At 40.4% G+C, this 72089-nt stretch overlaps 1 protein-coding gene across 1 annotated transcript; it reads right to left on the bottom strand.

Moving 5' to 3' along the window:
• Positions 1–18337: 18337 nt before the first annotated feature.
• Positions 18338–51402, bottom strand: LOC104838079 (multidrug resistance protein 1-like). The gene is made up of 27 exons (XM_010577618.1): positions 51338–51402; positions 51176–51224; positions 49984–50137; positions 49473–49539; positions 49046–49237; positions 47742–47913; positions 46588–46712; positions 43983–44157; positions 42893–43006; positions 41922–42032; positions 39446–39571; positions 37966–38169; positions 36553–36723; positions 33841–34002; positions 33111–33350; positions 30964–31110; positions 30437–30541; positions 29571–29648; positions 28477–28560; positions 26321–26524; positions 25369–25469; positions 23885–24025; positions 23242–23398; positions 21356–21553; positions 20235–20441; positions 19074–19220; positions 18338–18541 (listed from the first exon to the last, which is right to left on the bottom strand). The coding sequence occupies exons 3-27, from the start codon at positions 50102–50104 to the stop codon at positions 18344–18346; spliced, it is 3747 nt and encodes a 1248-aa protein (XP_010575920.1). The 5' UTR covers positions 50105–50137; positions 51176–51224; positions 51338–51402; the 3' UTR covers positions 18338–18343.
• Between the last annotated feature and the right edge of the window lie 20687 nt (positions 51403–72089).

Consider the following 72089-nt stretch of genomic DNA (forward strand, 5'->3'; position numbering starts at 1 on the left):
TTTATATATTATATCACATGTAATATATTAAATGTATTAAATGTATCATTGCATGTGATATATACTTATACACTATGTATGTGTTATGAAATTCTTGTTTTCTTCTGGCTGGATATATATGTGTTTCTGCAGAAAGAGTACAGAAATTTGGATCAGTATATGGTATTTTCTTAATGAATTAATTAAATCCTTGCTTTTAGAGTGTAGCTTGTTTAAAACAAGAGCTGTGATCAATTTTCCCATGTTGTGTAATTGCATGCTTACAGAATTGCTTTAGACTTATGAAGATTATTGTCTTTTTGTATTTTTCCTTTAAAATACAAGCAAATGATATTTCTTTTCTGAACAGGTTCCACCCAGACCTTTCCTTTCCCCAAGATTAATACTCTTGACTCCTACAGCATTTGAAAATTCTGGCAACTCTCCAAATGATATGTTGAAAGGATTTTCTTATTAGTATCTTATCTGTGTTTCTTGGTGAGATGTTTGGCTCTGAGTATATAATCAATAGTTTGCCAAAACATAAGTTCAGTGGGATAACTTCTCAATTTTATACAGAAGCTTTTCTGGATTCACACCTTTTTTTCCCTACAGCTTAGCGAATTTACAAGAAAATTCTGATGGAAATAAACATTCCCCTGCTGCCAAAAGTGAATATAAAACTTATGGCCATGCACCATAAAAATCAGCTTCCTACTTCCTAAAGGAAACTTTCCTAAAGAAAGTTTTAGATGATGGGGAAAATGTTCCTGAGGACAGCATGGAGCTTGGAGCAGGAAGATGTTTTTCTGAAACTATATAATAATCTATTTTTAAATGACAAGACTTTTCTCTCCAGAATTATGAAAGTTGCTGTACTTGGATTATGGAAAGACATGCTGCATTTTGGAATAGGCTTTTTATTTAGGACGTTTCTTCTGTAGTTTTCTTTGATCTCAGCAAAACACATGGGTGAGCCTTGCTAGAGGGGGACCTTGTGTTTCAGTCCTATCAAAGCATAGTCTTTGCAGAACATACTGGAAAAAGCTAAGGAATTAAAAAAATCCCACGACTGCATGTCTGTCTCTCCTTGCAATAATGTTGTCCATCTTCAAGCCATGGGTGTCCATGCCAGCTCTCCAAATTCATCACAAGTGTCGGTATCTGTTAGGACTTTGTTTTAGGGACAAAACCACAGATAAAGACTTCTTCCCAAGTCCAAGCTCAAAGTAGTTTTGATACCTCAGGAAAAGACACCAAGCTAAGTTTGGAGCAAAGTAGAAAAGCTGTTGGACTACCCTTTTATTGTGCGTTTGTTGTTTTTTGTTTGTTTGTTTGTTTGTTTTTTCCTCACATTTGCCTCCATCTTAATATTACTCTAACAATTCTTTCACTGGCTGGTCCCCCTAATCCACATGCTGGTGAATGGATGCTTTGGTTGATGGGTCTCCATGCAATGCTGTGCTAGCCAGCTTTATCAAGAATGGGCACATGGGTGAAAAGGCAGCTAGGGAGGAGACATGAAGTGTTTTTCTGAACCCCAGCAAATTGTCTCTGCAGCCAGACAGTTGCAGAGACTTTAAAAGCCAAGGTTATCTGCAGAATTGATGAAGAAAGTATTGCAATTAGACTGACATTTTATACAGAAATATAGGTCATTTGCAATGTTCCCTTCTGACTCTGGCTTCTTCCCTTTGCTTTATGATGGTTGGCCATCTTAGCTGTATGTATTGTTTTAGCTCCTAAAACAGTAACTCAGTAAATCAGGATCCAGTGCCTCCAGTTTGGAGATATCTTTTAAACCCACATGTCTGGATTCACAAATACAACCAATATATGAGAGCTATAGAAAACACTCGGATAAAAGTGGTATTTTAATTTTAAAAAGAAAAAAAAGGACAAAGGGAATGAAGCTTTGTGAAAACATCTGTGAATTTGCTTTCCCTTGTCTTCAGCTCTAGCTCGGGGGATTCCTTAGTGAGAACGACACCTAGCAGGATGATTACTCAGGAAAAAGAGACAACCTTGCAATCCTGGGGGCATTACCATGTAGTGCATGCATAAAACTGTTCACCCAGGATAGTTCTGATGCCACAGGCTTACTGACCTGACTGCTCACTGGGGATTTTCTTGCATTGTTATGTAGGAAAGATACTCTCTTCTTCTAGAGGCAGTATTTGTCTCTGCTTGCACTCTATTTTCTTAGTCATTAGCAGTGAATGCATCACCTACCACTTCTCCCTGGGCAACAGCAATGACAGCAACTACAACGGAAAACCAGTGTCCTCACAGTCTCTTCCTTCTCTGCTTTTGTTACACAAGATTTCATAATGTTAATGATGTGCGATCTTACTCAGCTTAGGTTTCTTTACAGACAGCTGATTTAGGCGTGAGAAGGTTCAAAACTCATTCATACAATAAAACTTGACTAGACACCACTTTATTACAAGAAACAGGTAAAACAGAAATTAAAATCCACTTTAAAATCAATTTTATAGGTTCTCTGTTGTTTTTTCCCAGGCATCTCTGATGGGACAAGGAAAGAAAACCAATGTCTCTTGGTTAAAATACCTCATCCTTTAAGCTTTTCCCTACATCTCTTCGGAGCCACATGGTGTGAGGTAAATTGCTTGCCACTGAAATAATCAGAAATAGTTTAATTGAAAGAAAGCTTAAAAAAATCTAATAAAACTAACAAAATTGGAGATTTAACTTGACTTAACAATGCTCCTGAGATACTTGAGCACACTGTATTCCAGGAATTCAGTTTATCCTCTTGCATTGAACTGCACAGTTTCAGGTACAATTACAGAAATAGGAAAAGATTACTGGGAGTTAATAATAGTTATTGAACCATATACTCAGCTAGAACCATTATTTTGGCCACGCAGTAAGCAGGCAGCTTTAGTTATAAGCAAACTTCAAAACACTTAAACCATGCCGCCCCAAATCAGAAAAGATGAGAGTGCAGTGCAACGGCAAAAAAAAACAGAAGGGAGTAAAGCCATCTGTTTATTGTTCACAGCCAGGCAAGGAGAAGGTGATAAAGTCTCTAATGCCCACATGTTGACTATTTCCTTGACTGCATCTCACTTACCCTCTTAATGCACAGGCTTATTGACAAATAGATGCAGCAGAGGAACTGCCTGCAAAACTCTCTGGGGCTCTGAGGAGAATCAGTTATCTTCCTCAGGAAAGTTACTCCTGCGGTGTAAATTTTGTCACATTGGAAGACATGGGTCTTGCAAGTCAAGTGATCTAAAAACACTAACCCAGGACTTTCAAAACTCGTAACTCTGCAATTGCTTCATGGGCTGGGAAATCTGGAGCTTGAAGATCACTGTAGTTCCCTGGGGTTGGACCTAACACACAGCCTCAAAGGACTTTACAGCCAAATAGAAGACATAGTTTTGCTTCTGTCTGTGCCTTGGAGAACCACGGAGTTCCCAAGAGAGAAGAAATTTTTGCAGTGAAGTGTCTTCCCCCTCTCTCCCCAGCCCAACATGTCACAAGACAACATTTCTGCTACAAATGAAGGTTTACACAAGGGGAAACGTCTTAAAAAAACCCACACCAAAAAGAGGAGTCCGCTGTGAGAGGGGATTGCAGAAGCATGAACTATCTGCAGTTTATACAGTGCAAAGAGAATAGGCCGTTCATAGTTGGAACTAAGGATCTTTGCATCCTAATGGCAAGTTACCCGAGAAGCTCTTTCCCTAGCAGCCCTGCCAGCTTGCAGGGCTTATGCCCGAGAGCGGCAGCGTGCTACCGCAACAGCATGGCACGGGCACTCATGGCATTGCTAATGCAGCTACAAATATTGCAGGAGAATAAACAAGCAGCGATTTGTACAAAGTTTGTGTGCCAATAGATGTCACTGTTGCATATCTTACGTAGCTTTATAGTTCTGGCAAATGTTATCCGACCTGGCTGTGCTGGGAAAGGTCTGTGTATGTGTCCCATTTCGTTTCATAGACTCTTGTCTATGCTTTTTTATGTATAAGCCTGTCCGCATGACAAAGAGCAAGCGCACTGGGGCATCTGCGGGCTCGTGCTTCATCAGTTAGATAGCTAAAAATAAGTTTTGTCTGTCACATAACAGTAAAAGCAGACCTTTATCATTGATCTGTCCGAATTTGCAGGCCTGGCAATTAGCAATACCATCTGCAATACAGTTGATAATCAGACTCCACAGAGATAACAGAGGTGAAACTGAGGAGCCGCAGAGCTGCACACAGCAGCCCACAGCCCTTCCGATGTCTCGGCGCTGAGATAACATCTGCTCATGTGCGGTGTTGTTGTGGGCACATACAACTGAGAGCAGGGCTTTGGCATGGCTTTTTGGCAACCCCTGCGTCTGACTCATGCTCTGAGAGAAATACCAGAACAGTCCTTTTCTAAAGCACCAGGAAAATGCGCTTCTTCCACGCTGGACGCATCAGCTGGACACTCCTCTCTGTGGGGAGGGAGAATTTTTCAGGGGGTTTTATTCTCTTCCCAGGGGTTTGCTTTCCCTTACTTGCCAGATCATTCATCCTGGCCATCTCCTTTCATGCTGTGGTCCCCGCACCTCTGGTTATATGTCAGGGGAATTACAGAAAATGTTACTATAATTAATGTGCCACTGCAGGATCTTGTCCTGCCTGTGCTTTCATTCTTGGCTAGTGACTCAGCCCCTCTTTAATTCCCCCTTATGGCAATCAACGCGCATCAGTGCCTTTACCCCAAATGGTAATGTTTTCCTTAAGGACAGCGAACATATCCCTTGTTTGGTGATGCCAGGTAGAACACAAGCGGTTTTGATCCTACCAGCGTAACCAGAAAATTCAAAGAGTTTTTTGGCCTCCTGAATTTCCTGCATCTCATTAGACTGTCCGGCACACATCTGTAACAGCTCACAACCAGGCCTGTCAGCACATGGCTCATTAAAAAGCCATGGCTGCCAGCTTCTTTTGGCCTAAATCCTTCCCTTCACGGCGTAATACAAATACTGGTCTGTGCACCGAGTACCTTCGTGGGAGCTTGAGGAAACAAAAGCAATCTCTTATCAGACAGTTCAGTTCTCCGTGGGTGTCAAGTGTGTGCTGATGTGCAATAGCCTCTGTGCTCCTCAAGAGTGGGGGAAGTGGAAAATCCCCACAGATGAGACTCTGAGCTGAGGAATTTGCCTTGTAAATTACACAGAAAGGTCCAATGGGTGAGAAGGTTTTCTTTTGTCCTCCTCGGTTTTTTTTCATTTCCTCTCCTCCCTCAATCATATCATATCATATCATATCATATCATATCATATCATATCATATCATATCATATCATATGCAACTTGCAAGGTATATACTTGAAAAAAAGAAAAGGAAAAAATATATAGGGATTTAAGTCAGGGCTGTTATTTCCAATTCCCCTTTTCTCTGTCCTAATTAAAAAATATTTCTGTAAATTATTAGAATTTAATTCTTGGAGCATGTGAACTACTAAACTTACGTCAAAAGCCAGAATACCTCAAACTTAGGCTGCCTTGAAACCTTTGTCATCCCAGTAACAAAAGCTGGAGGTACAGACTGAGTACCATCACCTTGCGCTGCTAATATTGCTCTTCCTCAGGAATCTCAGACATTTCCTGCATGGGGGATTCAGAGAATTTCTCATGAAAACATTGCTCAAGACCTATTTTGCCTAAAAACCTTTTGATTTATGTCAACTTAAAAATATTTGACCGTCTGTTGAAGCATTAAAAAGTACTGAGTTTTGTGGGCATGTGTTAAGGAAGGAGGAAGAGTGGCTTTTTATTTAATACTAGCAAGTTGAGTGTTGGGTTTTTTTCAGTAGTAAAACATTAAAATGAGGTAATCAAAACAAATATGGATGAAAACATAGGTGACACCTCTCCTTTCTCCTCCAGACCCAATTTGCCCCATGAGCGAGAAAGTCAGAGGGGCAAGGCTTGCTCAGAAGGCCCATACAGGCCAGCAGCCTTGGACCCCAGCCGCCTCCCGTGGGACAAGCGGGGTGGAAGGGGTGTCCCACCTGGGAGAGCGCTTTAGGGGGTCTGCTGGGGCGACGCAGGTGGTGGCTGTGCCAGGCAGGTGCAGAGCGGCACGGCCATGCTTGTCGCACCGAAACAGGTGTTTTTGTGGGCAGCGCTGGGAGAGGCATGGCGAGGACGGCAGCGGCTGTCAGCCGCCACGGCCAGAGGTCGGGGCAGCCCTGGACAAAGCACAGGGGACCAGAAGCTGTGGCTTCCTGTCATTGTCCTCCCTTTCCTCTTCCACGCATCTGCCTCCATCCATTTTCCATAAATCTTTCTTTCCCATCCTGCCTGAACAACTTGGTGAGCATAGGTGGGGTGACTGTCAGGGTGCCAGGTGCTCCGCGGCTCAGCTCGATGAGAAGGGCTCTGCAAGGTGCAGAAGATCTTCCTGCTGCCAACTGTAGATGCTGGGGCCCCAGTCCGACCTCCCCAGTGCAAGGGGGGCTTTTCAAGCACTTTCCTGTGCAACCTACGTTGTTAAGCCAAATGTTTTTCCCTGGATGAGGCTGGCACAGCTGGGGACAGAGCAGCCTCACTCAGGGTGTGAGGCGGCGCTATGCGATGCACTACAGAGCATAACCAGAACATAAACAAATTTTGTTTTCTTTTAATTAACCTGGTTTTCCTCTCCTCAGCCTCCCTTCCCCAACAGGTGCCCGTCATCACAGGAGTCATCTGCCAGAGCTGCATCTCCAGTTTGTTAGAAACAGGACTAGGGGATCTGCTTTGGATGTGTACTTTATTCAGTAAAAAGGGCAGCAGAGGTTAGCTAGAACTATTCACAGCTAAGTATGGACAACGGTTTTAGCCAGGAAAAATTGCTGAGAAGGTAAAGCTCTTCATCTCAACATTTCTAGGACAAAAATATTGATTTTTACCTGAAGAAATCTTTTCTAATAAAGGATTTTAAAAACAGAAATAATACTTTCAGTTTCTGCTTGAACAAATGTTCAAAATTGTTGGCTTAGCCGAAATAATTTTTTAATCAGTGTGTTTTCATTCTGGCTTCCCCCAAAACAATTTGGGGGACAACATCTTTGCAATGGTTTTGCAATTGCAATTTGCTAGACAGGAACTTGCTGTGGCAGAATTTAACAACGTCAGGTAAGACCCTGAGCAGGTTTTGGAAACCATCTGAAACTGGCACTGATCCTGGCGTATCTAACAAAGTAACCGGTCCTGCAGACATAGCTCCCCTCCCTGTTGTCTCCTCAAGGCTCTCTTGGTGCAGTCTTGGGGGGCTGTGACAGCCCCTTACGCTTCGAAACCTCGGACTGGGTAGACAGATGGCTTATCTCAGCTGTCGCGGGACGGAGAAAATCCCCTGTCTTGTGATCTGAGCATAACAAGGCTTCTTAGAAAAATATGACCTTTTGAAATCTCTACTACTAATCACCCAGAGAGCAACCATACCCAACAGAAATCCTCTGTCTTTTGTTAGTTTCCTGTAGCATCATTACTCACCACTTCTGGAGTTTGCTTACCCTTTTCATGTGTAGGACTTCTTTGATTGAGACACTTTATTATTGTGTTTCATGTGCTTGAAAGTATTCAGGCAGGACTGAAGCTGAATGGTGCTAGTCATTTCATAAAAAACTCGGGGAAATACCTCCCCTTCTCTTGACAGGTTTGCCATTTAATCTGAAGCAAGATAGGACAAGTGAATGAGATGAGCTGAAAAAAGGAAGGCCACATGAAAGATGTATGGCTAATGTCCTTGTAGAACATCATTTACCCCTCCAGCCTCATGAAATATTTCCAGAAAACACACACATCTGACTATCATTCGACTCAACCTTTAATGGTTGCCAAGTGTTTTGGAAGGTTAAAAGAGTGCCGAGTCCTGAGGAAAGATTTGGAGCTGTTTCTGCTTGTGTGTATTCATCTAACCATGTACTCCAAGTGTTTAAGGTTTGGGGTTTTTTCCTGCTTTATTTTTTGCTAGACTGATCTCATTTGGGGACAGGATTCTCCCTGTCTCATCAGAAAGAAGCCGGCACATTTTAGAGGCAATTGTCTAAATAATAAATATGGTAACAATTATAGTAAAACCCCTTCTGACTTTGACTTGCCACCAAACTGGGATTACATGCAGTAACTGCATGTCAGTTCTGGAAGTTCCCAGACATTTCCAGTTCTAACAGTCAATCTGGCCATCTTTATCTATCTCCCCCTCAGTAAATGAAACACAGCAAGCCACTTTCGTGTACCTCTTTTTCCAGGGAAACATTACCTCAGGTAATGTGGTCTCACTAAGTGGGCCCTTGCTAGTCTTAGTGAAGGATGGAGCTACCAGGGCAGCTTCGTTTCTTTCTCTGTAGCAGTCTTTGCAGCTGAGACATTGACTAAAATGTGGGGCAATCTGAGAAGAAATGGGGGCATGAAGGAAATTCCATCAGATTTGGGGGAAAACGAATAGAACTATGGATGTTAAAAAACAAAAATGCAGTAGATGATAGTTTTAAACAATATTCTGTTATTTACAAAGCACACAATCAAATAACATGACCTGTTATATGCAACATTAAAAACCATTTATCAATGCCTGTTTTCTTTTCCTTGTGCTCCTGGGGTTTTTTTATTAAAAAAAATGAGACTCAGATTAAATATGAGTTGTGTTAGCACAGTTTATTATAAACACATGTGAATGTGCCAGTCCTGGTGGCATTATGATTGAGTGTTCTTAACAGGAAAGAAGATAAAATAAATTTTTAGATGTACTATACTCCCCATAAAGATGAAAACAAGCTAAAGAAGTCATGGCAAAAGCTGAACATTAGTGAAATGCATTCTAAATGTCACCCACATAATACAGTTCTTTACTGATGCTTGGCAGTAGCTATGTAATGACGACTAGGGTGGGATAAGCTGTGCTCCTGTTGGCTTGAGATAGTTTTTAAGGACACTCAATGTGAGGGTATTGGCCTGTGGTGGGTGGCACTTCTAGACTCCTTCTGCACTGAGCATTTTCTTAGCACTGTCTGGGGTCCAGAGCAGCAGCAGTGCACTGGTGTCCCTGTGTTTTTCTGAGAACGATGTGCAACTGTGGGATGGCTGGGGGAAGAATAAAAATATGAAGCCTTCACAGAAAAGCTATATTTTCTGGAAGAAAGCAAGCCTCTGGCAAAGGAGTGAGATGAGGAGAGGTTTAATTTTGCTGTAAGAAATGTTTGCAGAGAAGCTGGTTTGGTTTGTGTAGCTTTTCGTAATACCATCTCTCATGGAAGCCAGGGGGCAGCTTCTGGGGTCCAGACAGACCTGCTGCTGCTTTCATAGCATGAGCTGTCTGGGCTTTTCAAGTGCAAGGAGTTTAATTGCTTTCCCAGGAGGTATGGCTAAAAGGCCTAGACATAAAAGCTAACAAAGGTTTATCTACTGAAAAATGGAATAAATATGCGTGAGTAACTAACATCATGTGGGCAAGCACAGTATGTGAGTCAAGAGTGGTGGCTTAAGTGTCTGACTAAACTGAAAAGAGAAATTGCATCATCAAAGCTTGATGACTGTCAGAAGAAAAAGCTACTTTTGACTCTGCAAGATTGAACTAAAATGCTGAAAGCAAATGGAATTTTCCCATGATTCATTTGAATTTTTGCTTGGATTCTTTCCAAACTTCTCATCATGAGGCAATCTCTAATGTATTTAAATATACACAAATATATATCTTATAAATATAAAACTATAAATGCATTTAAGTAATTTAAGTATACTGATATGTATTGCAAAGTGTATGCTTTTCTTTCTTCCATAAATGGGGCAGATTAGACATTTTCTCTCAGAAAAAAGCACATCCATAACTCTGTTTATTTGTGAGAAACAATTAAGAAGTGATAGATGCAAACATTTTTTAATGATGGTGGATGCAGAGAAATTTGTCAGAATCAATACACTTTATCAAGCTGTGCAACTAAATGTATACATGTAAAATAATTATAGCGAGGTACTAAGATATTAAAAAAAAAAAAAAAAAGAGAGAGAAAGAAAACATTAAAACATAACACTGGAAGAGTCCCAAAAGGATTGGCAAAAATTCATGGAAAAAGTTGCTCCAGGTCTCAAAGTATGTGTGAAATAAGAAATTGAAGAAAATAGTCATGTGAGTCTTTATTGGGAACCCTATTTATTCCAACTAAAACTACATTACTGAATATTAAAAAGTAAATCACATTACAGATGTCTCTTCACATTGCTCTACCATCATAAAAGTGGCCCATTAAAATTCCATTTTCATATTCAGTGTTGCTGACATACACTTCATTTACAGTAAATAAACCACATGTACTGGGTTTATAACCAAGACCATTAGTGCTGTACAAAGTGATAGTTGTGTGGTTGAGTTTCCCCTGAAGCAACACGCACACTACATTGCCAGGTGTATGTTCATATGAATAGCAGATGTGAAAACGTGAACTCCACTTACCATTTTTAGTGTGGTTTCATAAAAAAACAGGCAATGTATGGGATTGTCAGAGAGACATCATTTATTCTGATCCCTGAAAATGTTAACTCCTTGTTTAAAATTCCCCTCATGCCATCCAAGAGGGAAAAAAAATCCAGATTCTGCTAATTCACTCATTATTACAAGCCATTTTCGATGCTTCTGCAATTCGTAAAGCTCTTTTCCATCTTACATATTCAGGATAAATAATTCCTGTTTCATGAATGTTTGTCCTTCACTCCAGCCTTCTTGCACTGCTAATACCTAGACAAAGAACCTTCACCCTCCTGCACTGCAGAGGCCCTTCCTCTTCCTCGAAGCACTCCTTGTCTGCAAGAGTGCGCTCCCCAGAGCCTTTCTGGTCAGGACCTCCAAAAATGATTTGCAGGACTGATAAGCTAACCTAGCAATCTCTTTAAGAAAGATCAAACATTCAGAGCGGAACTCCCTTCACCTAGTAAATGTATCATCTGAACAAAAACTGAGAGTCCCTATTTAGATTTATGGTAAGAAATCGGTACTTCCCTGGTGTAGTTCACTCTATGCTCAGACGGACATTTGGAAACAGATGAGTCATATCCTAGAGTGCTGTAAAGGCAATTTGATTGATTGCTTCAGCCCTAAATATCTGCAGCTGAGTGGTAAGTGTCCCATGGCAGTGCCTCTTTCCTCCTTATTTCCCTCTTGGTAGAATACTATGTGCATTTTCTGGGAATGCTGCCCATGGTGGATCAAATACTGAGGATTATTCTTTTGCAACCAGGGGTGAACTTGAACAATTATTTCCACAAAAATAGCCATATTCAGGTCATTCTTTCAAACCTCAAGGACCATAACAAAAGGAACTATTCTAGTGGTGATTAACTGCAAGGTGGTTTTGCTTTGGACAACATAGGAGAGGGCAGAAGTCACAGATGATGTTCATAATGATTAGAAAGAAATGAAGATGTTACTCCTATGGAAATAGCAGAGCAAGGGAATATATAATGGTCAATCCAAACAAGTCCACAAAATCTATTTGTTAAACTAACACAACTTTAAAATATCTTTCTGTGAAAGCATTCGGTAAAATAAAGATTGGCATCTTCAGGAGAATTACAGGAAGGCTTAGCAAGTTTGCTTTGGAGCATGTGATACTGATGTCGTTGGACAGGCTGGGGATAACTCAAGCGGATGTGTGAGCTTCCCTAAGGGCACAGCAAGTTATTATTTCCAGACGGAAAGACATGCTTCAGAAAATAGTTTCTGGACATAACTGCTGATGAGCCAGGTAGGCAATAAATGCTAAAATGAGAAGATGACTGCTAGGGTCTCAGGTAGATAAGAGCTGCCTGCAGTCTAGATGACAAATCACAGCACAGAGGCAGATGGAAGCAATCCAGTCTAAATGATTCACTTACTGAGAGCAATGACCAGTCTTCTGCTGAGAAATTTTTGTTAATTTTAGAAAGTAATCCTTTTGCATCACTATTGCTTTTGGCACGTCCCCTCTCATCTCTGTCTGTCCTTTTGCATCAGATCACATGGTGCAGCATCTGCTGTGTGTGCTAGGGAAGGTGCTTGAGGAGGAAAAGCAGTCCAGGCAACTGGAAACGAACAGTCAGGGCAAGCCATAACCCTGGAAAACGTCAAGGTTATGGGCAATTTGTGGTAAGGCTTATATGTAGGTGTCGTGGTTTCGGCTGGGATAGAGTTAATTGTATTCCTAGTAGTAGCTGGTATAATGCTATGTTTTGGGTTCAGTATGAGAAGAATGTTGATAACACACTGATGTTTTCAGTTGTTGCCAAGTAGTGTTTATACCAAGTCAAGGATTTTTCAGCTTCTCATGCCCAGCCAGCAAGAAGGCTGGAGGGGCACAAGAAGTTAGGAGGGGACACAGCCAGGGCAGCTGACCCAAACTGGCCAAAGGGGTATTCCATACCATGTGATGTTACATCTAGTATAGGAACGGGGCGGAGTTGGACTGGGGGGATTGCCACTCGGGAACTAACTGGGGGTCAGTCGGTGGGTGGTGAGCAACTGCATTGTCCATCACTTGTATATTCCAATCCTTTTATTATTATTATTATTGTCATTTTAATATTGTTATTATTATCATTATCAGTTTCTTCCCTTCTGTTCTATCAAACTGTTCTTATCTCAACCCATGAGTTTTACTTCTTTTCCCGATTCCCTCCCCCATCCAGCTGGGTGGGGGGAAGTGAGTAAGTGGCTGCATGGTGCTTAGTTGCTGGCTGGGGTTAAACCACGACAATAGGGCAGCTGGAGGTTGATAAAGAATAGTGAGGCACTGGGTTCTTCTACCTTTGCGTGGAAAACTATCAGTCCTTTCCAAGTACCTAAGGATCAGAACTTAACAAAATGGGTCCCTCTAGTATATTTTACAAGAAGAAACCACATATATGTTGTTTGTGGCCTTGTTGCCTAGCTATTTCTCTTCTTGCCTAACTTCGTTGAAGATCTTAGAAAAACCTTAATGTCTCAGACATGAAGATGTGTTTTACAGAAGTCAAGTTTGTCCTACATACAGCAGTATGGATACACAGAAGGAGGTCATGTACTGACTTTCATCCGCTGTCTTGACTGGCTCATGTACAGTTTGGATACAGCTGTAGTGACTGCCAAGCCATGTTCCTCCAGTATAACCCAAGTTCATTTGCAAACAGAAGAACTTGGAAATACCTTGGAAAAGCTGTCACTTTATTTCCTTCTTCAGCAAGACACAACCACGGCTTCAGATAAACTGTATGAACTCTTCTGCTTTTGGTTGTTTCTCCTTAGAAAAAATGAGTTCCCTGGGTAGAGCACCGGTGGTAGCAGGCAGCGGGTGAGCCATAAATGCAGGCAAAGCTGGAGCACGGCTGCGACAAAACGCTTCTTCGGGGATGGGGAGGCACCAGCCTCATCCAGAGAAGATCTAAACCCTTGAAATCCAAACTCCATCGGCACTTGGTTATCAGCTGTCCTACTGATCTCTGTATTGTAGGATCTAGCAGATCAAGATCTGGCTTTTTTTTTACCGGTGTTACAAGGGCAGCTATTTTCCTAGAGCAGACACAGGCCAGGAGAGCAGTTTCACTCAAACCCTCCAGCAATGTCAGGCGAGCAGACCTTAACGATCCCACATAGTTTCTTAACATTTCCCTTACTAATTAGGTGAAAACACCAACCATTAACATTTAAATAGGCCTGCTCCCAAGTGTGACAGGAATTTTCCTACAGCTCCATAGGACGAGCCCTCCGAGCTCTCCCTCAGCCAGGCACATTCCCACTTGCAAACACCTAAGTGAAAAGTCAGCGGTACAACGCGTGGTGATGGTAGCTAAGAAAGGACAGGTTAGGTATTGCCTGCCACAGATTGTTTAGCGGAATGTTGCAAACTCTTCAAATTTTAATTAAACTCATAAATCTAATCTAGGGACACATTAATGAACTAGTATTTCAGCTGACCCTAAAAGAAATCCAATTGTTCTTTCTCCCCGCTTTAAAAAAAAAAAAAAAAAAAAGAAGATAGTTTTTAAAAGTACAGGGGTGGGGAATTGCAATTTTAATGAAAGCTTTCCTTCTTGCCATACAACCAGCATTATTAAATAACTTCTTTATGAGGATGGGTACTTTACAGATTTTAGATGAATATAAATTGAAATTTTATGGGCTGCAGAGGAAAGTAGACATTTGGGAAAAAACATGTGATGATAAACAATATATTAATTTACTGGTTTGCAAACAGCATTATTCCTGAATTGCCAACAGGTATTTCAAACTGAAATAGCACATCCAGGAATGGGAAACATCCACACCCACTGGGACTGGTGGAAGCCTATGCTCATGCAAACAAGAAGACAATTAACACTTTGAGGCCATAAACATAATGGGGTCCTGTGCTCTCTAGTTCACATGTTTCTGTCAACTATTTATCCCATCTCTGGGGCTTCAGTCTGCATTAGTAATTAACATTGTAACTAGACTAATGATTGCAAAGTTTTAATCAAATTTAACAGCTATGTATGATACTACAATGGAGTTAAGTGGTTAAGAAACAATTCTTTCTCCAAAATCCCTTATAAATGCCTTGTCTGAAGTCTTCACTCTCTTATTTGGACATCGTACCTTAATAATTCCATAGGAGGCTTAGACCAGTGCTGGCATAAAGCAAGTGTCTGGGCTAAATGCTTCTTGTCTAGTCATGAATGAGGCCTTTGGTGTTCCTTGAAAAGCATGGGCTGATGTGTTTCCTTCATCAATCACTATTGTTGTGGTTTAACCCCAGCCAGCGACTAAACACCACACAGCTGCTCACTCACTTCCCCCCCACCCAGAGGGATGGGGGAGAGAATTGGAAGAGTAAAAAGTAAAACTCGTGGGTTGAGATAAGAACAGTTCATAGAACAGAAAGGAAGAAACTGATAATGATAATAATAACAACACTAATAAAATGCAATAGTAATAATAAAAGGATTGGAACATACAAGTGATGCACAATGCAGTTGCTCACCACTTGCAGACCGATGCCCAGTTAGTTCCTGAGCAGTGATTTCAGCCCGCCCCCAGTCCAACTCCCCCCAGTTTATATACTGGAAATTACATCACATGGTATGGAATACCCTGTTGGCCACTTTGGGTCAGCTGTCCTGGCTGTGTCCTCTCCCAGCTCCTTGTGCCCCTCCAGCCTTCTCGCTGGCTGGGCATGAGAAGCTGAAAAATCCTTGACTTGGTATAAACATTACTTGGCAACAACTGAAAACATCAGTGTGTTATCAACATTCTTTTCATACTGAACCCAAAACATAGCACTATACCAGCTACCAGGAAGAAAATTAACTCTATCCCAGCTGAAACCAGGACAACTATCCTCGTGGCAGTCATTTTAGGGGTAAGGTCCCCAGTGACACCAGCAGTGACCCACCATATTGTGGGCATGTTTGGAGAACACGACCCCCTGCTTGGGCACAGATAAGGAAGTCTTTTTTTAAGTCTGGCACCTGGGGTAGATGGCAGCACAGGACAGAGAGTCATGGGGCCAAGAAATCCTGTGCTCTTACGATATCCTCATTGGCTTTTCTTTTCTGTCAGGGCTAATTCTTTTGATCTGTATATCAGTGTAGGGTTTGGTGCTGAAAAGGTGCTTACATGTTAAATGTATTTTAACATACATTTGTCTCTGAATTTAGGTCTGCTTTTAATTAGAGCAGAGCCCGTCTGCAAGCTCTATGGGCATATCCAGCTGGGAAGGTGACTTGGATGGTCTGAAATAAACCATCAGAGCATAGATTTTGTTATTAGTGCCTACAAGCTGAGCATATTCATCTATTTATCTCTCATAGAGTCAGTAAAGTCATCCAGCTCAGTCTGTCTTTTAGCAGGCATGCAGTAGTGTGCTCTTTTGTCATTCTTACAGATGTTTGGAATTTTGCTCTGTTTCCTTGCTCACCATCTCTTTTGTGTGGGGTAGGACTTGCTTTTGTCTGGTGTTTTTCTCAGGTCTGCAGCTGATCTTTTAAACAGGGCTGTGAAATGGGTGGCTTTTTGTATGTTTGTATTGAGATAAATCAGTAAAATACATTCATACATTACAAAACATCTCACTTGTGAACTTAAGTAAATCAACACTGTTTACTTCAACTGTGTTTTGCATTTCCCCTTTTTAATCACGTACGAGCAGAGAATGTTCCCGAGGCACAGCTGTCAGGTACCGCTCTTTCCCTGCTTGGCTGCCACAGCCCAGAGAGGAGCACACACGCTCCCACTATCACGACATTGGCACCTGTACCTTCTGGCTGCAAGCAAACCCCACACCTACCTTTCCATAAGGAACGATCCTTAACATATGTAGCTGGTACTGAGTCTGTCCAGCTATTGCATTATATGAGAATGCTCTGTGTAAACAAGGGTGAGGAACATGCCAAAAGGGATGCAAATGTAATCACTTTTCTTTCCATGGTAGGTAATGTTGACCTCTGAAAGGTCAAATAAGGGGAAACACAAGTCACAGAACTTGTTTTTCTAGGCTGACCATGCTGCAGCTCTTTCAGCACCTTCCAGGTCAAATAGTGCCTATTTCCTCACTCCACTTGCCCCTATGCTTGTAAATAATTCCAAGCTGGTGGGAAGGAAGCATGTTTTGGATTCTTTGTTATCTGCATGGATGTGGCTGCAGTATTTTCCACAAAGATGGTCCATTAATTAGCCCCAGATGTTACATGATTCATTATGTTACAGAGCCTTAGCTTAGTGACTCTTATCTCTTCTATTTATATATTTAAATTAATTGCCCATTTTTACTTCATCTTACTTAATTATTGCTGCAATAGATCGTAATGGATTGTAATATTACAAAAATTTATTATTCATGACAATGGTAATGAAAAACACATAGGCATCTAACCCAAAAGTACAAAATAACTCTTTCTTTCCCCCAAAGATGTCTGGATTAAGAAGGAAGACATTTTATTTTCAAAACTGAGAATCAAACTCTACCGTTTGTAATTTTAACTCCAGTGCAGAAACATAAAACGGAAAAGGGAATTCATTGGAGCCCACATTGGATAATTGGGAATGTAATAAGGGCAGCAGCTCCTGCAGTGTCTGCGCATCATGAGAAAGCCAAGAGGTCACACAAGGGGTGCCTGAATGAATGATAACTACTCTTGTAACAGTCCCTGAGAAAAACTGTGTGAGGGAGAGTGACTGTATTTATTTTGGCAAAGCTGAGACTAGAATTTGTTTTCTTTTGTGTTTTTTATTCCCCTCATGGATCCTGATGCCGGAAAACAATTGAAATGAGCAAAGGAGATAGTCATTACTGTAAGTTTTGTCTGCTGCAATTGAGCAGAGTTATGTGGAAATTATAAAGTACTGCAGGTTGCTCCAGGCCATAAATCCTAACCCAAAGCCACGTGCAAAGCCTTGGAAAATTAAAATGCTGCAATTTAACCAGCCCCCAAACCCAGCTGCTGAGTCACTCTGACTACACAGTACATATTCTTCAACTGTTGAAGGATGTATTGCAGCACCCTGAGGAATATATCAGAGGAATAAACAATTATTAAAGCACATGTGTAAATGAGTTTTGCCAACACTTCAAACAATGTTTAAAATTATCCATAGAATCATAGAATCATCTAGTTTGGAAAAGACCCTTAAGATCATCAAGTCCAACCATCAACCTGACACTACCAAGTCCACCACCAAACCATGTCCCTAAGCATCAAGCCTATTCAAAATAATGGATCTCACATTGAAAACCACTTTTTAATTTTTTTTTTTAAGAGAAGTTATTTACATGGCTGACATGAGTCCACTCCAAAAGAAGCAAGCCTAACTCCTCTTCAAGACTTTTGAAATTACCCTGATGGATGCAAAGAGTGATTAAACTCTGTTAGGTCAGCAACTGAAAAATACTAAATGAAACAATGGTATCTTTTATGTCAGTTTCTCTCTGTATCGAAAGCTTGTAACTATTACAATTATTGTCTGAAATAGAATATTGAATCTCCAAGAGATATGTGAAGCACAGTAATAGTAGAAATGTGGCATAAAGTGGAGGAAAAAACCCAACAAACCCACACATCCAACCCTTTCTCTCTAAATTTAATATAAATGCCTTCATTTGGAATCTCAGCAGTCAGTAAGAATTGATGGTCATCTTTAATTAAGAAGACTTTATAGCTGCATCTGGCTGGTGAAGAAGCCCAAGGGGCAAGCAAGCACAGGCACCAGCTTACTGCTTATCCATGATGCTTAACCACCGTGATACTCTGGTACTGCTACTGGGTACAGCAACCAGGCTGCAACACATGGTCCCTGCTCCACCAGCACAGACGCAGCCAACATGAATTCTCTGTAAGCTTTCATGACTTCCCAGAAAAAAAAAAAAAAAAAAAAATCTGCAAACAGTACTAATTAGAGACTTGTGCATTTACAAGGGCATAGTAGTGTCCTTCCTTTGCCAGTAATTGGCTGTGGGTGCCCTGCTCAACCACCCTGCCATTCTGGATCACTGCAATGATGTCCGCAGTCTGTACAGTTGTCAGGCGGTGAGCAATGACGATACAGGTTCGACCTCGCCGGGCGTTATCCAGAGCTTTCTGGACGATCTGCACACAGATGTTGTGAAAATGCTGTTAGTACCTGGAAAGCCTTCACTTGTCACAGGAACCACATCTGATTTCTTACTCTTTGTTATCACCTGACTATATCTCACACAGATATACAAGTCACTGCATACATGAGACCCTTACTCAACTCAGGGTTTCTCACTGAGGTCAACGAGACCAATCGAACGAGGTTGAGACATTGAGAAGGGGGTTCTTGGGCATCCAGTTTGGTTCAGAACACAAATTCAGTATTTACCATCATATACAGCTAATAGGAAGACAGCTGAAGAGTATCAGCTCCCCATGGTGTTTTCCACTTAAAGTTTTGGGCTTTTCTACTTGTTTATTTAGTAGATATGCACAGCTTCCTAGTGTTCAATTCACAGCTTGCAGCTGGAAAAGCTACTGGGATACATCTGTCCTGTTGTTTCACAGCTGAGCATTTGCAACATGTTTGCATTGATTTCATTCTACAGAAATCAGCTAGCCAGGTACATAGACATATATATTTCACATAATAATCATTACCCACCTTTTCACTTTCTGTGTCAAGAGCAGAGGTAGCTTCATCCAGAAGCAGAATGGCAGGATTACGAACCAGAGCACGGGCAATTGCTATTCTTTGTTTTTGACCTCCGGAAAGTTGTGTTCCTTTCTCACCCACCCGGGTATTATATTTCTGGATGTTAAAAATTAAAAAAGAAGGCCTGTGAAAACTCTTAGAGGAGGAAGATTAGAAAAGTAAAGTTTTATGCATGGCTATAAAAATGATTAGGTATTTCCATCTTGAAAGAAAAGAATGGTGCAAGTGGTTTTAATAAAGCTAAGGTTTTATAAAGACCTCTAGTATAAACAGTTATATATACAGCCACACATATTTATACCTGGTCTGAAAATTTACTTCCCAAAGGCTGGCATAGGTTTTGAATGGTACCACCAGTGATACAGCAGTAAGGTGTCCACAGATATCTGCTCATGAGCATATAATCATAAGAGTAACTAGAGATTTAATGCTTACTGACATATGCACGAAGAACTTGATCCTGCATTACTTGTGACTGAAGAATCCCAAATGTCATTAGCAGTAATGAAGATGAAATATTTTTCAGCATCATTACATCATTTTCAAGTTACACAGAACTACAGTGAAAAACCATTAAAGCATTTTTCCTTGTTAGAACTAAATTCTTGTCAGGCATGAAGGTCAAATGCCATGTCATTCACTTTTGATTTATTGCCCCTTCGTATTTGTTAAGAAACACTCCCTGTGCATGTCCATCCAATTAGAAATAGAGCATTTAGTTTTACTGAATTATTTTAGGAAAAAAAACCCAAACAAAACCCCTCTCTCTGAGAGTAACTTGAGAAGTTTCTGCTGTCAAACAAAGAAACTGTCAAAAAATTTATGAGGACTTATTTGTACAGAGTGTCCTCTTATTCCCCCCCCCCCCTCATATTTTGCTTTGTCTACCACTATATTGATTGGAACATTGGGGTTTTTTGAACAAACTAAGAAGGATTTTAAGATTGAAACACACTGACATTTTTAGACATAAATTCTATACCTTTTCTTATTAAGGAAAACAAAAATGTTTGTTTTCAATTTGATCTGTGTAAGTGAGCATTACCTAGATTTCTCCATATCATTCCAAACATCTAATCTCACTGTGAAGAGAAGATCACTACCTCTTACCTCTGGCAGTTTTTCAATGAAGGTATGAATATTTGCTGCTTTAGCTGCTTCTTCAATTTCCTCCTGACTAACCACCCTACTGTTGTCTCCATATCGAATATTTTCAGCGATGCTGCAGTCAAACAAAATGGGCTCCTGTGACACCAGGCCCAGTCTGGACCTCAGCCATTGTAAATGCAAAGATCTGGTATCAAACCCATCTGCTAACTAGAAAAGGCAGCAGAAAAATGATGTCAGGTTGACTACAGAGCTCATCCACAGATACACACTGCAAACAGGAAATGCGAATTGTAAGAGGAAGCCTGTTACGTGTTAGATTCCCAGCTGAAATCAAGTACATTTTGCATGCAAAATGGAAAAGAACCAGTAGTATAGATGAAATATTTCCTTTCATTAGTTTTTAATGTTGTGTGTGGTTTTGCTTTCATTTCCCAGCAGACAGAGTGCAGATCACAGGCTGTTCCTGCAATCCTTCCAGCCCTACTGACCACAAGAAGCAGCACCAGGACCCTCACGGAAAAGCCTATCCCTAAGAAACTGAACACAACAATAAATATTCTCAGCCGTAGGCCTCTAACTCAATCTTAAAACCTCCAAGGAGGTTTCTCTGGACTTTCTATACCCATTAACGGGGATGGCATCAAAAAGCCCATTGCCACCTTCTGATGGTGACGCAGTAGAATCCCTGCGGGATTACACTGTATTATCTGAAGCATGTATCTATGTCCCTCGTGTGAATTCGTATCAGCAAGATGACTAACACACTGACAAGCGACACGAACGTTATGCCCCTGTGTGACCGGGCTGTGAGAGGCTTTGGGGAGGCAACGCAGTCTGACACGGTCATTCTTTTCCCTGGTGACATCCGTGCCCTGAGCCAGCACACCGTGCCAACACGGGTGCCAGTGCTGGTCCGTGTGGGAATTGGACAGGGCAGGCAATGAGAGGGGTCTTGAGGTTGTCTACAGCTCCACTGGAACCACAGCCCCGGTAACCCACACTTCTGAAAAAGGCATCTCACCAGAGGTATTGCCAGGATTGTTTAAAGCCTCTGAAACCTTTGAAGATAAAGAGTTCTGCAGACTTAATTGTTATTAATAGCCACACAAGTCTATTTTTACCACTTGTCCTTCCACAGGGTCATAAAATCTCTCCAAGAGCTGAATGAATGTGCTTTTGCCACAGCCGCTGCTTCCTACTAACGCCAGAGTCTGTCCTTTGTTAACCTTCACGTTGAGTCCTTGCAAAACTTGAACTTCTGGCCTTGTTGGATATACAAAATGGACGTTTCTGAATTCAATGCTGCCTTCAAAATTGCTCTGGAAAGTAATAGAGAGTTCACGTGCTCGTATTAGCATTTATCAGCTTTAACTATAATAACACTTGTAAGACTTGGTTATTAAAGTGAGAGAACTGACAAGAAAGTTTGGGAGGGCATTTTCAAAACTGCTTTTGAAATTCTTCTTTTAAATAACATATTGGATTGAGTGCAGTATCATTATTTATGGGACGACTTGCAGATGTAAGTTGCTAGATCCTTCTGGAGAAGGAGTTGTCTGCATCTCTTGAATCTGTTTCTCGCTTCACCTTTGAAAAGAATATCTTTAGACAAATAAACAGACTTAATATTTTTCTTTTCTGACACATGTAATTGAGGCACTTCTACTCTTGATATAAACTACAGCATTTGCTTTCCTGATCTCACACTGCAGGTAGCACAATTTAAATGAATGTAACACAAGGTCAAGATCAGCTATTAAGATACCAGAGCTAAATTCTTTGGTAGGTAATTTACAGGCATGGAGGACAAGCTGTGTTTTAAAAAGCAATTATATTTGTTAATTAGCCATTCTAGCCAGGTCAATTTTTAAGCACAAGCGGAAGAAAGGGGGCACACACTAATGCTGTTGTCTCTCCTGTTTGGGGTAGGAGCCAGCCCTGTGTACATACTAGCAGCACAACCAGTACAGTGCTCTTGCAGCAGCTGGTGATCTAATTTAATGGGCACAAAGCTTTGCTTTGCTGAAGTCACAGGCATCACCGGTATTCAAGTCTAGTCTATACTAGAAATATTTTCATTTAAGTTTTATTTTACTAGGGACCTTCTGCCAAATCTTTCAATGTCTGCGCCAGAGGACCTGGTTCAAGAAGATATGTAAGTGTGCTCATAACTTTAAAGGCTGAAAATCCTGTGTATAAGCTTAAAGTTATAGAAACTGGATTATGGCTTCCTGAGTAGGGGCTACCATCTAAAACCTATGCGGGAAGTTCATTTTAAACTTAGATGGATGTACAAATGTAATCCTTCCAGATCACGTAATCTGAAAGCATTTCATGCAGAAATTTGACAAGTGCTGAGGTCAGTTTCCTTAGTGACAGTTTTGGTTTAGAGGCAAGTTTTTGGGGATTTTTTGAGTGTAGGTTTTTTTTTTCTTTTTCTTATTGTTGGTTTTTTCCTTGTTGTTCCCTGCCCGCCCCTTAGAGCAAAACAGATTATTCATTAAGTTAGTTTTGACCTCACAAGAGCACATTTTTTCTTGTAAGAGTTTCCACAGTTGTAAGAGTATGGCTTTTGGCAAAACTGTTCTCTCTCTGAAAGAACTAGTCTCATCTACAAAAAAAGTAGAAAAATGCAATTGTATTTTAGTTTTTCTGTAAACCCTTACAAAGACAATGCAACTGTTAGTGGAACTGACATCGTCAGTGTTTTCCTGAAATCATTTAAGATGTGGGTCAGTAGAATGGAAAGTATTTTTTTAGCTCATTCAGAGCAAAACTACATTTAAGGCTATACACTTGTGACTGAAAACAAGAAATAATACGGTCCATTAAAAAAAAATTAATGAGTTAGTACCACTGTTTAATATAATGTCTGTCTTTTGTAATGCCCTAAAAAAAAAAGCTATGAATACAGTTGCAGACAATAAAACATTACTAATTTAGTTTGTTTCAGTATTTTTCTGCCCCCCCCCCAAACCAAACTAAAAAAAACCCCAAGCCCCCTTACCAATTTTTCACCTTCTTCACTGTAACTGTCAATTTGAGGTTTTCTGTCCAAAAGCTGAAAGATTCTTTGCGCTGACATTCTAGCTTTGCCAAAATCTGGTGCCAGTGAAGCAGACTGACCAACATTCATAGCTGCAAACATGATGGAAGAGAAGACTCTAAAAATAAAAGACAAAGCATCATTCATTTCAGGTAGAACAATGCCTTGTTTTTCTCATGTGTAAAACAAACCTTCAGAATAAAGTTTTTTAGCATCTTTAGATTATGACATTTCTGAAGCTCCTCACCCCCCAAGATGTCACCCAGTATTAGGAAATTCTATTTGTTCCTATAACTACTTTATAGATGAGCAGTGGTGTTACATCACTTCTCTAGGTAATACCCTCTGCCTGGAAAGAACGTCAAACAGCAAAGACTTCTCCAGAGTAGGTGTGCTGAGCTTGGCCACACACTTGCTACTTCACTGCCTGAATATGTACCTTTCCCCAAAACAGCCCTTCTGCCCAAACTGCACTCCCAACCAGACTGAATTCCTGAATAGCTCTATACCCCATTACCTCTGTAATTTGATGAATTAATGTGCATGCATTGAAAACACTCTCTCGTGTATCTTTTTTTTTTTTCATTTTATAAAGTGTACTCACATAAATACATTTTCAAAGTTGCTCAGACAATGGGCAATGAGCCATGCCCCAAATCTGAAGACTGCTGCATCAATAAAGTAGTTTGCACACTGAGCTACTCCGTAGGTAAATCCATAGAAAGGGGCTTTTGTCAGAGAATCTCTGGTAAAGGAAGAGACTTTCCATAAATAACTTGTAAAAGAGAAACAGCAGATACTGGCTGGGGGATGGCCAGATTTCTGGGTTAAAGTTTTCAAGCAGTACAGCTCACCCCCAGAAAACAAAACAAATCAGCCCAGAACACATGCACACACACAAAGAATCCCTGCCAGACCCTAAAAGCGCCTCGCGTTGTGACATGGAACTGTCCTTAGGACAGAAAGCAATGAGATCTCTCATCCTCAGTTATGCTATCCTGAATCTCTCCCTTTGCTTTTCTATAGCAGGGCAGGCCACTAGAGCAGTTAAAAAAAAAATAAATTAATAACTACCACATATAACCCATTTTATTAAGAAAACAAGTAGGCTCCAGCCCAGCCTAAGAGCTGCCTGTAGGCTTCCACCAGGTTTTCCCATCCGAGCAGAGACCTCTCATCCTGATTCGGAGCAGGGACGTATTGCTGGGTATCCCCGCAGGGATTCAGACTAAGCCTCTATTTCTCAATCCGTCCCTCTGGAGAAGTTTCATTTTGTGTAGCTAATTGAATGCACACTGAATCAGAGTCTGGAGGACTCTCTGCCTTCGTGGTTTAGGATGCTCTCTGAGGAAATGGAGATCTCCTTTCTAGTCTGAGCTGTAAATCAGAGACCTTTGACAGCCCAGGTGAGCATCCTGCCCATAACTGGGGTATTACTAGTTCACCAGACACTGAATTTTAACACAGTTTTGGCTGAGGAGAGGTTATACAATACATCATTTTCAATTCCTTCTTTTATATTAGTTACCTTGAAGGAAGAAAGAAATAAATTAGATTTGGGACTATTTTGTTTAAACAAAACGGAGCTAGAAATATCTGGCATCCCTGATGATGCGAATGCATTTCCGTGGAGGTCAAACAAGAGAAACATATGAAGTTCATTTCAAGGTTTCAAAGTCATATGAGGGGAATAAAACTGGTTTATGTTATAAAGGGTGTGGTATGGGAGCTAACTGTCAGTTCCTGAGTTAACTAGTATCAATGCAATACACTGAAATGGAGTGAACGTATGTCCTACATTTTAGGCACACACAGGCAAACACAATATTCTGTAACACATATGCAGCGCATGCAGTTTATAAAGTGTTTGCATAATGAAAAGGCAAATCCTGCAAATGTTTTTTTCACTCTGCGTTTAAGAATGTATATTGAAATATAGCAAGTGAACAAATTTCAAAACTACGTAAACGGCTATTGATATCCTTCCCAATCTTTTGGGTGTTGGACATGACAGCAAGAAATGTATTTACAATAAATCTGAAAGACTAAAATGTACAAAGAAAGAATTATTAAAGAAAAAAATCCCACCTATATGGACCATTCAAACTAGCAATGTATCTTGCATAAAATGCTTCTTCCCTGGTCAGTGAAGCTACAGTTCTTATGTTTTCAACTGATTCTGTTGAAATCTAAATTGGGAGATAAAACAAATAAGAGGTAATCCCTTACAATTGCAATCTACAACATATCTCCTAAACACTCGATCTCTTCTCTAGCATTTATTATTTTAGATCAGAAAGTGCTTGCTTAGGAGAGGAGATCAAGGTCTATTACCAGGTGATGGAAAGCCCAGAGCAACGAGATTATTCACCCCACGGTCACCAGACAAGGTGGGGCTGAAGCCAACAACATATTTGAGTTCAGAACATTGGGCCAGCAGGCAGGAAGCGTCAGCAGCCCCTGCCCTAACCTGTGGGCTGTGATCCTGATGAATTACACCCTGTTTAATAAAACAGGAACAAACCCCAGTCACCCGGACACAGAGTGCGCTTTTGCACAGACTACTTCTGTCTCCTGGAAGAGCGCTATCAGGTGAATGAAGGCAGTACCCTCAAGCTCTTGAGCTCATGAGTGGTTTGCATTTGGGGATGGAAAAAAAAGTAGCAATATCAGGGCTCGGTGGCTCAGCCCCGCAACGCTTCTGGCCACAGCACAGAGCCGTGCAGAGCTACGCAGCTCGCCCTAGGCACAAGGCACACCAGTGCTGGGGCTGCTGCTGTTACAGCTGTCCCTGCCCAGAAATCCGCTATGGAGGCTTTCAAATGCATTTTTATAGTCTAATTTACAGATGTTTTGTGTTATCTATGTTTTGCTTTTCTTGGGGATATATAAACATTCCCTTCATCCCCCACCCTGTCCTGTCCTGTCCTCTCCCCCCTTCATTTATCTTGGATAATTGAGTCAGCTGTAATATAGTTACAGTGTTGTCCTTAAAAGTGATCACACGCCATAACCCTGTAGTTAAAATTGGAGAACTTACTCTTCCAGCCTCTTCCAAAGCTTTTTGATCTTTTGCGGCATGACCAGACACAGAGCTAACGCTCGCAGCATTTGTAGCAATAACAAAAGGAATGCAGGCCAGGATAAGCAAAGTCAACTGCCAGCCGTACACAAAAGCAATAACGATGGCAGTCAGAAGGGTAAAGACAGTCATAGTCATCAGTCCAAGTCGGCTTCCAGTTGCCTAAGAAAACCCCCAAATATCCATCATTAGATTTTCTTTTTGTTACTTATATCACCACTTCAAATTGCTATATAGTCAAAGCCAGTGGTTCAGCTGGAGAATGAAACCATGCACGGTCACGTGCATTGACGTTATACATCTACTTAGGTAACCGTTCCTAGACTTTCCTTGTACCTGCCAGCCTTCAGGCCTTTAAGCGAGGTTAAAGTAGTCTAAACAGTTGGTCACGATAGTTGTTAAATGAAATACGTATCTGGGATGTCCCACACTACCTGAGGCACAGAAGACTGTGGCCTCTGTCACCGTAGGGCAGACTGGCGGTTGGGTGCCCAGCATTAGGCAAGAGGGCCTTCCTTCTAACAACAGCCATCCATTGACCCATCCCACTAACAGTGGTGGAAACTACTCATCCTCAAGTTCTCACATTGCTGCACCTGGGGCTGGGTTCTCAGAAAAAAATCCGGATTTGGCCACCCTGCAGAAATGCTTTATCTCAGTGGGATAATGAGCAGGAAAGATGAACTCATACTGAAGAACTCCTGTCTCCTCCCAGCCTGTATAACCTTTTCATCGAGAACTTTTAAAATGAGAGATGATTAGCATCCAGCCTCCGGGTGGGCTCTGATCTGCAGAAAAAAGGTCTGAAAACAGCCCTGTGGAAATAGTTCATCTTCCAAAATTTGGCTTGATGGAAAAAACAAAAATCCTTGGGCGGGAAGCAAAAATTCTTCTCTCTTTTGCCAAAGACTTTCCTGCCCTGAAAAGACTTTTCTTGTTCAATAAAATTTAAAATAGTAATAATTAAACCAATGCCAAGGTGAATTGTTGCCATATGTTCTAGGGGCTGCACATAAAGATGGATTTGGAAACTTCAGCCAGCGCAGCATGAGGCACGGTACGTACTTACTGACACTCTGTAGCGCTCCAGAGAACACAATAGCTTTGGAGACCAATTCATGCCCTCAACTGGCTTTTGTAGTTAGGGGACCCTGTGCACCTCTCCTTTCTACTGCCCTGACAGGGTGATATAGTTCAATGCCACTGAAGGAAACTGGAACTTTAAAAGATGAAAATGACTAGGTTTTGTCATGGACTATTTTCTCACTACAAGCCCATACAGCAGGAGGACAGGAGAGAGAAACAAAAGTCTACAGTGACTGAAAAATGTAGAGATTAAAGGGTTTTTGGTGTACAAATTTGAAGGAAACAAAGACATCTTAAAACAAACCAGTAAACTTTTCCTCCACAAGAGCTGCAGTGATTTCTTATTTTCAAGAAAGGAAGAAACAGAGAGACATCTGGCAGATGGTCAGGGACTGCTGATGAGGTGAGCAGTAGGAGGAATTATGCAGAATTTGCCATATTCTCCTGCCAGTGTCCAGTGGCCACCTCTCCCATACCAGTGCCTTGAGTCATTCCCTCCCTTGGCCATCGCCCTCCCTGGTGTTCTTTACTAATGCTGGGCCTTTTCTTACTGTTTGGTCTGCTTGTGTGTGAAGCACGTTTGGTGGTGATGGGAAGAAGAATTCTCTTCATTTAGGTCAGTAAGGGTTTTTACCATCTGCAGATGCAACCTTTTCACAGCACGCAGGTGACACTCCATCATAGGTTGTAAAAACCTGGGGTCCACTGATTCTGGTCCCCAGCACATATGAAGATTTCAGTTTGCATGATGAAGTGGTCTACAGTTATATGTTTAGCTTAAAGACTTCTAGGGAGGGAAATGAAAGGTACATGAACATCTGCTGGATTTTTGATAGTTCTCATAAATTATCAGCTGGGAAGCCATTTCCAAGGTGTCAACAGCATGCTATGTAAATGCATCTGCCAGTCTGTGGGGTAGATTTGCTACCTGTGTTCTGAAATAATCTCAGTGTCCTTTGCCAATTGCAATTAATATTTGTAAGGAAAAAAAAATATTTAAAAAACACACACAAAAAGAATCAGCATACCCCTTTGACTTGGGAAGCATCTGTAGCAAGCCGAGTTAGCAGAACACCAACAGCATTTTTCTGATCATCGTACCATCCAACCTCCTGCAAGAAAATACACTATTTTTTGTTTCAAAAAATTACATGTTCTTACCATATTTCAGATCTATCAGGATTACTAGTAAAATGAACAAACATTTCCAGCTCAGCTAGCATATGGGGAAATGGAAATACAAGTCATGATGGCTAACTGCAAAATTCTTCCTCTGTAGACAGCATCTTCCAAGTAAACTAAAAGAAAAAGCTTAAAAAGTCTTATTCTGTTGTGAACATCTAATTGTTCACAATCAAAGTGTTATTAGCTGTGATGTTCTTCTGAATGTGCCTATTTAGAAACTTTTATTATAAACCCATTTCACTCAGTCCTTCCTTGGGCCTGAACAGGTTAACTATTCTCTTCTTAGAAATTACCTATTCCATTAACTATAGAAGAGCAATTGCTCATCTATATTTGTACATATTGAAAGGAAATGATGCCCTTTTACCTCCAAAGGCTATGGCAGTTTGTTTTTGTTTTTTTTTTTAATCACTAATTTTTCCTCTCCTAGTCCTTTCAGATGTTTCTATTAACACACAGGTTCTTGTCCCCAATGGCTGTGTGGGGTGCCAAATTATGCATTCTCAAAACTTCTATGCAAGTAACATGAACTTGCAAAAATTAACAGGAAGGGTTTAATATAAGTAACTTTATTCTTCTCATGGGTAATTCTTGATGCAATAGGGCAATTTGAATTTTTTGCAGCAAAAAATTATCAGATTGCTTATTTGCTACAAATAAACAGCTGCAAACTGTGTGCATACTAGCATGCCAGAAATATGCACATTTGCAATGACAGTCCTTCAAAATTAAACTATTTGCAGCAGCAGCACCGAGCCAAATTGCACATGGATTAGGAGATTTTCAGAAAAGTTGTACTTTTTCCTAAGCTAGTGGTAGAAGAGACATATTTTTGTTTTCTTTTCTCCAGACCACACAATTAAAACCCAATGTGTGCCTTGTAATGGTCTGCAAAAGCCATCTGGCTCTTGTGATACCCTAGCTGCATAACTCATACCTGCTGAAGTAATGCTCTGAAGGACAAAGAGCGCAGTCTCATTGTTAGTATTTCCCCAGACTTCCCAAACATGAATCCCTGGGGGAGGAAAGAGAGTCATATTTTCTCATCTGATGTTTTAACTCTGTTTACAAAGCTGCACGACAAAAGCAATGACACCAAAAAGTCTCCTACAACCCCCTGTGCATATGTAAGTCTCGGGAAAAGTGCTGTTCACATTTGTGGAACCTGAAACTCTATTTTCCCGCAGAAAGGAAGCAACATGGCAAAGAAGGCAGGAGGTTCATTGTAATGCCTTATTCGTATGCCCCAGAAGCACTAGGAGATAAATCAGCTTATCTAGTCCTTGGCCCCCCTGCTCTGACTGCTACCAGAGACATTCACTCACAGCAGTCATACCAATGGATTTTATGATATGGACATCAATCTGCAGTAACTGTTTTCTGCAAGCTGTGGAGCAGTCATAAGAGGACAGCAAACGATGGAGTTTGCCTGATGGTATGAAAAAGACCATCTGCTATGGAAAGAGACTATTTTATACTTACTTTGGCAAAAGCCTATAGACTGTCAATGAGAAATGTCAGTCTTAACTTTGCCTTTTAAGGCCAGACCCTCAATTTTGATTTCAATCATGCTGAATCCACATTGCCTTCAGTGGCTTATTTAAACCAACAGCAAATACAGACGTATGTCTTTAAGTAAACACATCCATTAAACCTACATATCTCAGGAAGAACCCTGGCACTTCTGCATGTTTTTGTAAGTTCTGATTGGTGTTTTGCTTCTCAGACTGCATTGATATGAATTATACCTGCAGCCTGCTGGGGAGTTAAGAACTTCTAACGTTTCAGTGTAGTGACACTTACTTGGATTATGTATGCTGCTAAGGTAATCACTCCAAGTAAAAGAAACATTAAAGAAAGCACCAAAGTGTTTTTATTCCTCTTTTCTGGATCTGTTTCTTGAAAAGCCTATGCAAGAAAAAACACACAAAAATGAGTACATAGACAATGAGTGCCAGTTACATAAACCAGCCTTCATCTCAAGAAGCTTGTCTACTTCAATTTCTCTTAGCAAGTATCCTGGATCCTGAAATCAGTCTGCAGTCAACTTTCTGTTGAGGGCCAGAAGACAGTCCAGCTTTCCGTTTAACCTACATCTCACTAATTTGTTCCCTCAGCTTCAACTATTGCTCCTCCTTTCCTCTGCTAGTCAGATGCAGTTCCACTGGGCTCTGCCTCTAGAGGGTCACTTCACCAACATTTATCCATTTTTCATTGGATCCATTTATAGCACTGAATCCCACCCTGAGTCTTACATAGAGAGAACTGGCTGAGCATGAGGGAGGCTCAGGACTGCAATGTCCATTTGCAAAAAAACCCCCCTAACTTACCCCAATGATTTTTCCAAATACAACAGCAAATGCAGGATGGACCCCACCTGAGACAGCAGCAGCAATCACTCCCAGCAGTACATACAGCCACTCAGGTTTGTTCAGAGCCAGGATTCTTGAGTAAGGCACAGCAGGGAGATTTTCTTCCTACAGGAAAGGGAAAGCTGCAGGTTTTCCTTGGAAAGTTGCAGAATATGAAATTCCCCAGACAGTGGGTGCTCATTAGGCTTTGAGAAGTGAACGGTCTTGGTAAACTAGTGAAAGCCCTCTCTACGCACTCGGAGTGAGCCAAGACACAGAATATCTGCGGCTTTGCTGTTTCATGTCCTAGAACTTCAACTGCACTGTAAAAGTTTGGAGGCAAAAAAATTTAACAAAAGGCCAAGTCATGAGTGGAGAAGGGCCAGGACAGTTCATTGAAAGTCAGCTAGGACTGGTCACCATGAATGGCAACTAACATTTGAGTCTTTATAAAGAAGTAAAAGTCTCACTGTTCAGAGCACAGAAAAGATCCCTCTGGTCCAGCTAAATGCTAGCGGGCTGGCAGTAATACAATAGGGTAGAGAGGTCATCTTTCTCTTTTGCAAGTTATAGCCTATGCATCATTACCAAAAGCATGAAAGAGGCATATGTAACAGTCAGCCTGCATCTCCTTTGAAAGTACAAAAAGTGCCCTGTTCTGCTTTACTAATTTATTCAAGTGCCTATGCCTCCACAGGGGGAGTTCTGGAAAAGCAAAAAATGAAAACATTGGAAATGAGACAAAATATTAGGCAGGATTATGAGTAATTTGCTCTTGATTCCTGGTTATTTTATCCCATGTTTTGGATGCTGGATGAGGGTGGCTAAGCCTCAACCATAAAAGTGGGCTGAGCTTTCTGAAATAATTACAACTGCTGGATGCTTGATTTCTTAATTTTTTTTTGTGAATGTGACAAATACTGAAATCTTGAGTATGAACACCCACTACTTCCTCTGAGGTCTTAAGCAGTATTAATACACAGACAAAAAGTATCTTTTGAAGTTGCATGGCTTTTTTGTGATAATAGGAATGGATCCGGCTCCTCCATACTATTTGAAATATGTATGAGTTGGAAGCTATATTTTAGTGAGAAGGAATACTGATAAATACAAATTACACTAAGGCTTCCATAAGTATTTTAAATAATTGGGTGCTGTATTACAGATGAGGTCCTAACTTCTATAGATTTAAAAGGATCCATGGTTTTACTTTAGAATTTACATTTTATTTCTTCACTTCAAGGGTCCTGAAGTCAGGTAAAAAACCCCAAACATCCAAACCCCAAAACCACCAAGCAACTTTTCCAATACATTTCATGCAAAAAAACCAATTTGCTGTGGTTCAAGCAGTACAAAATAGGAAAAAATGAAATCAAGTTTCTATTGAGCTGCCTACCTAAACTCTGATCCAGAGCCCACTAGAAGTCTGCTCCTATTGATTGCCATGAGCAAGTTTTACTCAACTTTGACAAAACAAAGGTCTCGTTCTAAAACCTGATCTTCTTATATGACTTTTATTTCTATATGACATTTGTCAACTGAAGTGTTTTATCTGATTAAAAACCTCCAGAACTGGATGTTTTAAAGGATATACTAAGACTGAGAGAGAGAGAATAATGGTTCATTTATTTACAATACACTTCAAAATGTTAGGGTTTTGATATATTTTTGTTCTTTTGACATAAATGTAATATGATATTCCAAAGTGCTTTAAAACTTGATATGCACACCCCAGGGATTACATTATCCACCAGTATTTCCAACAGTGAGTACCAGGAGGTAAGGAATCCTGCAAATGAAATCTCTCAACTCATTTTAATTAGATAGAATTGAAACATCAGTAACACTGAAATAATACACGTAATTTTATGAAGCATGACAAATGAACAGCACAAGTTTTTTCCAGCTCCACACTAAGTCAACAGTATTAAAATGAAGTTTTTTAGTAAGGTGTACGTGATCGCATATTCCTAAGACAAATACTCAGCCTGGTGAGTATTGATGGTAATAGCACTAGACTAAAGGTTGCATGGCAGCCAGCTACCTAAAAGTAATTAAAATTATGGGCTTTGTGTTTATGCTTACATGTTATTACTAAAATTCTAAACTAAAGTTTTAATACCAACCTCCAGCTCTTTTTTTTTCTTTTTTCCAGAGGGCTGTTTCTTAGAAGAGCACCTCTTGCTCTTGTATCTGCTGGATCTTCTTCGAATGCTGCCTCTCCCAGAGATCACCGATTCTTCAAAACGATCTTGAAGAGTCAGCTCCTCCACAAGATCATTTCCATCATTTTCCTCATATTCCTCATCCCCTGTGTCTTCATTTTCTTCTGATGTCCCATCGTCTTGAACATTATTACTACAACCCTAGTGAGAATTCAGGATATATAATCACAAGGTATTTTGAGCAGGGAGAAAGAAGAGTAAACTTTTTCTCATGAGTACTGCTGTTTCAATCATGTGATCTCTATTGCCTATAGGCCACATATATTTCAGTCTGCAATGGCAGAGCAGCAGACTATTTGGTCCTGATGTGTTGTTTGTTTCCACCCCTCCCCCCTTTTCTCTTTTCTTTAAGCAGTCTATGGAATCCACCTGGAATCTAAAAATTCTGTGGTTATGCCATAATTATGCAGTCTGTGCCTTCAACACACTTATGTTTTTGACATAGTGGATTGTGTAAATGCGAAACACTTTTATGGGTAAAATCCCCAAGAATTCCAAGCCTATGTCTGTGCTCAGACTAGAGTGACTGAGCAGCTGCCAGCTGGACATCATGCAGGAACTACAGAGAGAAAATGGCTCCACATACCAACTTTGTGAAATGCAGAAAGAAAATAAACAAATTTGCCCTTACTTGCTGCATTACAAGAGAATAGTAGACTCCCTTCTGCAACATGAGTTCACTGTGTGTTCCTTGTTCAACCACGATGCCTTTCTCAAATCCAGCAATAGTGTCAGCAGTCCTGATGGTAGACAGTCTGTGAGCAATCACAATGGTGGTACGTCCAGTCCGAGCCTTACAGAAAAACAACAAAAGCAATTTACATTAAAATGTGCAAGAAAACAGCAGAGAAATAAAACAAAGTTATTTTCAGCATTTATAATATAGAATAAATCCAAACTTCAGAAAGGATTCTTTCTTCTAAAATCAAAGATTTTTTTTTCCTGGTTTCATGTCCCTTGTTTAACAGTCTAAGGACACTTTCACTTGCCTAATTCAGGCAGAGGAAAGAACATTAACCTTATTAGACAGGCAATGCAGGTATTAAAGGCTATAATTAAGGTTATTTGACTTTTTACCAAACTGGAACTATTCGAGCTGAAGTTGCCCATAAAGTGTTTTGATGTGTATGCACAGATGGGAGCGAAATGCAGTGAGAATAGTTAGATCTTTCTCAAAATAAAGCTAGGACAGCCAGTATATAAAGAAAGGATATTTTCTTTATATACTATCCATGCATATTTTTGGAAGTATAACATTAGCAGGACTTCTGACAAGACTTAGCAGGAAAGCATAGAGAAGTGGAGCACATCTGCGGTCAGAAATGGGGTTTAGCCACTCCCTAAAGCTCTCTCCCAGTCTTTTGAAATAAGCTACACCTCAAATCAGGGACCTGCTGGGATTTGGCAGGGAGAGCTGCTGAAGCCTCAATCTGCAGGTTACATGTTCCATCCCTCTCCAGCTCCCACATGCAGACCAGTGGCGTGCACAGTCCTCGTGCAGCAAACGAGCACAGGCCAGCTTGCAGCTGCTGGAGAGAGCGGCTTCCCTCCTCGCTGATGCCCAGCAGACGGTGGCTTGGGGGCAGGAGGAGAAACCCAAGGGGACCTCACGCAACAAATATGTTCTGCAGTCAAGGAGCCTGCTGGAAGTTACTTGCTACAGAAGTTGTACGTCATGTGGGCACAGGAACAGGAGCGTGGAGAAGATGAGGCCAGTTTCAGTAGATGAATGCTTCCATGGAGATTTGGAGTCTTCCCTACACCTCCCACCAAGTTCTCATGGATCTGACCAAGTCACTCAAAGCCTGTCACACCATGCAGTTTTCATGCCTGTGCCCTAAAGCTCAGAGGCGCGGAGCCTTCACCACTGCAGCTGGGAGCTGCGATCAGAATAAGCAATATGCTCTAAAAGATGCAAAGTTATCTGAAAGACAGAAGACTACAAGCACCTGCATATGACTGCTCAGAAACAGTGTGTGTTTGTGAGGTTAATATCTCTGCTCCTCAGCTGTAAAAATAACGAACAATATTAGCACCACTTTTTCCACTCAGGGATGATCAGAAGAAATTTGTAAATCCCATTTGGGGACTATACTGATGGACTTCAAAAAGCTGTGAAAAGATGAGTAAGTTATGATTCAGGGCTCATTTTGGTGTGTTCTGGGAACGTGCTGAAGGATGAGGAAGAGTATATAGAACAGTCCCCTTAACTGAGTGATCTCCCTCTATGTTATGCACTAAATGAAGCAATAAGCTTCTGGAAAACATTAGTATTTGATCATTGAATTAAAGAACATGCAGAAGAAAGCTAAATTATGGCTGAAGCTGCAATATTTTAGTGCTTAACTTTGCAACAATAATATAATTTATATACAAATTAGATTAGATTAATATTATTTTTGCATCCACATGTTACCTCAATACTGAGAGTAACAGTATAGTCATGTGAATATAACCAACAGCTACATTTTACCTCAGATTTAAACTGACTGGCAACGAAGGTGGTAAATTCTGTATTTCCCTTGAGCCATACTTGTAAGCCATATCTCTCTGTGCATAATTACTGAAATGAAAGTCAGGACTTGTCACTCAGCTTTTAAAAATACATTAAAATAAATATTAGATAAAAGAAAAAACATTTCAGCCCAACCATGAATTTCCTTTTTAACCAAAGCCTTTAGGCTCCACTACATCTTGGTGGAAACTGCTGATGAAGGAGGACTGCGAGGAAGGGACTCTGAGCTGATGGGACAGAGGCACAGGGTACAAGCTCTGAAAGCTCTGCTCCACAGTAGCACCCACCCTAGAGCTGTGGGGTTGATAAAAAAACATGAGCGGGGCAGAGACTCAGTGCTTGTAACTGGCTCTGGTTTTGTTCTGTGATTTGTATTCAGTCTCTGTGAAGAAAGAAAATGGCAAAATCCCAAGAGCTTTCTGAAAATTATGAAGCAACTGTTCAATGAAGAACGACTATACTATACATTTCTATAATCTACCTGAAAAAGGCCATTCAGTCCTCACACCTTGCCTTGATAAGATGTCATCCATATTTCACCAGCAAATGAACAACCATGATTTGAGGAAGGGAGTGCAGGAAACCTAAGTTACAGTTACACATGACTGTAAGTGTGCTAAAACCCCCCAAACAGACATGATTCCGAAGTAAAATTTTGATTGTATAAACTCCCTGTTAAAAAACTGAAATAGAAACATCTATCCAAATTCCTTTTTCCAGTGTTCTTGATTCCAATGGAAACCTGCACTGAAAATTGTACGTTAATTTTTCTTAAGTGCTGCTGTACGTTTTCATGGTGACTGGTAGCTTCAATAACATTACACCTACCTTGTCGAGAGCTGCTTGCACTACGGATTCACTCTGAGTATCGAGTGCGGATGTAGCTTCATCCAGAAGAAGAATCTTGGGATTTCTTGCTAGGGCACGGGCAATAGCTATTCGCTGCTTCTGTCCTCCACTCAGCTGAGCCCCTCTTTCCCCTACCATGGTGTTAAATTTCTGAGAAAGGAGAAAAGAAAACAAAAGTTGTGGGACATCTGAAATGAAATCATTACTTCTCTGTGCCATCATAGGTACTCAGTTTCTAGACAAGGTGTAGCTTTATCTGGCTGACTTGAGCATTGGCAGAGCAAACATGCTACTACATCCATCCATCTAGCCCTTAGCCAAGCCCTCCTACCCCCATCACTTACTTTACATGCCTAACTTTGACCTTACAGTTCTTTAAAGTCTTGATATTCACTGCTTGCTCAGAGAGTGCTCCAAACCCTGGGCTTTCTCAAGACAAGTCTGTAAAAGGCGTCTCTGTGTTTACTGAGGACTGCCTACCTTTCCAACAGGGCTGGGATCATAAGGACCCACCAGGACCTGTGAAGTTGCTTGCTCTGAACCCGAGACACCCCCTGGGAGCCATGGCTTGGTTCCTGCTCACTGTCACTCTCTCCAAAGTGGCAAGTCTCAAAGTCCACTGCAGTGTTTTATTATATAGATGTTTAAGAGTAAATATGATCAAATAACTCTTCCTGAGAAGAAGAAACCTTGGAACAGACTGACATGCTAGAAATGGTACATGCTTGAGAGATGGGGGCCAAGCTCTCTAAGGTAGTAGAAGAATTTTACATCAAATCCCAGGTGGACACTTTTTTCGCATCTTTTTAACTGCAGGACCAAAAGGAAGAACATGTCACCATCTGTTCCTGAGGATGTGTTTTGAATGACTGATCTCACTTCCCACCCCCACCCCGAAAGGAGTAAGGTACCTACTGCTAGGAGAGGGCTCAAAGCTGTGAATCTCAGGCAGAGGGAGAGCTCAAGATCCCAGCTGCTAAAAATGGTCTTGGTTCAAGGCATACTTATTTACTTCCACTCCCCATTTCCTACCGAATGTGCAGACAGCTCCTGACAAAGGGTTTTGGATTTCTGGATCTTCTCTTTAGAAGCCCAACTGTTCCCATGCCTTGTGAGATGGGTAGGGATGGTAATACAGCTGCAAAGCTTCCCTTCTCCTGAGTTAAGCCATTGACCTTTTTTCCAGATTTAGGCGCAAATCCTTTGATGGCAGCCAAACAAAGGCATGATTTCTAGTCTAGAAAGTCCCTGAACTGAAAGCTGCTGGAGGCTGTAAGTATATTTTGGGAAGTTATACTACAACTTGAATTCCCATGCTCTCCCTCTCAGAAACAGGACACCAGCCTAAATAGACCTTTCATTCTTATACTCAAAAGAAGTTCATGAACTCACATCAGGCAGTCTAGATATAAAGTCAAAAGCATTGGCTTCCTTGGCTGCTTGCTCAATTTCAGCATCAGAAATATCTTCTCGGCCGTAGCGAATGTTCTCAGCTATAGTTGTTGCAAATAAAACAGGCTCCTGGCTCACAATACCAATATTTTCTCGTAGCCACTTTACATTAAGCGTCCGAATATCCTGACCGTCTAAAGTAATCTGAGAGGAAAAGCGTATGCCAAAGAAGTTGAGGAAATGCATTCTGTTCATAATAAATCAATTATTTACTATTACTTGACTTAAGTATCATCTACAAGGACAAAAAAGAAGAAAAATATTGTCTTTAGTAGAAAACTATGTTGGGGGAGAAGTTACAACTTAGTTTTTCCATCCACTGCACAAGCTAGAAAATGGTGAGGAACAGCATAAACAGAGAAGACATCAGGGTTTTTTTGTTGTTCCTCTGCCCCTGCCCCATAACCAAGCTGTCCAAGCTGGCTTAAGAGTTTTCCAGCTTCCCTGCATATTTTTTACCCTTTTCTCATGCCCCTGTGCCAGTTTGCTGCCCTTGCAGTTGCGGCTACACAATTGCGTCTGTGGCTGTGCTTTACACCAGATCAAAGAAATAATCCAAGTTGACTAGAAGGAAGGGAAAGTTATTTTTAACCTAGATCATTTGCAGTGTGGTCCTATGAACATTGACATTAGCACAGGGAGGAACAGCAAACTGAGGCATGGGGGCAGGAATGAACAACCACAAAACCACTAAATTTAAGAAACAACTGTGTTGATAATAGATAACTGCTTTGATACATTATGTAATGATAGTTTGGCATTTAATATTTGAAATGCTTACCTAGTTCCAACTAGCAATAACAACTACTAAGTAGCATTCTTCAAATATTAAGTATAAAAAGAACATTTTCTTTAAAAATATATTGTTTATTTTTACCCTTTTTTCCTTTGGAAGTTTCTTATGAGAAACATCTATCATTTACTGACCAGATCTAGTGTTTAGTGGTAGAGCAGACATACAATATGTAATGATGGAAACTTTTGCTGTGGGTTAGCAGATAGAGAAAAATGAGCCAAGAAAACAACCATTTAAAATAGGATAACTCTCTTCAGGTTTTAGTTTACATTCAGTGAAAAGGAAGCAAAATACAGTGAGCACTGTTTGCTTGAAAAACTTTACAGAACCTTAAAAGCCAATTGTGTATGAAAATAATTTTAAGTTCAGATCTTGCATGTCTTCAAACATTTGTGGTATTAACTACTTCTGGCATAGTACTGCAAGAAGGAGGAGAATAATGAAGTCAAGCCAACAGTAGAAGATAGTTAATTTGAAATTTAAATTGTGGAAATGCTGAACTATGCAGAGATATGCTCAAATTTGATAAAAAAATAAAACTAGAAATCAAGGTTCAATCAATATGGGAGAGTCGTGCTTATCCCAATAGCTCTCAGTTTTTACAGTTCACTTTCAGGCACTCACTTCTCCCTGGACAGGATCGTAGAACCTCTGCAGCAAGTGAACAGTAGTGCTTTTTCCACAGCCACTGGCACCAACTAACGCAATGGTCTTCCCGGTTTGAACTTTCAAGTTCAGACCTTTGAGGATCTGGGAGGGAAAAAAAATAATAATATCTTAGTTTTGCAAGTTTGATTAAAGAACAGTCTATCAAGGTAACTGTAGCAATAATCAAGGCAGTAGTAAGAGGTGCAATCTGTAGGTATGGCAATATTAGTAAGTTAATTGTACCTGGGAATATTCTGGGGCACTGATATGAAAGAGCCTGCATCTATGCTTGTGAAGTGTATTAGCCTTTGAAACAGGATGGCTACATGCAACCTGCCTTTTGGGGATGGTCCCTGGATCCTTCTGGATACCAAACTAAGCCTGGGAATTATTTGAGAAGATTGATAACTGGAACAGGCCAAGTTTATGCCAAGAAACATTTTAAGAGTTCCCTTGCATAGACCGTTGCATTCCAGTGCCTGGGAAAATTCCCCAGAACACTCAACTAGCATAGACACAGCCACAGTACTGTAAACTTGGTAGTTCATTTTCTCCAATTTGTGTGATCTGGTAGCAGTCTCAGGGTCTTAGGTTCTCATGCTGTCCTCCATTTTCCAATGTTTAGACAATGGCATAACACTTAGGTATGAATCTCACAGAAAAATAGTTCTAAGGTGCTAAATATTAATGCTGAGAAACAAGCCTGCTTTATTCTATTTTCAGAATATAAATGGCTATTTTGACAAGGTAACTGCTGGAAAGTCTTTAATAAATCCCAATCTTCACTGTTATCAGCCTCAGCAACCTGGGGAGTAGTTACAGGTTAATATCTTTGTTGCCATTTTCACATTTAGGAACATTTTACCTCAAAAGATGTCCATGTCATATATGAGTAATGCTGTGTAGTTGCCAAAATATTTGGCTGCTATGGGAACTCTTCTTGTTTATACCAGGCTGATTTATAATTTTGCCTACACATGTTTTTGCAATGAGAGATTAAAATAGTTGCAATATTGCTCTTCTCTCTCTGTGTTGCATCCAGCACAGTTTGTATCTCCAAGAAGCTGATAGCCTGGTGCCTGCATTATCAAGCAGGAACTATATTCCGGATACTATACTTTCTCCAGATGCAAGTAGTCACAACCACCTGATAGGCTATTTCTAACACACTTTCATCAGGTAAGGTGTTGTCAAGATTAAAACTGACAATAACTAGACTCCTTAGATCTTTTTGCTTTGGTTTAGCCTGGACAAGGGAGATTACACAGTGTTGCATCAATTGCTTGAGAGATTGTGGATAACTTCTACACATCTTTGCTGATTCCTTTTGGGTCTATTAAATAACATTGATATTCTTAGTAGGGAGAGCTGCTGACTCAGTAGATTTGGGAAGGATGACAAAACAGTTCTTATTTCCCTCCCATTTGTCTTGCAGACCCATAAAGTGGCTCAGCTAAAAAGGGTTTTTAGGAAGGATGAAGAGTCTGCCCTGTCACTTCTGGTTTCTGAGCCGAGAGTGACAGAAGATGCATTGCACTGACTTCAGTTAGGCAGAAAGCCTAGCTCTGGGTCTGTCCTTCAGCAGCCCCAGTGTCCTGGAAACAGATTTGATACATGATGGGATGTCTGAGGTGAGAAGAACGAGCTGAAGAAATAGCCACAGTGATATGAACTTCCCCATTCTCACCCCTTAAGCGGCACGTCCAGCTTTTAATTGTTGGCATTTGAAATCTCTATTTCTACATTTTCTTCATCGAGTAACAACAGCAGCAAATCCCTTTTCCTTTCACCTTTGTCAATATCTTCAAAAGACTATAAACTGTTGAATATGTTAGAGAGGTCAAACCAACTTTATCACCACAAAAGCAGATCACCATGACACGAAGTACATAGCACTGCACAATACAGAATTACTAAGGGAAGTTCAACTGGCAAAGAATAGGGACATCTGTTTATTGAAGAGCAATTTTAACATCTGCCCAAAATAACATTTGACTTGCAAATATATATTTAGGATGATATGTTTCAATCCATTTGATGGCATATTGTTGTACAGCCTATCTCACAGGTCATTTTTCACATGGGATATCACAGCAAATCAGAACAAGCAAAGGACTGGAAAGAGCAACTTCCTGGTTTAACTGTGTAAGGTCTGGAAGTTTTAATGACAGATCTTGAAAAATCTTATTTGGTTTAAGAGCTCTTGTTCACACAGACTAGAAGCAACACATATTCTTAGCTTTGTCCAGCAGAGGAGAATGGTGAGCAGGTAGCCAGTGGCAGTAGATCTAGAGCTTTGTCTTTGGACAGTATTTTTTTTTTCCCAGTAGTGCACAATCTCCCAAGATAGGAATGCATTTTGCATTCAACAACAATAACAAGATTATAGAAATAATACTGACATAGGCTTCAGAATTTCAGTACAGTAGATTAATCTAAAATGAACACTTACTTTAACATCAGGTCTGGATGGGTAACTGAAGTGGATGTTTCTAAATTCAATTTCTCCTGTGAGCTTGTCTGGTTTGTAGCCTTCCTCAGAACTGCTGTCTATGAGCCGTTTCTGGAGAGAGGTTTTTAAAATATACTGCTGGTTATTACATTTTTGGAACTGCTATTTCAGCTGGATACCTTGCTCTCTCCTTTACTTTCTTAGCTGCTGGTTTATACTGCAGTACACCGTTTTACTCACAAGATGCTGAATGCAGGGGAACATCTAACTGTGAATTCTGCTTTGACAAATATAGCATGTTTTGAAATGCAACAAAATCCACAGCAGAAAATCTGTAATCACAGAACTTAACTGTACTATCTCATGGCCAAAACATGGCCCTCAGTTATCCATATAGGAGGGTTTTATACTCACATCAAGAACGACGTAGCCATTTCTGCATGAACTTTCTAGTCTTACTTGTTTAAAATATTTTATATACACAGATATCCAATTGCTGCATAACACAGCAAGACCAAGATAGTAACAATGTGGAAACCCCTTTTCACAGTAACCTCAGCACTGCAGCTTTATGTTATTACAGCTTTCAAGAGCACTATTAATCCTTCCCTCACTAACTCCCTCCTCCCCCCTAAAAAACAGCTCAGTTGAAATTGTGCATTTGTACATTTTTAAAAAAAACAGTATAGTGCCTTATGACTTTCCCTCGGGAGTTGCAAGTCTAATTCCAGAGAAAGACCCCATCCATAAATCTTGGACACACACGCCAGGTTTCCTAACTTTCATCATAACAAATAAAGAGGCAGTCTTCTTGATATGAATGGAAATATTATGGGTTTCAGTGGTAGGCATCTACTGAGTTTATGGTTTAGGGGCTTTTGAGTGTTTTTGTTACATTTCTCAAGAAAAAAAAAAGAAAAGGGAAAAAATTAAGTCTGGTTGAAAGGCTTATTTTCCACTTAGATACTTACCTTATTGATAATCCGATATACTTCATAGGCAGCCCCACGTGCATTAGCCACACTCTCCAGGTTGGGAGCTGCCTGGCCCAGGGAGAAGGCTCCGATGAGCACAGAGAAGAACACCTGCAGGAGACGGAGGGAAGCATTGCAGTTGACAGCTATTACAGTCTCACCAGTGCTCGGCTGTTAAATGTCCAAGTCTTTCTAGTGCAGCCTTCCCAGGAAAATTAAATACAAAAGTGAAAGGTGCATTTCACAGTTGCTCCTGTCCACTCCCCATTTTCCCAGGGTGAATGGTAACTACTGATGCATGCTTTTGTGGCCTGAATGGCTTTTCTTTCTGACACTCTTGCATTTCCTATAATCTACAAATAGAACAAATCTTTCTCTGTTGCTTTCCAGATGTTCCCAAAGTTAAGAGGCTTGCAAAATTTAGTCCACATTTTCTTAACTGAAATCCCACCTGTGGGACCAACACACAATTAACTTGACATGCTGTGAGGAACCATACTGAGGAATCAGGACATCAGAAGTCGCTTGAGTGTGAAAGTTAAACATGTAGCCAAACTTTTGATGGCAAGAAGATAGCTAAATATCCTCAAATGAATACCAACTTGGACATATTGGTAATGTACAGTAAATGTTTGCAAGTAAACAACAACAAAATGCAGAGAAGACATTGTGGCTAAATATGTTGAGGACTTCCCAGTACACATTCAGAACACCGGGGGGATTCATTTAATCCTAGTGTCTAGCTAGAATTTTGTTGGCAGTCCAGGATACTTGTCTTTGCTCCCTAACCACCAGCTCTAGGTTGGACCCTATTGTAGGGCAGGATGAATAAGATAAGTGAGAAAAGTGCAGATACTTTTGCCTCTACATTGATTAGAGTGGGAATTCAAGGTGCCCTGTTCAGACTTGTTATATCAAAAGCTAGGTAAGATGAATACCTTCCTTTCAGTTCTTTTATACCAAGCGACTCTCTAACAGCTAATTTAGCAAGCACTTGGCAGAAAATAGAGATAATTATATACACCACTTACATAACTATTCTCTTGAAGTTACAGAGCATTTTTCAAAGCCGCATTGCTGTACTTACAATTAACACACGGCCAATGTCATAATTTTCTTCCTCAGCAGTGAGGTTGGTTCCGTACCAAAATGCAAGTGCATAGGATCCAAAGATAAGAAATTGTGAAACACCTAGAGATGTGCTGGTGGTAATGGATTTTTTCACTCCAACGCTTCTAGCCATCTCTAAGTTAGCATCGTATCTGAAAGTGGATAAGGAAACCATTAATTTGATAGGCACCACATGCCATTCTGATTGATATTTCCCAGTGTCCTTTTTTTAATTAAAAGGATTTCTGCCATAAGAGCAATTAAAGTCTCACAAAAAGAACACAGAGGGGTTTTTTTGTTTGTTTTTGTTTTTTTTTTACAGAGGACTAGTAGGGATATAATTCCTTTGAATAAATCTGCTCTGACATATGCTGACAACATTGCCGTGCTGCTATGGAAGACATATTTAGCAAACAATTGAGTAGCATGACTTCTTTATCACGATGGAAGACACGATGCCACTGTTGAGCCATTTGTTTGCATTAGTCCTGAAAGGAAACCTTGAAAAAGTTTGATCAACTTTACCTATCAAAGGTAAGGTTTAGTGTTCCACATTTAAAAAAGGCAAAATAAAAAAACCCCAAACCCAGGCACTATGGATGAAGGCAGGTAAAGGAATAGAAGCCAGAGCTCCCTCTGATGCCAGAGTTGTTCTCTTACTGGCCATTCTGGGAAGTCAGGAATCTTTGCCTTATATTAGTTTACTGATTAATATGGCAATATAGCAAACAAGTGGACACAGATGACCAGTATAAAGACTGACATGTTCGATGTGAGAATTATTTCTTGTAAGTACAGTTCGTATTTATTCATCTATAGTTTCTAGCTAATAGCTTTCACTTACTCAAGCTCATTATGGAAAACATAGACTAGGAATAGTGTATCTTTTTACTTGTCAGTGACGTGCATAGCAGCTTGCACTTTTTTCCTAATACTTGTTTTCTATACAAAACAACCCCATAGTAGGAAGACATGAAATTCAGTCAGCTGGAAAGGAATCTTAAAACAATGTGCATTAATTTTGTTCATGTAAATAGCTCACATGGTACTAATGCTGTATTTGTTACTCAAATATATTTAAAAGTTTTGGCTTGGTTGTGTTCTTAAAACCGAGGCCTACCTTGGAGTCAGCAGCATCATAGGTCCTCCAGGGAAATGAGAACTGGATTTAAGCAATGTGATAAGTACACATGATCACTCAACTACAGAGGAAGAGCCAAGCCACTGCCAGAAAGAGAAGATGACTGAAGGTCCCTCGCAAGTGCAAACATTTGCGGTTAGTGGAGGCACTGTGCAGTAAAAGGTTGCTTTTCCTAACTCAGAGGCCATTGGTTCAAGAGCTGCGTAGGAGTCACAATCCACGGTTTGCAAATGACCTAGTCAGTCCCTGGTAGGAGTTTGTCTGTCCCTAGTAGATGTTCCTCAGGGAGCCACCAGTTCCATGTTTTTTTACACTAAATGGAGGTGGAGCTGTGGAACAGACTGACTGGTCAACCACAGAGGAAAGGAAAGGCCTTACTGGCATGGAGTTATCTGGGTATCAGTTATTTTGTCTCTAGACCTCAAAAAAAAAAAGAAAAAAGAGAAGAAAAAGTAGTTTGAAGCAGCTCCTACCACTGGATTTTCAGACACTGGTATTTGCAGGGACCAAGAAGAAGATGGAGAGGAGGGGGACAACTGATCTAGGCCATCTTAGGGCTTTTTTACCTTTACTGTGTAAGCAGAAAGGGTCTTAATATTGTTGCAACTTAAGGACAAATCCCAGTAAGCAGAATACAGTGCTATAAGATAGTCAGAGCTCAACCCTTGGAAGCAGACAAATGCAGGAGCAGGCTGTAGGACCCCGAGCTAGGGCTAACATCACTTTAGAAATTTTGCACAAGACCAGGGCAAACATGAGAGTTGTAAAAGATAGAAGAGATTCATGGATCGTATGGATCAGGCCGTCTGGTTTGCCTTTCCCAACTGCATGGGATGATGCCCTGTATTTGTATATTGAATGTTATTGTTTATGCTTGTTGAGTTATCCAATACATATGTGAATAAATTTGTGCTCAGCCCTATCCACCTCACCTTTTACATGTGACTAGGGCCAACACTGGATTAGGTCAACTACAAGTGTTATCTGCAAATCATTAAAGTAATTAAAGCCAGTGATACAATTTTACTTCAGGCTGTTATCCAGTGAAGCTTAAATATAAGCTCATTAATCAAAATCAGAACAGCAGCGCACATGTTCCAGAAGTTAAGTAATTAATCACATGCTTTGCTGCATTTGACTACTAGGTAAAGATAACCTTCCCACCACTTTCATTTTAAATTCAACTCTGGATCTCAATCAGAGGAGAAATTTCAGTCTATGTTGCAGTGATAACACCAAGTAGCCTGTATTCACTGACTAGGTCTACTTACACATCTTTATGCTCAGGTGAGCTGTACACTTACAGAAGGATAAAATGACACTAAGGAGAACCTCATTCCCCTGCCTCTCCAAAAAAAACCCCAACCCACAAACCACATACCCAGCCCAGAGCCAAACTCTTTTTCCATATTTTAAATATAATTATTATTCAAAAACTTACTTTGCTGATGCCTTCTGCTGTCCATTGAAAGCCACAACCGTCCTGATTGCTGTCAAAATTTCTTCTGCCACAGCTCCTGCTTTGGCATAAGCAGACAGCTCTTTAGCTGTTAGGGATGCCAGGAGCTGGAAAGTTGAAAACCAGATGTTACTGCAGCCTGCTGAAAGGGTATGCACGCTGTGTTGGTGAATAAGAACAATCAATGTTCAAGGCACAAGACGAGGTTTTAGGAAAGAGGGGTCAACTCCTCTCTGTGCCCCGAACTTCTCCCAAATCCAGCTCATTCTCTCATTGTGTCCTTATTACAGTGAAAGACTACACAAGCATCAGATGGGCTTCATGACTGATCCACTTTCCTCCCAAGCCAAGGACAGCCTATGAGCTACACTATGATGCGTGTGGGGTCAGGGAGGTGTGTCGTAGCTGCTCTGGGGAGTACCCGACGTGTTCAGAAACTAGAGGACCAGTAGACACTGAAGTAAGCAAGTTAGTCGCATTACAGCTTCTAACGTTCTTCTTCCTGACTTATTTAAAATGCTTCAAGTAGAAAAAAACCCTAGTATTATATACAACTAACTACTCAGGAATACAAGCCATACCCATTAATGTGGCTACAATGGATCACAAGGGGAAAACATTTTCCTATCTTAAAGGGAGACCTCTCCAGATATTTCACTAATTCATACCACTACAGTCTGCAGCAGCTGTATATATGTCCTAGGGTCTACTCTTTACACAGCATGAAACTTGGTAAATTATTTGCAAGAGATGTGGTATCATATATGTGCAGATGGAAAGAGCTTGAAAGGCATTTGTGTTCAGAGGGAAGTGTGAGGGTCACAAGCGTGTGCCTGGGCTTCCCCAGTGCTCTGCACGAGGAAATCTCTGTGCGAGGAAGGTGCTCTGATGCAGATCACCCTCCTGCCACGTGGCACGGGGACACAGGATGTGGACAGAAGGAATATGACTTACAAGGACATGCTTGAGAACCCAGAGAAAAGCTACAGGAGGAGTAGAAATCATAAAGTAAGCATGGGGCCAGCCTCCCAACTTAGAAACCACACTAGGTTTCTCCCACTTTCTCCCCCTTTCCTGTGCCTAAGAGTTGTAATGTTTTGCTGGTTTGCTGTGTTTGTTAATCACCACACACTTACAGTTGACCAAACTGCTGCTGATGCAGCAAGCAGAGGGCTGACTGACAAAATCACCAGTGTCAGCTTCCACCCGTGGATGAATCCTATAATAATCCCTGCCAGAAATGTGGCAAAAAACTGTACAAATATACAGATCTTGTCTCCGATGCCTTCGTGGATGGTGTTGATGTCACTTTAAATAATAATAATAATAAAAAAAAGATTTGTTAGCTTTGAATGCCTTTCATTCTAACTCCCTCCCCCTCCTTTTCATGCTGTGTGGCCTGATGTCAGAAGCGTTGCCATTTCCTAACTGGCACAGTGAAATTTCTAACCACAGCTACTGAACAGTACCATTAGTCTCCTGTGTGGCCAAAACACAGCAGAAACCTCCTGTTTTTTAGGACTAATTTTCTGTATTTTCCATCATTCTCTGTTGTTTCTATGTCCTGTCACTAGGTCATAAATGACCTAGTTTCCTTATCCAGCATCCAAATGGAGCAATACAAGCAAACAGCCAAACAGCCTCCTCACCTCCTGTGACCATCTCCAAATTATTCCTTCCACTCAGCGCTCTCATGCATTTTATGTTCTTAATTTTGGCTACAGACTCAGATCAAGCATTATCTCCATTCTATCAGGACAACCATTATTTGGAAGAACCTCTCTTTTTCATACAGATTTCCTTCCCCATCTTCTCTTCCCAGCACATACAGATATTAGAGCTGAGAATGGTTTCATTTAAGCTTCTCTTACACCTTTCGGGACACAGCTCTGTCCAAAGTTACCTTAAAATCCAGAAGAAAAAATAAAATAAAATAACTGTGTTCATGCATATCATCCCATTGCATCTTGGGGCATACAATCCTCCTCCCTAGGTCTATTTAAGTCTATGGAAAAGCTCCAAAGACTTTAACTGACTGGATGGAGTCCAGCCTAAGATCTGGCTGGATGTAAATGCAAGCTCATTTCCATTCAATAAAGTGTCAGATCTTTCAGTGTTTGTAAACTAGCTGGAGACAGCAGAGCTGTTTATCTAGTACTGTCTGCCACATACTTCATGGACATTAGAAAGCCAGTGTCAGGCATTTCACAGCAAAAACCTCTCCAATGCATATATTGCAGAAACTGCACAAACGATGCTGAAAAGGGGTAATGAATTTCTTCCTCAGAGCTGTAATATTTCACACTTTAGGTTTGGTTTTGTTTAGGGTGTAGGGTTTTTTTTTTTTTTTTTTTTAACTCTCTATAGGTTATTCCATTGAAGATAAATAGCAGTTTTAAATGTCATACTTATGGGGGTAAAAAATGAACAGAGCCCTCACTCTGTCAGTCTGGTGTTCAGCGTTCCTATCTGGGTAGTATCAAACCAAGCCATCTCCTGATGGAGCACTGCAAAAAAGAACTTCTGCCGGATCCTTGCTGTCTGCCTTGTAGCAGCAACCAAAAACGTCCATACTTGGATGGTGCTCAGGATCAACACAGCACAGCCAATTCCCACATAGTAGTAAGCAAACCTGTGATAAGGGAACAAAAGGCCATATGATGCCCACTGTAAATTGTGAGAGAAGGTGGACACACCAAGCAACAATTAGTCTTCATTTATCCCATCAAAGTAAATACTGAAGCCCGTGATATATTACTGGGAAGCCTTTTTGAGAAGGCAAACATTCGGCTTCTGCTCAAAGGGATAACACAGTAAAAGAAAATCCCCCAGTACTCCGTTAACGGAATAACTATAAAGACTCTTACTTTGTCATTTCACCTTCTATATCTATGCCTGGAATTGATGGACAGCTGGAACTATTTACTGAAGTATCTGTGGAGGGGGAAAAAGTAGTAATATTTGTGAAAGTATTATATGTAGAAGATAACCATGGCAATCTAGGGTCATTAGGGAATGTTTTGTATTTTGCAAGTGAGGTTTTGCAAAATACAGAATCATTTGGCAAATACACATTTAATTTTAAGGAACTTGTAGTAACTAGTGCCTGATAACTGATGATACAGAAGGTGGTCCTGCTCCTTTCTATCTCACCAAAGTTGAAGTTAATTCATAAAGACCACATCCAATGCACTGCTTTTGTCCTGGTCTAGCTATTAAAGATTGTTTAAAATGATTGGGTCATTTGCAGCAGGATGAATCTTGCTCATTATATACTTGTTTAGGTGTGCACCAGTCCATAGTCTGAGGGGAAAAAAATCTTAGCTCCTGTAGCAAAACATAACTGGTACGTAGAGAAGTCTGATTTTAACTTTTTACCTTCTGACACATTTGATTTCACACCGCTTAGCACAAAGCTGTTTGTCATCTCTCCAAAGACAATGATCATAAGTGGCAATCCAGTACCATTTGCAACAGCTGCGATGAAACCAACTACCATCAAAAGGACATCCACCCAATCAGCATAGCGAAACTATGTGAGCATTAAATAAAAAAAAAAAAAAGTGAAGTTATGCCTGACAGTTCACATATTTGTTACAGTACAGCACACTTACAGAACATGCTTTGTTTCTACCTACGTATTCTAAGTAGCAGCAACACTCCAACTGAAGGTAAACTCAGAACATAAGAATTTTGTAGTAGGTCCCATACATCTTTAAATCAGTACTCAGTAAGGCTGCTAAGGGAATATTGGCAAGACACATGGTTCTTCCCCAACTCAGCAGGAAAAAAACCCAAAGTGTATGTCCTACATGTTTCTAAGCGATGATCTTGTCTGTACATTATATTGCACTTTGTGTTCCAGTAAGTTACATGTTTACTAAGATAATGCCTTTGAAATGTAAACAAGAGTGAGTTATTGACCAGCACCTGGGTTATATCTACCAGTAGAAAAAGTTTGCAGCAGAGATTGCATCTTAAGGCTTGTCTACCCTTGAACATTTGTTTCATTTAAAGAAGGATGTGAATTTAAACTGCCATAGCTATTCCTGGATGTGGTTAATCTGAAATCAGAACATTTTATTCCTGACTGTCCTAACCCTCTTCCAAAGTGTAAATGGACATGGAATAAACCAGAGAAAATGAAACTTCTCTTGTTTCAGCATAAGCAAGTCCACATGTAAGAGTTATTTGGGAATAGCTGTTGTATGGAAACTGACACAAAACCATACTGCTGGTGCTCTCAGAGAGCAGATCCCTCAGCAAACACAGGATAAATCCTTTATAAAGAGAGCCAAGGCAAGGGTCTGTGCAGTATGTATGTCCTAGATCAGTCCCAGCAGGGGTGAGCTTCATCCTCCAATGGAACTAAGGTTGAACTGCTGTCAGTGCTACCAATATACTGAGGGGGGAATCTGACCTAACAGGCCAAAGTTTAAAGAGTTCTACCATCACTTGGTCTCAGGCTTCTTCTCCGGTTTTTGATTGCCTATTAATTGCAATTCATAAACAACTCAGTGACAAATATAGAAAAGAAAATATAAAGCAGACCATCAAACTGGACACCAACCAATTCAAAAATGTCAACCACTCGTTTCTCTGGCTTCTCATTTTCCTTCCTAGAGGAAAATAGAAAAAAATAATTAAGATGAGTGTTTTCTAGAAAAGCCATATTACCCCACCCCCCCCCAGCACACCAGCCACCAATGTGTTAAGTTCAAAGAACACCTACTTTTTTTTATTGGGCTTTAACTGGTCACTTTGTTCAAGATTTTCATCATGTTGGAAAGAAGGGCTGTCATATCCCTTGCTTGCAGATTCTGTGAAATAAAAAGCAGACTTTTTTTTTTCAGCATAACAACCCATCTTTTGTACCAGTTTCTTGCAACTTTCCCTGCTGATTCTTTTGCATTTAAAGCTTAAAGATTAGTTTTTTGCATGTTCTTGGAACAGCTTGGTGAATTTTTCTTGAAACTTCCTTTCTTTTCAGTTCATCTCCTCTACTCCAGCAAAAAGCCTCCAGCTCCATTTCCAAGATGGAAACAAACTTCATTTTTACAATTAAAATATATTTATACAGAAAGGCTATCAAAGACAAAAAGCAAGAATTATTAATCCTGCAAACACCTACACAACTGAATGCAAACAAGCAGAAGCCCTACCGAAATAAGTGGAACTGCTTATAGCGAAGGTTATAATTGCTGCAGGTAACACGGAATAGATGCAAGTTAACTAAAGAATCATGTCTTTGCCTGTAATAACCATCTTCATGATTTCTTTGTATTGCAGTAGTTGCCACATGTCCCACTTCCTTTGTGCTAGGGGCTTTAGAAATCTACACAAAAGAGGAATCCTACCCCAGAAAGCTTACGATTCTAAATGCATAAAATGAGATGTAACAAATGGATAAAGAAACTGATAAGCAACCAGACTAGGGAGCCAGCTGTGAATCGCATGGGGAGAAAAGGGCTCCACACACCAGCCACCCCCAATTTACATTTGCATTAACTTTAACTGCTGAATCACTATGAATAGAATTTTCCACGTACTGTTTTTAATGTCAGTCAGTCTATAAAGACTGGTTTAGACAACCATTTGAAGGCAATAATGTGCTTCCTCCTTAATGAGCTTATCTTAGGAGCATTTTCATGCCCAGGCTAGGACCCATCTAACTAGTTTTACCCAAGTAAATGAATTTTGTTGAACTTGGTGAAATGATTCATGCATAAACGTTTTCTAGGTGGTGGCTTTAGTTCACTGGAAACTCATTGTGCTGTCTCCTATAAAGCCACTATGGTAATCAGGAAGGACTTATAATGCACCTTTAGATTTGGAGCTGTGGAATATATTCCTCAAACACACACGTGGATTTCATGCCTGTGGCTTACCAGCATCGGAGAGGTCCTTTTCTGTGGGATTTACAAAACAGTCCTTCATTGTTGTTCTTTGTTGCATGCTTACGAGATAAAGTCACATTAATCAAAACCTGTATTAAATAAGCAACAAAACATTTCAAAATACTAGATATTTAAAGCGCTCACATTAAAATCTTTGTGGGTTTTTTTTTTCCCATGACTCATTACATTTTGGTCTCAACATTGTCCTACTTAAAGATAATGACTAAAAAACCCCCATGTAACAGCATGATAAAGGACTACTTTTAATGAGATATTAAGAACAGCACGAACTATTGCAATGGAACCTTACTCAGTAGCCCGTTTCAGTAGTCTTTTATGCCAAATGCCTAGATCATTCATCCACAAATTATTGTGGATGATCTGTTATAGAACAGAGGTTTTTCTCTCGTTATCTTATGTTTGATTAAAACTTATTGAACAGTCGTAACACGATCACGATTATAACGATAAAGACTAAATATACGTGGATGCATTATGCCATACCCCAACTACGCAGGATTTAGAGGCGGTAGATGACTGATGCTCCAAGTTTCCCTTGGCTTTTCTTCTTGATGCGTCGCACATACAGGTTTAAAAAACAAAACAAAACAAACCCCACATGAATGTGATGAAAGCTAAAACAATAACGACAGCAAAACGCATAATCAACCTGATGTTAAAAAATAAATTTTTTTTTTTTTTTTTTTAAACATCCTGTTCGATACTTTCTGGCTGTGGGTTTTTTTTTTCCCTCGCGTGACTTCAGCTCACCTTTACACGCTGTGCCTGTACGTTTGGGTGACCGCCGTCCCTTTCGGCCGCCGCGGTGCGGTGGGGCGCGGAGCCCAGAACCCCCCCACGGCCCCGTTGGGGTCGGGTCCGGTCCCTGCGGACTTTATAGCGGCCGGCCCCCCCCCGCCGCCCTCGGCTCGGGTTTCGGGTGAAGGTCAGTGCCGCCGGCGGGCGGGAGACGCAGGGGAAGGGGGGGCCCGCAGAGAGAGCTCTCTCTGGGGACCCCTGCCCTCCGCAGCCCCCTCGGCCGCCTTGTCAGGGGGTCTCTTCCCACCTGGAGTCTCGGCGTTACTAAAACGAGAGGGATTTTGCGCTGGGAAACTCTGCTGAGGAGCAGAGGTGAGGGGGTAGCGGGAGAGGAGTCGCTCGGCCAGCGAAAAATTCAGGCTCGTGATCTCTAAGGTCATACCACATTTGGGGAATCGCAACTAAGAGTAGAGGTATGCTGGTGAATTTGAACTAAGAAATGGTATTAAAAGAAGTGTTTTCATTTCCCACTTCTAAATGACATGAAGATCAAAGCTAGCTAAAGTCCTTATTGGTTTTAGAGAAGCTAAGCATTACATTTTGCTCATTTAGTTCCCACTTCTTCTCCACAATTTGTCTGGGGTTTTGCTTTGGCAAAAGTAAGGTTCTTTTTTGGTTTGAGTTAGCCCAGAGTGTTTTCGGGTTGTTTTTTTTTGTTCTGTTTTGGTTTTTTTTTTTCCCTCTCTGAAGAGATCAGGTAAACAGATTTTCTGCACAACCCCAAAAGTAACAGGTCTTCAGCTTCCCCTCTGCACGCATTGGAATCTGTATCTTTTGCTTCCAGTAACACCTTTAGTATTTATGAAAAATAAACTCCTCCTTATTTTCCTATCCTCTCAAATGCCACTATCCCAAAGCTGGGTCCCAGATAATTAAACTAGTTACTCTGCTGAAGTTATTCTCAAGTAACAAGTTCAGGATTCAGCCCCATTTAAGCTTCCCTTTTCTGCCTTCCCCATGGGATTCAGATTGCATTTTACATGGTGGCTACTACGATGCCCTCAAAGAACTTCAGAAGACAAGGCATTAGTAGGCATCACCACCTCCTCCCACTGGGACCCTGTGTGTTCAGTTAGATTCAAACTCCTACATGTCAGACCTATTACTTTTTTAGTACTTTCTTATCTCTTTAGCATTACCCAGGGTTTATATTACCAACTCAGCGGTAAGCCTGCCTAACACACAGTCAGCTGTGTTCTCTGTTCCAGAAAATTAGTGAAAAGCTTTGGCTTCTGCTGCCATGAAGAATCTGAATGTACAGATTTTTAGGAGAAGAGACAGAACAGCAAGCTGAAGTACTTCACTGTCCCCACCCCAAGGTTCACAGCTCTATGCAGTACTTCCTTCACCAAAGGCAACAGGTTTTTTCTTATTCATCTCAATGGGAGCAAGAACAACTCCTCACCATGTCTCAGCTGTTGTTAAAACAGGCGATTAACAGTTATTTTCAGAAGAAACTATCGCTGCATTTAAAATTTTAAACGTAGGGACAACCCACCTAGAAAGCAAATGCCTGGATTTGATGCTAGATGTGGGGCTGACAGAGCACATAGACAGCAAAGTAGAAGAATGGAGGTGGTGGGAACCCCCAAAACTCCCTCGGACCAGTTTTCAGAGCTGCATCTTACTCGGGATTACTGGCAGTTGGGGAGTGTTTGGTACCTCTGAAACACAGACACTTTCACTTTTCAAAGCTTCATTGTCAGTTACTCGTGCGGAGTACCAACAAAGAGTCAATTACAACTCAGATCCATTGCTCTACACACTGCATGCCTGGTAAGAAAAAGCCTCAGAGTTCCCCTGCATAGAAAAGTTAGTCCAAAAAGGGTACGCGAGATGAGCAGGGCAAGCAACTGTTAGTGCAGGAAAGAGAAACATGGGCTGTTGAGAAGAAAGTTGTTTCCTTTTCTCCCCACCCTTCCCCACTTCTTTCTTCGGGAGTGATGTTATACTCTATGCAGGTTAATGAGCATCTCCAAAGAGGGGGGATAAAACTCAAACCATAAACAAACAGATGAAAAAAGAAAATGAATGAAAGGAGGAGTAAGAAATAGTCTCCTGCAAAAAGATTCCTGATCTAACCTACTGAGAAACATGGACTCATAGTCTAATTATAGCTAACTACTCTGTGCTTACATAAAAAATAAATTAGCACAATCTGACTTTTTGCAGAAGCAAGAGTTCTGGACTAAACCACACACGTTTCAAGCAGAGAAGACTCCCATCAATAAAAGAAGGCAGAGAAGCAACACAGGAAATGGTAGTTTAGAGTAGTGTAATTTTTTTTTTTTTCAGGGGGGGGTAGGACTTTATGATAACATATCACAATGTGATTTAGAGGGGAAATACTATTTCTTCTTTTATCCAAAAATATTTGTGTAACTTTGGGAAATACTCACTGCATCTGAAAAGTATTCCATTCCAAACAGACAATATACACCCATGCCTCCATGTGTTTCGTTCATCTGTCCAAAAGCGGACAGTGACAGGAAAAGCAAAATTAAACACAGTCAAGTATCATTTATTAACACCAGCCATAACTGACTGAACTAGAAAAGATAAGTACTTTAAAGAACCATTAACCATAAACACAACATTATTAAAAACAAACAAACAAAAAAACCCACCAAAAAAACCCCAAAACACAAGCCAGAAATAAGAACTCATTTCCTCAGCAAAGCATTTACACTGAAAAGAATACAACGTACGGTACGCAAAAGTAGCAGACTCCCAACTTTACTGGAATATTTCCTTAAAATAACAATCAAATACAAAGAAGGTGTATTGTCTTTTACAAGCGTCATAGCTGCTTACTGCTTTTTGACTTCGGCAACAGACTAGAAGAGCACCAGCGAGCCACCTAGCCTGCACCCACAAGGCACATGTGGGGAGTCAGGGCTAGTATTTGACCCCTTACTTTAATCACAGCTGATCCCCTACTTTTTCCATGCAGCTGGGTTGTAATTAAGAGGATGGAGCTATAAAAGACCTTTATCTTTCCTTACTGCTCTTTGGTGTCAGTTGCGTTGTGACTTTTGCATCTGTGTTGCACCTGTGATTCAGTCAGAAAAGCCTTGCCAGAATAACTTACAAAAATAAAAAGAACAAGTCCTGTTTTCTTACTTATTTGTCAGAAATAAGACCAAAATGGAACAAGGATACTGTAGGTCTTCTAGGCTTTGTGGGCTACTCACTGTTAGTTGTAATCAACTCCCACATATCTACAGTAGTACAGGCAAGTATGTATTGTAGTCAAGCTCAACACTGATGTTATTAATAACCACCGGTAGTAGCTGTAGTCATGGCACAGTACTTGAAGCCTTATTCTGAGACAGGATCGTATTTTGGTGGGCATAAAAGGAGAGGCTCATTAGCACCCAAAGTTCTTCACTGAATTTACTAATAGGTTATGGATGTTTGCCATTTGGGTTATCAATATGGGACTTATGAATATATCCTGCATAGATAACTTTTGTAAATATAAAAATGAATAGAAAGATTGTGCCTAAGCTTAATTAATTTCTGGGGGGTGGGGGAGAGGTAGGGTTTTCTCCATCACTGCCTACCTGATCCAAGTGGGGCTACATAAACTGGCAGTACTGAGTACCCACAGGGAATGAAAAGGTCTCTCTCGTGGAGCAGCTGTGGGCTTCTGTGTCTTTCAGAGGAGATAGTTTTTTCTCCATTCTCTGTCACAGCGATCCATGCTAAAACTAGCTGGGGTGGTACCAAATAGAAAGCCCACAGTTTCAGAATACCACCTAGGGCAACGGGAGTAGGGTAAATTCCGATGACTAAGGTAAGCTTAATTAGACCATTGGTTAAACTAGTCAGAAAGTTTGGGGATATTAATCACATTTGCAAACCAGAAGTTAAGAAGTTTTCTGGTTTCTTTACAGGGAGCAGCTAACTAAAATGTTGTAATTCTCCAGACCAAAACCAAGTTATGTGTATACTACTATAGCATTGGCAACTGCAGAGCTATCAGGGATTTGGTGCAATGGGTGGAGAAACTCTGGTGAGTGCTGGAAGAATTAAAAATCAGGTAGAAACATGTCACGACACTTCATGAACTTTCTGAGAAAGGCTGAGTTATGTTGTCCTAATGCTGTAACCAAGCAAAACAATTATTTGTGTTTTTCCAGAAACTGGGAAGCGGGAACATGTCTGATTCTTTTAACTAAACAGAGTTACATCAAAGATAGCTATTTAATCTTAATTGTTTCTAACCAGAACAACTTGCAAGAATTTGTTGAGGCTGAAATGCTTTTACAAGTTCTCCATAGTACACATTTTCTCAAAGACCAAAACCAAAGAAATGCCTTTTATTCTCTCCTATGAAGTTTGCACATCTGTTTTAGGAGAGACTTAACTGGTAGGTGTGAAGAATTTGCAGATTTCTCTAGTAATTACTATAATTAAAGGCAAGTAGGCCTTTTAAAAAAAGGTCAAGTCAATGTGGTGCATTGCTTTCTATAAAAGAAGGGAAAACACCTTTTTTTTTCTTCTAATTACTAGAGTGATATAAGTAGATCATAGGAAGCACAGAAGGCAGTCGTTCTGCTGAACACTTTGTATACCTTAAATGGGAAAGCTTCATATATGATCAAAATGGTGACTTAAGATTATAAAGACCTATAGAGATAATTCACAGGGCTGAATGTCAAGTTATACACCTATTTCAGAAAGTCAGAGAGAAAAGAAAGGGAAGGGGAGGAGGACGTGCCTTATGTAAGCAAGTTACTTATTCTAAGGCCTTCCCTGTATCAGGAGAAAGACAAACCAAGGGGGTTTGGTCCATCAGACCAGGAGTATTAGCAAGATGATATTTCATTATTCTAGCTAAAGGAAAAGACTAAAGAGACCATTACATGCCTGGATATCTGTTGGGCAGAAATAAAAAATGCCTCTTAAATTCTTGGAAAGTGCCGGGAACAAAATTATCTTTCAAGAAGTGAGAGAAGTAACTGGAGGTGGACTTTTCTACATTGCACCCTGAGAAGTAGAATGTGATCAAGGAAGAAAATTTGCATGAAAGGGATGGTGAAGGGATTATGAAGTTCATGATTCTTTAGAAAAAAGAGAGGGATGACAACTGAATAAAGACAGTAAGTTTGAGTATAGGATTATTGTTATTCATGGAAAGGTAGTCTAAGGGCAAAGGGGTAAAAAGAGTTGGCAATTAATACAAACTAGTTATGGACTTGAAACACAAATAAGAGGCCATTCTTTCATGCAGAAGCACAAGATCCTTGGGTAGGAATAATCTCTCAATAAGTAAAGGTTGACAATGACTGTGTAGGCAGCTTTTCTGTAGAATGGCATCTAGGAGATACACTGGATGGAAAACTGAATACAAGCCAACAATGTCAAACTGCTGTGAAAAAAGCAAAATTCACAAAAGCACAAAAGAGTCATATGTGAAACACATGGAGTAGTGTTTTCTCTGCATAGCACAGTTAAGTCCTCAGCTGGAGTGCTGTGTCTAATTTTGGTTATTTCAAGAAAGATGTGGGTGATAGGAATTATGGAAGAAAGCGAAATTAAAGGGGTATAAAAGACATGACCTCTGAGGAAAGACAGATAGAATTGGGCTTGGTGTAGCAGAAAACATGCAATTCATTTTAGAAAAATATGACAGACTGTTGCAAAAACAATGTAATCCAGTGTCTTCCATATCTACTGTGGCACTGAATTACAGTAAGACAAAAAATAGATATTAGGAAAATGGCATTAACTCTATGAATAGTTAAGCACTGGGCCAAATTACTGATGGAGCTGTTGGCATCTAGACTGTTGATTTTCTTTTCTTTTCTTTTCTTTTCTTTTCTTTTCTTTTCTTTTCTTTTCTTTTTTCTTCTCTTCTCTTCTCTTCTCTTCTTCCTTTTTTTTTTCAGGTCAAGTCAAGCAATTGTCTACAAGGTAAAATTTGGTATAGATGATTTGGCCTTGAGGATTGTGGAAAAATGAAATTGTCTTCTGAGATCCTCATCGGCTCTAGTTTCTCTGTTGTGCTGATAAACTTAACGAAGGGCAAAAGGGAACAAAGGTGGTACATCTTGTATTTTGATTAAAGGCATGAGGTTAGGTATAAACTGAGTCTGTGGAACAGCTGGTGACAGTTTTGGTGAAGGTTTCTGCCCGTGAGAGATGGGAAATTGGGCAAATGGCAGAGTGACTTCACTACTTAGTCCGTATCCTGGGGTGGGTCATTTTGGTGGTGTACATATTAACTTCCAGGCTTCTTTTTGGAATGAACCAATTAGTTCACTTACAGGTGAAAGTGGGGTTTGGTTTTGAGAACAGTTGATTCCTGAGTTTACTCCAAGAACTAATTTCTATAAGAGAGTTTGGGTTCTTTCTGTCTTCTGCAATCCTGGAACATGGTCCTTGTGCTCTCATTTCTGCACACTGTCATGATATATCCTGGAGCATGCAATACATATCCTTCACTTTGGACTATAAAAATATCTCTCCGTGTTTTTGCTTTCTGTGTAACATCACTGTGGCACAGCTCAGCACTCATACACAGCACTGTGGACTGTTAAAAGACAAGAAGTAATCAGTATGTCTTAGGGTTTTGGGTGCACCACATGAGATGCAAAGGAAACTCAGATTAAGTGGTAGGCTGTAGAAACGTGGCCAGTCCACTCCAGAGGGGCTATTTCTGAGCAGAGTGGATAGAAGCTGTTGAAACCGTGAAGGCCATGAACCTCTTCAGGAGTTAGATATTTTTAGCAGGGTAAACATAACTACTGATACGGTTTGTTCACTGACAGGATTTCATAGTGTTTTACTAACATAAAGCTGGGATGAATGAAGTTGTGTGGGTAGTAACTGCATATCCTGTTTCTGAAAGGTCTTACTCAAGGACTCGGTCCCATCTCACATCAAAAAGTTAGGTGATGGTGAATTATCAACTGTTCACATATGAAAATGTGAAGAAAATATGAGATGTCTTTACTACAAGGGTAGCACCAGCCAAGCCCCTTTCTTTGACCTGAACAATATTTTGACTGTGTTGTGCAGTGCCAGACAAGGTGTGGGCAGCACAGAGAATTTCAGTTCATTTATTCTTTAGTTTCAGACTCTTGGGGGGAATTACCAAGTGACAATTACTTTCCTTTAAATATTTGTATTTCTCAACACAATGCCAAATCTTGAGGGCAAGGACCTCTCTCTCTTTTGCTGTAGCCTCTCCCCTTCCAATAATCTAGCATTTTGTACATATATATAATTTAAATAACATGACTGAATCAAACAAGTGTTATTCATACAGGTAGCATGTGTTTACTACCAAATGATGTTGTGATTAAATGTTTATATGCTCCCAAGGGTCAGCGAATGTGGTTCTTTTCATCTAAAGGAATCACTGTAAACATCCGGACTCACCGAGCATGCACTTCATGACTCTTATGAGCACATCACTGAGTGTTTCCCTTGCCAGGACAGACCGTGGTTAAAATGGAGGTTGTTGGTTTTTGGTTTTTTTTTTTGCAAAGATGTGCATAGACAGTGACCTTCCACTGATACTATTTAATCTAGAAAAAGGAAAGTTTAAAAATCAGAGGCAGAAGGTAAGTGTTTGAAGATACATGTAAGGCATTTAACCCTAACTAAAATAACACTCTTAAGAAGATGAATAAAAATGGGCTTCCTATTTAAATAACATATATGGACACCTCCTGACTGATGGAGAGGGTGGCTGTATCAGGACTGGGCTGGAGCTGATACCGTGCGGTTCAGGAGCACAGTTTGTCCTAAGTCACCTGCTCCCCCCACCAGCTCCACACTGTTGTTGTCCGCTCTTCTGAGAGCTGCAGCACCTGCTTGTGCAGCTGGTCTCACCACTTCCCTCATTCCAAAACCATATTTTTCCTTTGTTTAGAAGTTCCCAATCCTTTTTCTGTGCCTTGGTTGTCGACAATCCTAGCTATCACGTAACATTACACCTCATAGTCACCTCCAAGTTACATGGTCCCTGAGAGCACGAATGGGAAAAGGCATCCTAGGATTAATGAGGAATTATCTTGGAACACAGGAGATGGGGCAAATTTCCGAAGCCAGCTGCCTTGTACTACTTGTGCACAAACTCCAACTGATCGCCAGAATACATTACCCTAATTATAAACCTGGCTTAAATCTCTTGGGTTAGAGAAGATGTTACTTTTCTCATAAAGTTGTATTATGAGGTCACAAATATTGTTTTCCCTTGGGGTAGTTGTTTTTTTTCCCATGACAGCCTATTCATGTGTACTTGGCCATATTCTCTTCTGAGGAAAAATATTTTGGCACTTCAAACAAAAGCAGTAGGATTTCTGCCAGCCAGTGGTTCCTGCATTTCAGGCTTCCATGTCCATGGTGGCTAGTCCTGATGGTGGCTACCATGGCACTCAGTTCTGGTTCAGAGGGAACAAGACTGAATGACAGGGCTGAGGGGAGGAACAAAGCATTACTCTTGTCTGTTGCATTGATAGCTTGTGATGAGAGGCAGAGCAAGAACTCCAAAGCTGTCTTAGTCAAACCCCAGTGCTTAAAAGGAAGATGCTGGCATCTTCTAAATATCCTCCCCTTTTAAGTACCATGTGGTAAACTCTCAGTTATCACTACAATTTCCTTTTTTTTTTACTTCTTCCTCCTTCCACTTGAGAAGTAACAGTATTCACTGACCTTACTTATGTGCATACTCTGCATATTGGGATCTGAAACTGCCTCCTTTTCCCATAAATTCCCAATCCAGTCCTTCAGCTGATAGGTGAGCAGAGCTTAGGAGCGTGTGTTGCCCAGTATAATCTTCAACAATTTACACTCATAAGAGTGAAGGAAATCCTTCACATGGACCGGGGAGTTGCTCAGGCAACTATGGGGACTAGTGAGGTACAGATCCTGGATTTTGTCCTGTTGATGTAAGCTCTAGATCAGGACTGTCTGTACTGTTTTCATGCAGTGCTGAACTTTTAGCTCTAACTGTGTTTGCAATATTAAACTAGTTATGTAAGTTTACATTTCTCTATGCGTCACTGCACAGTCATGCTTAGGCTTTCACCGAACTGTCCTTCTGTTGTACTACTTTCTAAACAGATTACAAGAACTCTAATGAACTTCTGGTTGGACCTAAATTAACGTGGGCATCAAAAAGGTCTGATGAAGGATATTTCCTTTCAAGGAGGAGCTGATGCTTCCAAGGAATGTACAAGAACATACCTGAATAGCTCTTAAAGATTAAGGAAATGATTAGGCTTTTCTAGTTAGCAACAGACTGCCAGAAAAGATTAGACTATCAGAGACTAGCTTTTGAAATATATTGATCTTACTTTATGTGCCTATGATTATGAGAGAAAAATAACTGTAACTGCTGCCATGTATTTTCTAATTCTTCTTTATTCTTCTCAAAAGGATGTCAAATTACCAAAATCTATTTGAAGCTTCTGAATGGTCTCATAATTGTCTAAGGAATGACTTAGTATAGGAATAAATTCAGGTAGCACATCAGTTAATTAACTGGCCCATAAAGTAACTTATGTTCAAAGAAGCAATACTTCGTTTTAAAGGATCTTTAGCTGCATTGCAGAATGATAGTAAGGTAGACATTCTAAAAAGTAACTATTTGGGATCAGTTTCACCAAAAGTAAACTCAAAGAAAAAGAAGAAATTCAGTTTTAAAATGGTTGTTCCTCAAATGTTACTTTGATTTATTAATGGATACAAATTTATTTAGGTCAATGAAAAAGGAAAAAAAGGTTTTTTTCCTCTTGTTCCTCCTTATAACAGTCTATGTGATTCACTAGGACCCAGTTGCACTATTCTGATGAACTGATACTTACGGAAATAATTAGAAGATCCCAGCTGCACTACTCATTACTAAATATCCTTGAAGTCAATATGCACTGTGTGTTTCCCTTTTTGATGTCATTCAAAAAAGCTTTTAATGAATTACAAGCAAATTTATACCATATGTCCAATACAGCAATCAGGAGGAGCTTTCAGACAGTATCACTGTGAATGCATTGGAGATTTTTTTTTTACTCTGTTTATATTGGATGCTATCCTATAACCAACAAGAAGACACAATCTGAACATTTATCATTCACTTTTACACCTCCAAGCCCTTTGCATTGTAATGCTGTGGAATATCAACATTCTGCAACGTTCCCCTACCTCTAAACCTGGTAAAAATGAATCTAGGCTCAGAACCCGATTATTTCTCCTGAGAGCTTGGAGGTTTATTTATTTTTTAATCAAGAAAGCTACTATTGTCTCTTTTCCAACCCCAGACGTCAGCGTGAGCTTATGATAGCTTTAACCAGAGTCCAACAGGGAATAATCCCTCCCGTGCCAAAAGCACATAGAAGTCCTGCCATGGAACAGGACAAAGCCAAGATTTACTGAAGTGCTCATAACGATGAAGAGGAAGGGCGAGAAGCCCTTCTCCACCAGCAGCTCAGAACACTGTGGGACACACAACATTTAAATTCCTGCTCTGTTGGACGTGGGTCACAGGTCTGGCTCTGAGTCTCCCAGAGGAAAAGGGTGCCCCAGTGCCAGGACTCAAGCCCCACTGCAGCAGGAGGGAGGACATGCAGCCATGCTGGTGGGACATCCAATAGCTGGCAGGGTACTTCGAGTCCTGCTTTTGGTCCAGTTAATGCCGAGTTATGTACACAGGATGAAGCAGTTTTACAGGCGACATTAGACACCTGGTGATTAGCAAATTCTCCTTGCTAGTGAGGGAGGATTAAAATTATCTTTGGAAAATTATGGGTCTGCACTTGGCGCTTCTACAACCTACACTGGGAACGGGATTCAGCTGACAGACTCAGATGTCTACATTTATGTGACTACATGTCAATGCCTGCATATGAACTGTATGACTAAATTCCCATTATGGTTAACAGGAGTCTAGGTAATAATGTAGGTATCTACTTTAAGGTGAGCTGGCCAGTTTTCTGCACTCTGGATATTTTACTTACTCTATAGACTAGATCTCCATTGACAATAATGGGAGCTGGACACCTTCTTTACAAGCAGACATCTAAAATGATGTGTCTGAATGTGGGAACTGTATCCCACCTTGAATGTAAGGGGTATATCATGGCATTTTTGCAATTGCCAACCCATTTTTTCCCAGGTGAAAGCCTGTCAAGATGGTTCAAGACAGTCAAAACTTTCAGTAAGCATGCCATTTGTTTAAATAAACCAAATCCAGAATCCACTCAGCTCTAGCACCCCTTTGAAACATTGCACTGGAGGAATCACCATAGTCTTAGCTGACTTTCTCAGGGAGACCAAAAAATTAGGTTGAGTTTAGGATAACTGTGCTCCTTGCTGTCTGAGACTGATTCCACAAGGCTCACTCTTTCAAAAAAGATCATCTGACTTGGTTAAACCCTGCATTATAAAAAGCTGTGCTTGTGGTTGTTTCCTTCTGATGATTTTCATTTCACATGCCAACATGTGTTTTGAAAATATTATGAGTTTAAAGTAACCAACAACACTGAAGAAGAGTGGTGACTCTGGTAAATATTATGGACTTGCATTTAGTCATTTGAGTATTTACATGCAGAAAAGTCATGTGGCTTGTTGTGTCAATGGTCACAGACACAAAAAAAGACTAGCTGAAATCCACATTTTTTAAACCATATATATTAATTTCTCCTGCTTTGATGGTCTATTTTATATAAAGCCAGGAATGTTACTGTGTTGCATAAAATTTGCTGTTACTGATGTCTTCATTAAAATGTCTTCATTGAAGAAAGACTGCAGTATCACAGGCAAGACTTATCTTACCCATTAAGGTAGTTTTAATACAAGAGAAGGAAATAATGAAATTTATCTACACCAATGTAGCATAATATTGCCACTGTAACAGGCAAGAAAGAGTTACAAGATGAGTAGAGAGTCAAGAAGAGAGGTATATCTTGTTTTCCTTTGCTTTGTTTCTAAGTATCATGGTGACAGTGTAAAGCATATGTTATAACTTTATAATTCCACATAGATGAATAGTAGAAGCGAGAAACCATGAAGTATTTCTAAAACACTACTGTCATGACAGTCCCAACATTTCTATGGCATTGAATAGGGTTCAGGTTATTTCCTGATGGTTGTCACCTTGTGAAGAAGGAATCTCTTCCCATGGATTTCAGTAGGAAGAGCACCTTGCACTAAATGCAGCATTCAGGGAAGTTTTCAAAATGTTTTTAAAATTATTTTGTGAGCAAATTTTTATACAGCTACAAAAAGGCAATGCCTTTTCATATATAGTTTTATTAAATAATATTCTCCAAATGGCTAGATTATTTCTATACTCTTCAAAATACTACACTCCAAAAGCTTTCCTAAAAATATTGGAAAACGAAGGTTCAGAGTAGCTTCCTTAAGTATTTGGAACTTCAGAGTACAGAGGAGACATGAACATGGAAATTAAGGACTATTACTGTATTGCCGGCAGCTGCTTTTATGTGCATATCCGGAATGAAACTAAATAGAAGTTCTTTCACCAGAAGCTGGAGGGTTCACAAGAGAGGCAAATCAGACACTGAAGTGGTTGATTCAACCCTGATTCAAGGGAGTGAATGTGGGGAATTAAACTGATACTCCACACAGGACTTCCCCTGTGTTATATCCCTTATTCCTGTAATTATATCACTCCCCTGGGCTTATAACAATAGGAACTTTGCTGTAAATCTTTTAGAAAGCAATTCTTAGAGATGAGATGGTCTAGAAAGTTATGATTTGTTTGCTTTTTCAGCTCTTCTACCACTAACTTGTGTGATCTTGGGCAGATAATTTTCTCCTCCCATTTATTGAAAAAAAAAGAGGATTTTATTGAAGTTATTAAATATTTATCTATTTATAAAATGGAATTTATGAAATACAGCTTTCCTGATCCACACAAGTGCTGTGAGAATGCAAACAAAGGGTGAAATGCCCAGGTTCTACAGACAGAAGTGTCAGATATGTACCTGATACTAAACATCAGGTGGTAAATGAAAAAAAGAAAAAAAAAAATTTCCAATAAAATTTTCTTTTTTCTGAGAGGGCAAAATGTGTGGGTTAAAGCTCTGACATACAAATTTTTAACTGGGAATGGCAGTTGCCCACCAGAGATAATCTAGCATTTCTGCTGAGTGTTACAGTGTATGAAAGAAGCTGCTGACCTTTCTCAAGAAAGCACAGAACCATACCAGGCAGGTCAGGAAAACCTTGGCAAATCTGGAAGGCTACAGGAGGACATACCTTCTGCTTAAAGCTCCGACATTTTGTAAAGCACTGTGTATACTGTAGACTGTGGAAGAGCTACGATTGCGTTTTATGAAAAAGTCACCTTCCATCCTTCATTTGCGCTCCCGTATGTTGAATAATTTATTTAAAAGAGAGGAAAAAGTTCTCAGTAGTTGAAGCCAACACTGTTTCTTAGCTGAGTAACAACCCTGCCACGACAGTAAAAGAGTAAGGGTACACCAGCGGGAACACTGTAAGAAAAAGCTGAACAAGTTGGTGAATTATCAGTATGCAGGGACACGCGCCTGTACCAACACACTCAGCCTGAGTGCAGTGGCCAGCATTTGCAGCCTGGGCTCTAGCTGAAACATGTGATAAAAATGCGAAGGGCAATCTAATTAAAAAACTTAAAACACTGCGCTGAGGTCATTCCTGTTTACCTCCCACTAAAAAAGACGTGCCCTCTGTTGCGTGCTATATAGTAATAAACAACCCCATAGAAAGGCACTGTGGCAACCAGGATACCTCCTGCTCTAACTCCCGGGGCTGTTCTTTCTCCCCTCTGTCCTCAACCTCAAATAACTCCTCCTTTCTGCCACCACCGGCCTCGCCAGCCTTCTTCGGCAGCTACGGGCAGGGCCCAGCTGTGCTCGTCCCTGCCTCGCGCCTGTCCCCGCTCACCCAGGACAGGTGCCCTTGGCACCGCTCTGTGTGCCACCGGCGAGAAAAGGCAGTCAGAGCCCCAGCGTGGGCTCTGTAAGAACTTGCAGAACAGCCCAAAAAAGTCCCGGGGCATCAAAGGAAAAAACAGATGTTTCCCTCCCCTCTCTGATCACACTTGGTATTCACCCATTACCCCCTCACAGCAGGAACAATTTTATTCTTGGAGCTGTCATTACTTAACACCCCTAAATTAGTAATATCTTGAGTTTTGAAAATGACTGTCACCTGAGACTAAAGATGTTTTGCAAGCATTACATTGTTGACTGGGTTTCAACTTCCTAGTGAAGCAGCAAGACCTTTTATCTCCCTTAATTTGTATCAAGAAACTGGAGAACAGTATCTGAGTAGACAATCAGTACAAATCAATCACAGTAAAGTAAGGCTAGCCAAGACATGCTGAGCCCTAGCGTTGAGCTCCAGCTACCAAATCAGGCATTAAAATCTGGAAAGTTGTGGTAAAAATATAATTTGAGATAGACAAGTGAAATTTTGGGATATGGTGTCCCTCTCGCTGCAAGGCCCTTGAGGGTTATGGGCTGGTGCGGGGTGTGCAGATGACATATATTTGGTGACTGGTTTGACCAATGTTTAGTCTGAACTTTGCTACTAAATCTCATCTCTATTTAATGTGACGGTTATCAGAATCAAATTACACTTAAAACTTTTGATAACAAATTACTAGCAAATAGACTGGAAGTTTATACGGTGGCAGGCAGATAACTGGATATAACCACTAAGGGAGAGAGAGATAAAATACCTTCCTCCACCAAAGGAGCCATAAATAGACGGGGGAGCACTACTGATTTGTTGGAGGAGTCAGAAAATACTAAAATAAAAACACAGTTCCTGTTTCTTCTTCTCACTTAGAATTTGCAACTACTATGCAGGAGGCATAGTATCCTCACACCTTCATTTGGTTACCGTTATTCTCTCCCCTGTAGACTGATTTTGTATGCAGGGAGCAGGAACTTCCCTCAAGCTAGAGAGAAAATTTCAAGTCAGGTTTCTTAACTGCCTTATCTGTTTTACAACCCCTTAAAAAATGCACTATCACTGCTTATCAGAGGCTGCCTTATGTTTAATATTTTCAAGAGATAAAAGGTTATGAACCAGGAACCTGCCCCTGACATTCATACAAGGTGACAGAAAGAGGGAGCGGGGTTAATTTCAGCTTACCTTTCGGTATAGAAAAGCCACCTTTTGCCACGCATGTCATACCATAATGAACAGTCATAGGAGGACATTGTGATGAGTAGGACACAGCCCTTTCTAATGTTAACTAATTAATCCGAACAAACGTCATTGGTGGAGGGGCTGGGCAAGCTGCACAGCTGCTTAGCTGTGCAGAAGATAGAAGAGTTGCCCTGGTGCGCAAGACCAATATTTAGAAGCTAGTCATTACTGGGCGCAGCTCAGCAGATCTTGTATTTTACCAGGTTGATGTATACCAGCAGGCAGAGAACTCAAAGAACAATCTTCATATTGCATTGGCTCTTGCTGTATTGTAAGTCAGCCCAGGGGAAGTACACTTACAGCATTGTAAGCAGAACAGAGTCTGAAACATCACAACAAGGCGATGCAAGGATATAAAAGGTGAAAAAAGGATGTAAAAAATTTAGAGTTATAAGTTTGTCTGTTGTCTCAGTTATTTTCTTCTAAAAAGACATTGTACACACTTTTCTAAATTTGTGACTGTCATAGGCCACGGTTTTAGTTGACACAGGCATGTGCTTTGGGAGGTGGGGAGATCAGTATTTCAGTTTTAAATTTTGGAAATTGGTATAATTTCTCAAAAATAAAACAAAAACTCCACAGCTACCTGTGAAAAAAATGAAGTTTCTCTTCTTACGAAAATCATATGGTTTTCAGGGAGGTCATACATAATATTGTTAAGTTGCCATCCATTTTATACCAAAAAATTAATTTTCCATACAATATGGAGCATTTCCAGCCTTAGTGACAGTGTGTGAATGTTTTTTGTGTAGAAATGTCATGAAAATTATAAACTACTTTCTGATAAAATGATCTGCCACAAAAGTTAAGTCTTTTTCATATAATTTAATATCTGTAAGGATAAGGATTATTATTTAATTCTTCACGATCAAATCTTCTACATATTCTGACATGTCTGTGCTTAAGAAATGGGAGTCTGAAATACACAGTAAAGTTGAATTTTCTATCACTTCCTCCAGCACCTGGGAAAACCATGCCCAGGAAAGTTGGAATTGTTTCATGTTTCCCTAGAAGGGATCCAGAAAGCTGTGTCTTCCCCTCCTCAAAAAAAGTATCAATTCCCAGTTGCCTTTCTGACCTACCTTCAGTGAACCAGATTCCAGCCAAATCTGACATCTGCTGTATAACACTTTGTGCTGGTTTTGGCTGGGGCAGAGTTAATTTTCTTCACAGTAGCTGATATGGGGCTATGCTTTGGATTTGCACTGGAAACAGTGTTGATAACACAGGGATGTTTTCGTTACTGCTGAGCAGTGCTCACACAGAGCCAAGGCCTTTTCTGCTTCTCACCCCACCCCACCGGCGAGGAGGCTGGGGGGCACAAGAAGTTGGGAGGGGACACAGCTATTCCCCAAAACTATTATCCTGCCCTAAACCTGGCTGGATTGCAAGTTGACTTTATGTAAAGTTGACTTTACGTCATGCAAAGTTTGGGTGAATGTTTCCCTACTGGTCAGAAACTTTCTCATGCTGCAAGATCCTTTTCCAGGTGGATCTTTAGGCTCCAAAGCAAAGTCCTTATGGATGACTGTGGCCTTAGCTATAGCTTGTAGCTGTAGTTATTGGAGGCACTGTGACAGATCTAAACACAAGTGCTACTTATTTCTAAGTGCTACTTAGAAATTCAATCACCTCCTGATCCAGTTTACTGGATTAATGGAGGTGGCCTTGATGTGTAAATGAAACAGAATGGTCTGGCTTTTTAGCTAAGCTTGAAACTCATGTATTTGACCTCAAGCAGAGCAGGACTGTATGCCTTTTTCTCTCCCACACATGCAGTTTGCTTAATTTTTGTCCATAGGCTGTTATCAGTAATTGGCATTAGTGTATTTATCAGTTTCAGTATATCAACCAAAAATAATAAAATATTCATTTACTCTTGGGAAAACAAAGCAGAACCATTCATATAAAGCATTAAAACATGGTTTGCTCCATTTGCTGTGTGCAGTTCCTGTCTCGTGGAACATTTGTTTCTTAGCATTTCATGCCCTACTCGGCAGGTTAATCACATGAGACCTCGCTGGCACTGCAAAAATCATAGGGCTTTCTAACTTTGTATTTATTATATGTTCAATACCTGAAAGAAGATAAAAAACATTGAAAACAGACTCCACTAGGTAAGTCATGTGAAGGGGAGATGGCCAATTCAGAGAACTTGCAGACATACTGCACACTTTCAGGAAACTAATAAAAACCCTTCATAGCCAAGGGAGGAAAAAAACCCAACCCAACCCCAAACAAATCAAAACCAATGGCCCAGAAATGTTGAAGCAGATAGTGCTTTTCCTGAAAGTTAACTATTTACTGCTGACACCTTCGCTGAAATGCTGGTTTTGTTCTGATGCCCCATTCAAATATTAGGTAATGGAACTGGATGACATAAAAGAATGTATTTGAGTTTATCCCCAACTCAGTATCCAGCATTTTTTAATGTTTGCTCAAGTTGGCTCTCTTCTAAGCAAAGTTTATTTTTCATATCTGCTTATCTAAAAATTGAAGGACCCAGTTGGGACTGCAAGTAGAAAAGCCAAAATGCTGTCAGAAAAAAATCATGCTTATAGTATTTCTAAATCACAGAAAGCAGTTAAATCTCTAAAGGAAGATTGCTTTGAAAAAGTATAGCCTCCACTTGCAACCTGAAGATGTCCAGTTAGAGTGCTTTCCAGCTTGCACCACAGTTCAAAGTTCAGTTCCATAATTACATTATTTAGGAAGGATTTTTCTTTAAGCTGACATTAGTTGAAGGGGAACAGAAAAATATAGAATATTCTTAAAAAAAAATAAAAAGGTCTTCCTTCATAATTTAAATGATCCAGTCCTATATAGTCACAGTTGACCTTCCACTTATGTATTTCTGAGAGGAAGAGAAAGCCAACCCTGCAAAGGCTGGTCTGGGAATCACCTCACTAAAAGCACCTGGGCAGCTCAGTTTAGCAATCCTGCCACTGAAGTTGAATCTGAAGAGACATGGCATAGTACATTTCAGGCAAATACCAATGTCTCCTACATTACTTGAGAAAAAATTGTTGAACCTACTTGCACCTGCAGAGTGGTCCAGCTGACAGCAGTAGGGTATTAAAGGATACTGTGGTCTACCTGATTAATGAAAGAGGCTGAGGTTATTAATACTGTGGAAAATATTCTGTTCGGTAATGAGCATATATAAAAATTTCTGAAGTACTTTGTCATATCTGGACTGATGCTTCTGTAAATGATTTTGGGGGCTTTTTTTTTAGAGGGAGACCACATAATCCAACAAGCGTGTAGGGAGCTAATACCAGGAAGAGGTGGGCATTACAGCTGAAGGGAAGAGGAGAGGAGCATTGCTGCTCTGCAGAGAGGAGAGCTGCGTAGCTTCAAGGGCAGTGGCAGCTCCTCCATGTGGCAACTGCGTTGGGGCTGCCTTTTGATACAAGTTGTCTTGTCAGGTTATGCATTTCCCATTGCAGGCAGAGGATGCTTGGGATGCTTTACCTGGGTTTGTGTAGCTTAAGCCATTCCAAATACGCACTTCATAGATTTTTCATTACATTTTTGAAAGCTCATTAAATTGACCAAAAAATATTAGAAAATACTATGATCTGATGGCTT

Source organism: Haliaeetus leucocephalus, unplaced genomic scaffold (genome assembly GCF_000737465.1).
Source record: "Haliaeetus leucocephalus isolate CR32 unplaced genomic scaffold, Haliaeetus_leucocephalus-4.0 Scaffold566, whole genome shotgun sequence".
In the NCBI taxonomy this organism is placed as follows: Eukaryota; Metazoa; Chordata; class Aves; order Accipitriformes; family Accipitridae; genus Haliaeetus; species Haliaeetus leucocephalus.

Excerpts from the sequence above, each read along its gene's own strand:
- LOC104838079 (XM_010577618.1), bottom strand. The coding sequence starts at position 50,104 with ATGGTAGTTGGTTTCATCGCAGCTGTTGCAAATGGTACTGGATTGCCA. Across the intron at positions 44,158-46,587 it reads CAGCAGAAGGCATCAGCAAA|ATACGATGCTAACTTAGAGA; the intron begins GTAAGTTTTTGA and ends ATCCACTTTCAG. Across the intron at positions 26,525-28,476 it reads ATGCTTCCCAAGTCAAAGGG|GCAACTGGAAGCCGACTTGG; the intron begins GTATGCTGATTC and ends GGGTTTTCTTAG.